At 42.1% G+C, this 72,089-nt stretch overlaps 4 protein-coding genes across 10 annotated transcripts in view; 3 read left to right on the plus strand and 1 right to left on the minus strand.

Moving 5' to 3' along the window:
• Positions 1 to 320: 320 nt before the first annotated feature.
• On the minus strand, positions 321 to 13,129 carry dnajb12a (DnaJ heat shock protein family (Hsp40) member B12a). The gene is made up of 9 exons (XM_024428935.2): positions 12,945 to 13,129; positions 12,194 to 12,362; positions 11,698 to 11,843; positions 5,282 to 5,461; positions 4,942 to 5,024; positions 4,092 to 4,201; positions 3,418 to 3,590; positions 3,028 to 3,169; positions 321 to 733 (listed from the first exon to the last, which is right to left on the minus strand). The coding sequence occupies exons 1-8, from the start codon at positions 13,075 to 13,077 to the stop codon at positions 3,048 to 3,050; spliced, it is 1,116 nt and encodes a 371-aa protein (XP_024284703.2). The 5' UTR covers positions 13,078 to 13,129; the 3' UTR covers positions 321 to 733; positions 3,028 to 3,047.
• trmt2b (tRNA methyltransferase 2 homolog B) lies at positions 13,118 to 30,891 on the plus strand. 2 transcript variants are annotated; one of them, XM_024428921.2, is made up of 3 exons: positions 13,118 to 13,211; positions 17,680 to 17,919; positions 25,664 to 30,891. In XM_024428921.2, exons 1-3 carry the CDS (start codon positions 13,197 to 13,199, stop codon positions 26,282 to 26,284), a joined length of 876 nt encoding a protein of 291 aa, XP_024284689.1. In that variant the 5' UTR covers positions 13,118 to 13,196; the 3' UTR covers positions 26,285 to 30,891. The 2 variants fall into 2 exon arrangements, with proteins under 2 accessions (XP_024284689.1, XP_024284680.1); XM_024428912.2 differs by having other exon boundaries at positions 13,187 to 14,157.
• Positions 30,892 to 42,419: 11,528 nt separating this feature from the next.
• On the plus strand, positions 42,420 to 54,293 carry LOC112256015 (acyl-CoA desaturase-like). Of its 6 annotated transcripts, none has more exons than XM_042325012.1 (6): positions 42,420 to 42,515; positions 42,824 to 43,106; positions 44,547 to 44,677; positions 45,803 to 46,008; positions 50,120 to 50,352; positions 52,018 to 54,293. In XM_042325012.1, the coding sequence occupies exons 2-6, from the start codon at positions 42,875 to 42,877 to the stop codon at positions 52,215 to 52,217; spliced, it is 1,002 nt and encodes a 333-aa protein (XP_042180946.1). In that variant the 5' UTR covers positions 42,420 to 42,515; positions 42,824 to 42,874; the 3' UTR covers positions 52,218 to 54,293. The 6 variants fall into 6 exon arrangements, with proteins under 6 accessions (XP_042180946.1, XP_042180958.1, XP_042180953.1 ...); XM_042325024.1 differs by having other exon boundaries at positions 42,441 to 42,515; positions 42,829 to 43,106; XM_042325019.1 differs by having other exon boundaries at positions 42,502 to 42,583; positions 42,829 to 43,106.
• Positions 54,294 to 70,434: 16,141 nt separating this feature from the next.
• The window catches only part of wnt8b (wingless-type MMTV integration site family, member 8b), a 9,727-nt gene continuing 8,072 nt past the window's right edge, over positions 70,435 to 72,089 (plus strand). The window contains exons 1-2 of the mRNA XM_024423813.2: positions 70,435 to 70,662; positions 71,326 to 71,359. Of these exons, the coding sequence (XP_024279581.1) occupies positions 70,589 to 70,662; positions 71,326 to 71,359 (108 nt within the window). The 5' untranslated portion in view covers positions 70,435 to 70,588. The remainder of the gene's footprint in view (positions 70,663 to 71,325; positions 71,360 to 72,089) is intronic.

A 72,089-nucleotide genomic window follows, 5' to 3' on the forward strand; every position in this document is an offset into this window, starting at 1 on the left:
ACCCATCTAACAATATGTATTCGGATGTATTGGAAAACATCCCTGGTTTTTGTGGTTGAATCTGTGTTTGAAGGGACCTTACAGATAATTTTATGTGTGGGGTAGAGATGAGGAAGTCATTAAAAATCATGTTAAACACTATTACTTATTATGTGAAGTGTTAAGCACCTTTTTACACCTGACCATATTTAGGCTTGCCATAACAAAGGGGATGAATACTTGTTGACTCAAGACATTTCAGCTTTTCATTTGTAATTAATGTAAACATTTTGAAAAACATAATTCCACATAATAATTATGGGGTATTGTGTGTAGGCCAGTGACATTTAAAAAAAATATTTAAAACATTTTAAATTCAGGCTGTAACACAACTAAATGTGGAAAAGTCAAGGGGTGTTCATACTTTCTGAAGGAACTGCACCATTCAAAAATACATTTAATCTCTCGTTTTCAAAAAACCATGACACCCGTCTAGTTCTGCCAGCCTTGAAGTGTTTTTGTATTTAAACCAGCCATCACCTTCTCCGTCTGTTTCACAGTTCTATAGGAAGTTAAGACTGACCACAGGAGTGTGCAAAGAGACAGGGGTCCCCCCCTGACAGGCCATATCTGTCTGCAACCCACCATATGGATCTAAGGCAGTTTCTCTCAAATTGCTGCTCCAATTTTTGTGTGGGCTTGAATAGGGCGTTGTATATTGATTTCTTCTCATTCGATTCAAGTACCAAATAATCTGAGGGGAAAAAATAAGTATGGAGCAATTAATAAAACATCAAAAGGATCTCCAACAACAGGATCTCCAACAGCAAAACCTTTGAGGATTAAATCAGAGTATACAGGCAGCAAGTCATGCAAGCACACATCAAACAGGATAACGATTAATCATGGGCACCGATAATGGAAAATCTATATCAGAAAAAATATATATAATATATATATATATATATTTTTTTTTCTGATATAGATTTTCCATTATCGGTGCCCATGATTAATCGTTATCCTGTTTGATGTGTGCTTGCATGACTTGCTGCCTGTATACTCTGATTTAATCCTCAAAGGTTTTGATTTATAAATATATACACTGCTCAAAAAAATTAAGGGAACACTTAAACAACACATCCTAGATCTGAATGAATGAAATATTCTTATTAAATACTTTTTTCTTTACATAGTTGAATGTGCTGACAACAAAATCACACAAAAATTATCAATGGAAATCAAATTTATCAACCCATGGAGGTCTGGATTTGGAGTCACACTCAAAATTAAAGTGGAAAACCACACTACAAGCTGATCCAACTTTGATGTAATGTCCTTAAAACAAGTCAAATTGAGGCTCAGTAGTGTATGTGGCCTCCACGTGCCTGTATGACCTCCCTACAACGGCTGGGCATGCTCCTGATGAGGTGGTGGATGGTCTCCTGAGGGATCACCTCCCAGACCTGGACTAAAGCATCCGCCAACTCCTGGACAGTCTGTGGTGCAACGTGGCGTTGGTGGATGGAGCGAGACATGATGTCCCAGATGTGCTCAATTGGATTCAGGTATGGGGAACGGGCGGGCCAGTCCATAGCATCAATGCCTTCCTCTTGCAGGAACTGCTGACACACTCCAGCCACATGAGGTCTAGCATTGTCTTGCATTAGGAGGAACCCAGGGCCAACCGCACCAGCATATGGTCTCACAAGGGGTCTGAGGATCTCATCTCGGTACCTAATGGCAGTCAGGCTACCTCTGGCGAGCACATGGAGGGCTGTGCGGCCCCCCAAAGAAATGCCACCCCACACCATGACTGACCCATCGCCAAACCGGTCATGCTGGAGGATGTTGCAGGCAGCAGAACGTTCTCCACGGCGTCTCCAGACTATCACATGTGCTCAGTTTGAACCTGCTTTCATCTGTGAAGAGCACAGGGCGCCAGTGGTGAATTTGCCAATCTTGGTGTTCTCTGGCAAATGCCAAACGTCCTGCACGGTGTTGGGCTGTAAGCACAACCCCCACCTGTGGACGTCGGCCCCTCATACCACCCTCATGGAGTCTGTTTCTGACCGTTTGAGCAGACACATGCACATTTGTGGCCTGCTGGAGGTCACTTTGCAGGGCTCTGGCAGTGCGCCTCCTGCACCTCCTTGCACAAAGGCGGAGGTAGCGGTCCTGCTGCTGGGTTGTTGCCCTCCTACGGTCTCCTCCACGTCTCCTGATGTACTGGCCTGTCTCCTGGTAGCGCCTCCATGCTCTGGACACTACGCTGACAGACACAGTAAACCTTCTTGCCACAGCTCGCATTGATGTGCCGTCCTGGATGAGCTGCACTACCTGAGCCACTTGTGTGGGTTGTAGACTCCGTCTCATGCTACCACTAGAGTGAAAGCACCACCAGCTTTCAAAAGTGACCAAAACATCAGCCAGGAAGCATAGGAACTGAGAAGAACCACTCCTTTATTGGGGGGGTCTTGCTAATTGCCTATAATTTCCACCTGTTGTCTATTCCATTTGCACAACAGCATGTGAAATTTATTGTCAATCAGTGTTGCTTCCTATGTGGACAGTTTGATTTCACAGAAGTGTGATTGACTTGGAGTTACAATGTGTTGTTTAAGTGTTCCCTTTATTTTTTTGAGCAGTGTACATTGGTTTAATACAATACATTGCAACTGTAAAAGTTCACTTTTCGTTTCACTTCCACAGCTATGTGAAGTCGAGGCAACTGGTTGCCCATTGGGCCAGGTGTGAATGTTCTGGGAGCCTAACTTACTCAACGAGTTTGAATGCAATGGAAAGCCCATCCACTGTCGACGATAACCCATCAGCAAGCAATTAAGTATGCTAAATTGAGAGCACGTGAGAACATCTGCGAGAAGGTTTTGTGCATGCAGGAACAGTCATGTATGCTTTTTTTACATAATAGCTTAGGTTTACAGAAAGGATAAACCAATATCAAGACGTGCCTTGCTCATATCGATATCAAACCGATATCAAACAATATTGAAGTCAAAACAGTATCAATTGATATCATATCAAATTTACCATTCTGTTTGTTTGAGTTCTTATCCATGTAGCATGATCTGAATCTCCGACAGTCGTGAGCAGCTAGGCGTGCCCATCCGCTGAGCCCTTTGGTACAAGTCAGAGTCTCCGAAATAACGAGCACGGTACAGCAAGCCTTCCTCTGGAAGACAAAAACACACAAAAATGTATCCAATATATTGAACAATATAATCACGCAAATGATCAAAAAATAGCTAACTTCAGCATAACTTAACTGCATTGGGCTGGTTAGTAGTCGCTAGAATGCTGGAGAGGACAATGTGAGAGGAAAATAGCCAAGCCAGTACAGTAAAGCACAATATGGCATGATACTGTGAAAAGGGTACCAACTTTGCATGTCTGTTGTGTTAACGTTGGGCTGTGACTTACTCTGTTGCTTCTCCTTCCAGCAGTTGTTCCGGAGGTTGGAGATGTAGTCTTCCTCCACACTCCTCTCCACATTCCTTAGGTCTTTTCCAGAGTACTCCTTGTTGAAGCTAGCTCCTACGTAGTAAGCCACCTTCAGGGTCTGTGTCTGCCTCCGGTTGATGTGGCCCGCACCTCTGCAGCGCAGCACAGGAAGTGATAAAAGAGGATGTGAGAGTGTGATAAACAGGGTGGTTCAACTTCCTAAGTGACATCATGTCATAAAGAATTACAAGAAAAACAAAAGGTAAATTAAGTCATACAATCAAAATCTTGACACACAGGTCCATTACGAGCAAAGGCTAAACATGTATAATTTAATGTTGTAATTACTGATACCCTCAGATGTAATAAATTATATGTGATAAAGTGATAACCAGAAATGCTTTAGAGGTTGTTCATCAATATCAAGTTTTACACTGACTCAACTAAAGCCTTTCAAATTTCCTTGTGACAAAACTAACGTTTAATATATTCTGAAGCTGTGACCCCAAGCTGAAAATTCTGGGTCACGATCCACCATGTCTGTCAAACACTGCTATCATAAGTAAGTAGCAGAGGTGTATAGAAGTTTGTATAACTATTTTATAAGTGAGTAGTAGAAGTGTTAGTGTGTAAAGGAGGACACTGAGACTCACGAGCGGTGGCTAAGGCTGTAGGGGGGAGGGGTCACCATCATCTGGCTGAGGGCGGAGACGAAGATTAGGATGAGGATGGGCATCAGCTGGACAAACAGGGCAAAACCTCCCTATAGGGGAACAGAGAATGAAAGATATACCGAGAGAGAAAGAGAGTGAGATAAGAGTCAACCCTGCTCAAGCACTCCCCATGTGAATTCCAAATGGACTCCTAGCCCCTACTCCTTTTTTAGGTGTTTATGCAGGCCTGAAAGGATTGGCAGAACCTCAACCTGCCTGACAGAGGGTAAGATGGAACTATAACAATTGCTTTCAAATATACACAAAGTCTCTAGGGATAGAGGTCGATTTAGTATTCAGCACATACAGTACCAGTCAAAAGTTTGGACATACCTACTCATTCAATGTTTTTTCTTAAATGTTACGGTTTTCTACATTGTAGAATAATAGTGAAGACATCAAAACTATCATCATGTAGTAACCAAAAAAAGTGTTAAATCAAAATATATTTTAGATTCTTCAAAGTAACTACCCTTTGCACTTTTGGCATTTTCTCAACCAGCTTCACGAGGAATGCTTTTCCAACAGTCTTTATGGAGTTCCCACATATGCTGAGCACTTGGCTGCTTTTCCTTCACTCTGCGGTCCAACTCATCCCAAACCATCTCAATTGGGTTGAGGTCAGGTGATTCCATTTTGAATTCAGCACATGTCACAGAATAAGCTAGATAACTAAACACGGTATAAGTTTGACTATTGTCATGGTCAGCACTCTTCATTCTGTCATGAAGTGAGGATGTAAGAAATGTGTCCATTGATCAACAAAAAGGAGTCTACAGATTTCACTTACATCCCGCTGTTCTCTCCTCTCTGGTCCTGCTCTATGCTGATGGCCAAAGTGCATTCCACCATTTCTGTAAACATGTACATTACCTGGAAGAGAGCAGAACATACAGTATAAAACAACAATTAGCATCCAAACATCCAGGCCAACAGAACATAATTTAGACCTAATTTTTGTCCACAACCAAGATTGTGTTCATTAGGGCATGCAACCGATAATGTTTCAAAACATTTTGCCACAGAAAACAAAAATGTGCTTTTCTTATTGGGGAAATCCAGGAAGTCCCTCCCTGTTTCAGTCCATTTTCTTTCATTTGGTGCCTAATTAATAATATGACCCAACTCACGTGATGGGAAACCTCCTCCAAAGAACATGTTGAAGAGGTCCTCGGGCGAGATGTCGGCTTCGAAGTCATGGCGCTGGTGCCTGTGCTGTTGTCTCGTAGGGTGAGCTCTCTCCTCACCATACTGGTCATACTGGCTCCGCTTCTCTGTGTTACTGAGTACAGCGTATGCATTGCCAATGGCTGGAGAACAACAAAAAAAAACACACAGTAACCATTGTTCCAAGATGGCGTAGCAGTCGGACGTCTGTTTTGTCTTGTCCTGTCCCGTCCCGTGTATATATCGTTTTCTTCATATATATTTTGTATACATTTTTAATCTCAATCTCTCAATAACCCAATTTCCATCTACAGACTGAACATACTCTACTGCAACTTGCCTCTCCCAATGTGGTACGGATCTGCTATTTTTTATATTTTAGAAACAGAACCCCCATCAGCAGCTAGCCAGCTACTAGCTAGTAGTCAGTTAGCCATCACCCTTAACTCGGACATCAGCCAGCCTCAGCCGGTCAATGCCTGCCAGTCTACACAGCGCAAAATCAACCCAGAGCATATCGGACTGCTTTTTCTCTACCACATCTCCGGATTCCTACCGCAAGCTCTGAACCTTTACACCGGATCATCGCAGTGAGCTAGCAGCTATCCGAGTGGCTATCGATCCATCAGTCAATTCCTGGGCTACAATACCTCTTCAGTCAATTGGCCTGGACCCTTTACTGCTGACGCCGATCCATCACGACTGGTCTGCCGAAGTAACCGTCCGAGGGGGTTTCAACAGACTCTTCCATTGCGACGTCCCATCTGCTAGCCCCGGCCTGCTAGCTGTCTGAATCGCCGTGTCTCCAGCTCACCTAGCTACTCACTGGACCCTATGATCAGTCGGCTACACATGCCTCTCCCTAATGTCAATATGCCTTGTCGATTGCGGTTTTGGTTAGTGATTGCCTTATTTCACTGTAGCCTCCAGCCATGCTCAATATGCCTTAGCTAGCCCTTTTGTTCCACCCCACACATGCGGTGACCTCACCTGGCTTAAATGGTGCCTCTAGAGACAAAACCTCTCTCATCGTCACTCAATGCCTAGGTTTACCTCCACTGTACTCACATCCTACCATACCCTTGTCTGTACATTATGCCTTGAATCTATTCTTCCGCGCCCAGAAATCTGCTCCTTTTGCGCTCTGTTCCGAACGCACTAGATGACCAGTTCTTATAGCCTTTAGCCGTACCCTTATCCTACTCCTTCTCTGGTCACCTGGTGATGTAGAGGTTAACCCAGGCCCTGCAGCATCACACCTATTCCCCAGCCGCTCTCATTTGTTGACTTCTGTAACCGTAAATGCCTTGGTTTCATGCATGTTAACATTAGAAGCCTCCTCCCTTTGTTTGTTTTATTCACTGCTTTAGCACACTCCGCCAACCCGGATGACCTAGCCGTGTCTGAATCTTGGATTAGGAAGGCCACCAAAAATCATTAAATTTCCATTCCCAACTATAACATTTTCAGACAAGATAGAACTGCCAAAGGGGGCAGAGTTGCAATCTACTGCAGAGATAGTATGACAGAACTCTGCAGGCTATCCAGGTCTGTGCCCAAACAATTTGAACTTCAACTTTTAAAAATTCAGCGTTCCAGAAACAAGTCTCACACTTGCCACTTGTTGTAGACCCCCTTCAGCCCCCAGCTGTGCCCTGGGCACCATATGTTAATTGATTGCCCCCCCATCCATCTTCAGAGATCGTACTGTTATGTGACCTAAACTGGGACATGCTTAACACCCCGTCCGTCCTACAACCTAAGCTAGATGCTCTCAATCTCACACAAATTATCAAGGAACCTACCAGGTACAACCCTAAATCCGTAACCATGGGCACCCTTATAGACATCATCCTGACCAACTTGCCCTCTAAATACATCTCTGCTGTCTTCAAACAGGATCTCAGCGATCACTGCCTCATTGCTTGCGTCTGTAATTGGTCCGTGGTCAAACAACCACCGCTCATCACTGTCAAACGCTCCCTAAAACACTTCAGCAAGCAGACCTTTCTAATGGACCTGGCCCGGGTATCCTGGAAGGATATTGACCTCATCCCGTCAGTAGAGGATGCCTGGTTGCTCTTCAAAAGTGCTTTCCCCACCATCTTAAATAAGCATGCCCCATAAAAATTTTTTAGAACTAAGAACAGATATAGCCCTTGGTTCCCCCCTGACTTGACTGCCCTTGACCAGCACAAAAAAATCCTGTGGCGTTCTGCATTAGCATCGAATAGCCCCCGCAATATGCAACTTTTCAGGGAAGTCAGGAACCAATATACTCAGTCAGTTATGCTAGCTTTTTCCAACAGAAATTTGCTTCCTGTAGCACTAATTCCAAAAGGTTTTGGGACACTGTAAAGTCCATGGAGAATAAGAGCACCTCCTCCCAGCTGCCCACTGCACTGAGGATAGGAAACACTGTCACCACGATAAATCTACGATAATCGATAATTTCAAGGCTGGCCATGCTTTCCACATGGCTACCCCAGCCAACATTTCAGCACCCCCTGCAGCAACTTGTCCAAGCCCCCCTGCTTCTCCTTCACCCAAATCCAGTCAGCTGATGTTCTGAAAGAGCTGCAAAATCTGGATCCCTACAGATCAGCTAGGCTAGACAATCTGGACCCTCTCTTTCTAAAATTATCCACCAAAATGGTTGCAACCCCTATTACTAGCCTATTCAACCTTTCTTTCGTATCGTCTGAGATCCCCAAAGATTGGAAAACTGCCGCGGTCATCCCACTCTTCAAAGGGGGAGACACTCTAGACCCAAACTGTTATAGACCTATATCCATCCTGCCCTGCCTTTCTAAAAACTTCGAAAGCCAAGTTAACAAACAGATCACCGACCAGTTCAAATCCCACTAAGCCTTCTCCACTATGCAATCTGGTTTCTGAGATGGTCATGGGTGCACCTCAGCCACACTCAAGATCCTAAACGATATCATAACCACCATCAATAAAAGACAGTACTGTGCAGCTGTCTTCATCGACCTGGCCAAGGCTTGACACTGTCAATCACCGCATTCTTATCGGCAGACTCAATAGCCTTGGTTTCTCAAATGACTGCCTCGCCTGGTTCACCAACTACTTCTCAGATAGAGTTCAGTGTGTCAAATCACAGAGCCTGTTGTCCGAACCTCTGGTAGTCTCTATGGGGGTGCCAGTGTTCAATTCTTGGGCCGACTCTTTTCTCTGTATATATCAATGATGTTGTGCTTGCTGCTGGGGATTCTCTGATCCACCTCTACGCAGATGACACCATTCTGCTTACATCTGACCCTTCTTTGGACACTGTGCTAACAAACCTCCAAACAAGCTTCAACGCCATACAACACTCCTTCCATGGCCTCCAACTGCTTTTAAATGCTATTAAAACTAAGTGCATGCTCTTCAACCGATTGCTGCCCGCACCCTCCCGCCCAACTAGCATCACTACTCTGGTTGGTTCTGACCTAGAATATGTGGACAACTACAAATGCCTAGGTGTCTGGTTAGACTGTAAACTCTCCTTCCAGACTCACATTAAGCATCTCCAATCCAAAATTAAATCTAGAATCGTCTTCCTATTTCGCAACAAAGCCTCCTTCACTCATGCTGCCAAACATACCCTCGTAAAACTGACTATCCTACCGATCCTCGACTTCAGCGATGTCATTTACAAAATAGCCTCCAACACTCTACTGAGCAAACTTGATGTAGTCTATCACAGTGCCATCTGTTTTGTCACCAAAGCCCCATATAATACCCACCACTGCGACCTGTATGCTCTCACTGGCTGGCCCCCACTACATATTCGTCGCCAAACCTACTGGCTCCAGGTCATCTATAAGTCTTTGCTAGGTAAAGCCCCGCGCCTTATCTCAGCTCACTGGTCACCATAGCAACACCCACCCGTAGCACACTCTCCAGCAGGTATATTTCACTGGTCAGCCCCAATAGAGGTCGATCGATTATGATTTTTCAACGCTGATACCGATACCAATTGTTGGAGGACCAAAAAAGCCGATACCGATTACGTCGGCCGATTTTCTAAATTTTAAAATTTGTAATAATGACAATTACAACATTACTGAATGAACACTTATTTTACCTTAATATAATACATCAATAAAAATCTATTTAGCTTCAAATAAATAATGAAACATGTTCAATTTGGTTTAAATAATGCAAAAACAAAGTGTTGGAGAAGTAAAAGTGCAATATGTGCCATGTAAGACAGCTAACGTTTGAGTTCCTTGCTCAGAACATGAGAACATATGAAAGCTGGTGGTTCCTTTTAACATGAGACTTCAATATTCCAAAGTAAGAGGTTTTAGGTTGTAGTTAATATAGTATTTATAGGACTATTTCTCTCTATACCATTTGTATTTCATTATTAACCTTTGACTATTGGATGTTCTTATAGGCACTATACTATTGCCAGTGTAACAGTATAGCTTCCGTCCCTCTCCTCGCCCCTACCTGGGCTTGAACCAGGAACACATCGACAACAGCCACACTCGAAGCATCGTTACCCATCGCTCCACAAAAGCTGCGGCCCTTGCAGAGTAAGGGGAACAACTACTCCAAGTCTCAGAGCGAGTGACGTTTGAAACCCTATTAGCGCAAACCACCGCTAACTAGCTAGCCATTTCACATCAGTTGCACCAGCCATTAGTCTGATAGGCTTGAAGTCATAAACAGCGCTGTGCTTGCGAAGAGCTGCTGGAAAAACACACGAAAGTGCTGTTTGAATGAATGGTTACGAGCCTGCTTCTGCCTACCATCGCTCAGTCAGACTGCTCTATCAAATCATAGACTTAATTATAATATAATAACACACAGAAATACGAGCCTTTGGTCATTAATATGGTCTAATCCGGAAACTATCATTTTGAAAACAAAATGTTTATTATTTCAGTGAAATACGGAACCGTTCGGTATTTTATCTAACGGGTGGCATCCCTAAATCTAAATATTCTCGTTAGATTGCACAACCTTTAATGTTATGTCAAAATTACGTAAAATTCTGGCAAATTAGTTCGCAATGAGCCAGGCTGCCCACACTGTTGCATATACCCTGACTCTGCGTGCAATGATCGTGAGAAAAGTGACACAATTTCACCTGGTTAATATTGCCTGCTAACCTGGATTTATTTTAGCTAAATATGCAGGTTTAAAAATATTACTTCTGTGTATTGATTTTAAGAAAGGCATTGGTGTTTATGGTTAGGTACACATTGGAGCAACGATACGCACCGCATCGATTATATGCAACGCAGGACATGCTAGACAAACTAGTAATATCATCAACCATGTGTAGTTATAACTAGTGATTATGATTGATTGATTGTTTTTTATAAGATAAGTTTAATGCTAGCTAGCAACTTACCTTGACTTCCAATGCATTCGAGTAACAGGCAGGCTTCTCGTGGAGTGCAATGAGAGGCAGGTGGTTAGAGCGTTGGACTAGTTAACTAAAGGGTTGCACGATGGGATCCCCTGAGCTGACAAGGTGAAAATCAGTCGTTCTGCCCCTGAACAAGGCAGTTAACCCACCGTTCCTAGGCCGTCATTGAATATAAGAATGTGTTCTTAACTGACTTGCCTAGTTAAATAAAAATATATATTTCTTTAAATTTTATTTATTTTTAAAATCGGCCAAATCGACGCACAAAAATAACGATTTCCGATTGTTATGAAAACTTGACATCGGCCCTAATTAAATCACCCATACCGATTAAATCGGTCGACCTCTAATCCCCAAAGCCAACACTTCCTTTGGCCGCCTTTCCTTTCAGCTTTCTGCTGCCAATGACTGGAACGAATTGCAAAACAATAACTGAAGCTGGAGTCATATCTCCCTCTCTAACTTTAAGCATCAGCTGTCAGAGCAGCTTTACCGATCACTGTACCTGTACACAGCCAATCTGTAAATAGCACACCCAACTACCTCATCCCCATATTATTACTTACCCTCTTGCTTTTTTGCACACCAGTTTCTCTACTTGCACATCTATAACTCCAGTGTTAATGCTAAATTGTAATTATTTCGCCTCTATGGCCTATTTATTGCCTTACCTCCCTACTCTTCTACATTTGCACACACTGTACATAGCTTTTTCTATTGTGTTATTGACTATACGTTTGTTTTGTGTAACTATGTGTTGTTGTTTTTGTCGCACTGCTTTGCTTAATCTTGGCCAGGTCTCAGTTATAAATGAGAACTTGTTCTCAACTGGCCTACCTGGTTAAATAAAGGTGAGGGAAAAAATAAAAAAAATAAAAAACTTGAGTTAAGCTTTTAAACATACTTTGCCATGATGGTATACTTCAGATATGACATTGTGTACTCATTAGCAAGCAGTGAAATTTCAACTGCCAGAAAAGAGGTTACCTTTAAATGCCTCTGTGGCTCCTGGAGCATGGTTTTTATCAGGGTGGAATTTCAGGGCCAGTTTCCTGTAGGACTTCTTCAGGTCCTCTTCTCCGGCGTCCTTTTCAACTCCCAGAATCTCATAGTAGTCTTTACAACTCTTTATTCTACACACATGGCATAAGAGAAGCAAAGAGAAAGTAAACAAGTCAGTGAAGCAACCCAATTAGTCGAGCAATGAGCAAGAAAACAACCAATGAACCATGTAGCACTATCTCAGGTTGTCTAAATCATTCTAAAGTATGCCCGTTAAAACATAATTCAGACAGAGGTTATAATTGTCAAAGTATACAAAGTAGATGTTCCCCTTAAACACAGATCTAGGATAATTGAATCAACCCCAATCATGATTCCAAACGTTAACCATTAGAGAGGATAAACAAATACCAAATCCTGGACCAGCAGTTAGGGGAAACTCATTCTGGCTCTGTTAAACGGAATAAGTACACAGACATACTTTTTAACAGCATCCAGCTGATCTGATGTGTATGGTTTGGCTGAGTCTGTGGCTGAGTCTCCGGCTTCGTCCCCATGACTACGTTGTCTCACTCCAGAACCATCCCCATTCATAGGCCTCTCTTCTTCGTCCGGTGGTTTCTTATTCTGTTCGATAGACTCTAGTAAACCTGGGTGGATAGGAATAGGTTTACGGGACAGCTGCAGATGATAAGTGGTAACGTTGGCATGTCACTGCAGCCATATAACTTACACTTCTCTCCCCATAACTAAGGCAAATGTAAGACGTGCATCACAGTACAGTAAGGCCTACATTTTATCTCCAACACTATTTTGTAACTATGTAACGTTACAGCAATGTTGGTGGTGCCAACTGTGTCAGCATATTACAAGCAAGAAAGTTAGGGAAGTAGTTACTAGCTAGCTTGGCCATTCATGTACTGTAATGCAAGCGCCTTAAGTGGGCTGGGTATGGGTTTCTCGAGAGCTAACGGGGTCGATAGCTAACGTTAGCAGGCTTGTTGTTAGCTTGCTAGCTATCGCATATGTTTATCATTAACATGAGAAATCACTCAACATGCCATAACAAAGATTAGTTGTTGATAACAAAATGAACTACAAGTACCACCTCTCCAAAAACTGAGGTCTATGTCATGCTAGCTAAAAGTTAGCATATTTGGTTCTGAGTGTACTTTGGCCCACCACCAACTGACAGGAAATACTGCACGCATAAAAATAGATAATCAACGTACTTTTGGCCTGATCGGTTGGAAACAAACGCTGTGCCTTTTCTAGAAACCTCTTAGCTTTGTCTGTCTGGTTATTACTGAGCGCACTTATAGAAATCTTAATACACCGTTCAGCTTCGTCCTTGTTTGATTCCATCGCGACAGCGGAACTAGTCTGTTTACTCGCCAGATGGTCGCCCTATGAAGGCGTCACCGGGAAGGTTAAATAAAGTTGGAACTTAAATAATACGTCATTGAATTTCAATCTCCGTGGACATGTGTACATTCAGGGTCAGTGACTAATTCATTTTAACATAGTTGGCTTCAAATTGCGAATTGTGATACATTGCGATATACCCATTCTGTATGTGTTTGGTGGTCTAAGCTATTTGTCAAATTGTAAATACAGAAATACATGTATTGTAACAAGTGGCTAAACAATATATATATATTTTTAAAGCTAGCTTCATTCAAGCTAACTGATCAACGGAGGCGTCCAAGGATCAATAATCCCAATGTATGTACAACAGCCATTAAAACGTGTGTGTTCCTGTGTATAGTTTAATCATATAATCCCCCATTTGCCATGCTTTTAATACTAGCGGGTTTAAGGCCAGCATTACTAAAACATAAGCTAGTAAATGTTCTGGTGGAGGCATGTCTATGCTCGGGAGCCAAGGATACCACCACCAACCCAGGGAAACCACCAAAATTATCAAAGAAGAAATGGAGAAAGAAGTTCAGGAACAAGCCTGCATCAAATGAACACCTGCCCTGGGAGGAGAGACTGGCCGACGCTGTCACTCCTCTGTGGCGCCTGAGTTACTATGATCAACTCCAGCTGAAACAGAAGCACCAGGAGAGGATCCTACTACAGCTCTCAGATCAGCTCTTATGTGGAGAGTCGACCCAACATAAGGCCTTGACACAATGTCCTTCTCCACCCAGGAGTACCAAACTCAGCTTCCCTCTGCTGCCTATCTTACCGTCACCTGTCAGGGACGGCTACCGCAACAAGTCTACCTTCTCAGTCAACCGTGGCGTGGATGGCAACCCTAAGACGGTGGGGTTCTACGTGGGAACGGGAAAGGTGGGAAACATTGTGTGTGTGAACGGGGACCACCTCCTCAACATGCCCGAGAGACATAAGCTGGTGGCCAGGTGCTATCAGGACTTCCTCCGCCTTTCAGCCCTGGAGCCCTGTCTGCTGTTCCACGACGGAGGCCACTGGAGGGAGGTAGGATAGTATCTAAACCCAGTTCAGATGGCCCACCAGTAATTTAATATATTTCATGTATCCTAACACCATCACAGCTAATTTGAATCAAATTAATAGTGGTGGCATTCCTGCTTGATCAGATCTCACAACACTTGTATAGGTGTTTAACATATCAGCTAATCACATCATATCATATAGCAGGCAATCTGATGCCTGACTGTGCAGTCGATGAAGTGGCAAACAACCATTGGTTGATGCAATGCAACGGCCGTTTTTGAGAGCATCAAAACCGTGATGCATCTTAGGTAAATTAACTGACTTGACTGATCTACAAATAATAATGGTGCTCAGAAAGTGACTTTTTGGACATGAATGCCAAAACATTCAAGAGATTAAGGTGCTCAAAGTTGACATCTTTTGCATTTCCACTAGAGGTTGACCGATTAATCGTAATGGCCTATTAATTAGGGCCGATTTCAAGTTTTTATAACAATCGGAAATCAGTATTTTTGGGCGCTGATTAAAAAATATATATATATATATTTTTATACCTTTTTATTTAACTAGGCAAGTCAGTTAAGAACACCATTCTTATTTTCAATGACGGCCTAGGAACGGTGGGTTAACTGCCTTGTTCAGGGGCAGAACGACAGATTTTCACCTTGTCAGCTCGGGGGAGCCAATCTTGCAACCTTACAGTTAATTAGTCCAACGCAATAATGACCTGCCTCTCTCGTTGCACTCCACAAGGAGACTGACTGCCTCTGTTACACGAATGCAGTAAACCAAGGTAAGTTGCTAGCTAGCATTAAACTTATCTTATAAAAAACAATCAATCATAATCACTAGTTAACTACACATGGTTGATGATATTACTAGATATTATCTAGCGTGTCCTGCGTTGCATATAAGTATCTGACTAAGCGGTGGTAGGCAGAAGCAGGCATGTAAACATTCATTCAAACAGCACTTTCGTGCATTTTGCCAGCAGCTCTTCGTTGTGCATCAAGCATTGCGCTGTTTATGACTTCAAGCCTATCAACCTCCGAGATGAGGCTGGTGTAACCGAAATGAAATGGCCAGCTAGTTAGCGCGCGCTAATAGCGTTTCAAACGTAACACGCTCTGAGCCTTCTAGTAGTTGTTCCCCTTGCTCTGCATGGGTACCGCTGCTTCGATGGTGGCTGTTGTCGATGTGTTCCTGGTTCGAGCCCAGGGAGGAGCGAGGATGGAAGCTATACTGTTACACTGCCAATAAAGTGCCTATAAGAACATCCAATAGTCAAAGGTATATGAAATACAAATCGTATAGAGAGAAATAGTCCTATAATTCCTATAATAACTACAACCTAAAACTTCTTACATGGAAATATTGAAGACTCCTGTTAAAAGGAACCACCAGCTTTCATATGTTCTCATGTTCTGAGCAAGGAACTGAAACGTTAGCTTTCTTACATGGCACATATTGCACTTTTACTTTCTTCTCCAACACTTTGTTTTTGCATTATTTAAACCAAATTGAACATGTTTCATTATTTACTTGAGGCTAAATTGATTTTATTGATGTATTATATTAAGGTAAAATAGGTGTTCATTCAGTAATGTTGTAATTGTCATTATTACAAATAAAAAGTTTTTAAAATCAGCCGATTAATCGGTATCGGCTTTTTTGGACCTCCAATAATCGGTATCGGCGTTGAAAAACCACAATCGGTCGACCTCTAATTTCCACCATACCATGAGACATCCATGTCTTCATCACTGGAAAATGTAAACGGTTGAGATTGATATATTTTAAAACCTTACAAACAGGGTCGTCGACTATTTGATAATTTCTTGATAATTTTTAGATGCATATAAATAGTCTTTTCATTATTGTTTTTACCTTAAACTTCAATGATCTAAAAAAGTGGAAATTCATATTTTTTTTCATATTTCATAGTTTAGACCCTAGCTTAGATCATCTGAGTTTTTGAGTTGTGCCCGCCATCAGTTTAGACATGACATGTTCTTGAATACAGGGTGGGTGTCATGTATTCACTTGTAGCCTACTTCTCAGCTGAGATGCCTGTGAGAAGGACCCAATCACATGACTGGCATTGGCTAATGAGATATTTGAGAGAGCCATGTGAGTGAGAGGTGCTTCGGAGCACGGCAGCCAGGCGAAGGGAATTATAATTATTATATTCAGCCCAAGGGTACAACGGCCACAAAAGGCATTGGTATTTTAGGGGGCATTACGGCCACACAAAGGGGATGCCCCCGGGAAATTCGAGGGCTGGTGAGAATATTATCAAGTGTTTGTGAATGAGAGACGAGTGCATTGTGTGCAGCCTGCTATACAAACAAATCGGAGCTCATGCCTTTCATGCAACTTTTTTCAAATCATCATTAGTCGCAACACGCAGCCTTAAAATGTATTAACATGTAGCCCAATGTTTGTATCAACACTAAAGTTGCATACATAACTCTAAATTAAGCATATTGGAAGAGCTGTTTCTTTGTAAACCGCTCAAGACAGAATAGTCGCATGTGTGCACTTCCTTGGAAATCGTTTGGGGAAAATATACTTTCTATTTTATTCAGCAATGTTCGATTGTATTTTTTGTGATATTCTCGGCCAGGGGTACTCAACTCTTACCCTACGAGGTCCGGCGCCTTCTGGTTTTCTCTTCTACCTGATAATTAATTGCACACACCTGGTGTCCCAGGTCTACATCGGTCCCAGATCAATGAAAAAAAAGTAATGAAACTGGCTTTAAGGTTAAGGTCCAGAGTTGAGTTTGAGGGGTGTAGGCTATATTAAATGGATTTTTAGACTTTTTAAAATGTAGATATTCCAAAGGTCTTCATCAGTGGCTTGTAGGTTATGTGGAAGCCAGGAGAGGCTAAATGTGTTTATGTTAATTACGGTCAATTACTGTTAGACGGGCAGTTATTTTCTTGACAATCACCGGCTGACAATTTCATGACCGCCACAGCCTGAGCTGTGTTCAAGAGTGTGAAATCCGTGATGCATTGTGGGTAAATTGTGACTGATTGACTCATCTACAAATAATAACTAGTTGTTTATTTATGATGCAAGGTGATTCGTAGATAAGTCAGTCAGAAGTCGCCTGCAATGTCGAACAAGCCCATTGGTACAGGTGTTTCAGTTGTTCTTGTGGTGGAATACTTAAAATATATAGAACTGCTGGTGGGCCCAGAGGACTGGAATTTTTTTATTCGACCTTTATTTTACTAGGCAAGTCAGTTAAGAAAAAATTCTTATTTTCAATGACGGCCTAGGAACAGTGGGTTAACTGCCTTGTTCAGGGGCAGAACGACAGATTTTTACCTTGTCAGCTCGGGGATTTGATCTTGCAACCTCTCAGTTACTAGTCCAACACTCTAACCACTAGGCTACCTGCCGCCCCAATGAAAAAGGCTGGGATAGGATAGATTAGGCCAATACTTTATTGTTGCTGGGGGGGTGGTAAATTGTCTTGGACACAGTACTACTGTATACACATGAACCCTATAAATTATTACACACTCACAGGTGACAGTGAGGACCAACGCAGCAGGCCACACCATGGCCATCGTCTATTTCCACCCACAGAGGCTCACCCTGGAGGAGATGGAGGTCCATAAGTCCTCCCTGGTGGAGTACTTCACCCAGGGGCCTGGTGCCATCTGCCAACTAGACTCCCTGTACTTCCAGGAGAGCTCCATGACCCGTTGCAGCCACGAGGAATCCCCCTACCAGCTGCTGCATGGCCAGCCACACATACACGAGGAGGTGAATACAATACATTGCAATACAATACAATATCACTGCACTCTGTACTCCTCTGCAAATTGGCAGTCAATGGTACTGACATTATAATTTTTCACGCTTCATGTCCAAATCATCAATAAATAACTTATTTGAGCGACACAATACATTTTCATACTTTAGCATGATTTTAACATGAGTGCAAAAAAATCTACAATCAATACCATTTTACTTCCATTTGATTAGAATTTAGCATTTGGAAGCAGTGGCCAGGTAAATAAAACCAAAGCATGGGATTGCTGTCATCATACCTTGTCCATAGACTGCTTAGAGCAGGTGTACTCAACTACTATTAGAGAAGGTCCAGTGACACAAACTTCCAGGGTGGCAAAGGTCCGGATGGATATCGTCCTTTATTGGCGCTGTGGTACAGCGTAGTAACAAACATACAGTGGGGCAAAAAAGTATTTAGTCAGCCATCAATTGTGCAAGTAATCCCACTTAAAAAGATGAGGCAGTACACTTCGACTATGACAGACAAAATGAGGGAAAAAAATCCAGAAAATCACATTGTAGGATTTTTTAATGAATTTATCTGCAAATTATGGTGGAAAATAAGTATTTGGTCACCTACAAACAAGCAAGATTTCTGTCTCTCACAGACCTGTAACTTCTTCTTTAAGAGGCTCCTCTGTCCTCCACTCGTTACCTGTATTAATGGCACCTGTTTGAACTTGTTATCAGTATAAAAGACACCTGTCCACAACCTCAAACAGTCACACTCCAAACTCCACTATGGCCAAGACCAAAGAGCTGTCAAAGGACACCAGAAACAAAAATTGTAGACCTGCACCAGGCTGGGAAGACTGAATCTGCAATAGGTAAGCAGCTTGGTTTGAAGAAATCAACTGTGGGAGCAATTATTAGGAAATGGAAGACATACAAGACCACTGATAATCTCCCTCGATCTGGGGCTCCACTCAAGATCTCACCCCGTGGGGTCAAAATGATCACAAGAACGGTGAGCAAAAATCCCAGAACCACACAGGGGGACCTAGTGAATGACCTGCAGAGAGCTGGGACCAAAGTAACAAAGCATACCATCAGTAACACACTACGCCGCCAGGGACTCAAATCCTGCAGTGCCAGACGTGTCCCCCTGCTTAAGCCAGTACATGTCCAGGCCCGTCTGAAGTTTGCTAGAGAGCATTTGGATGATCCAGAAGAAGATTGGGAGAATGTCAGATGAAACCAAAATATAACTTTTTGGTAAAAACTCAACTCGTCGTGTTTGGAGGACAAAGAATGCTGAGTTGCATCCAAAGAACACCATAACTACTGTGAAGCACCTTGTACCTTGTCAGCTCGGGGATTTGAACTTGCAACCTTCTGGTTACTAGTCCAATGCTCTAACCACTAGGCTACCCTGTCGCCCCAATTGATTGGAGTCCATCTGTGGTAAAGTGCACTTCAGAGCAATCACCAAGACATGAGGTCAAAGGAATTGTTTTTAGAGCTCCGAGACAGGATTGTGTTAACACAGATCTGGGGAAGGGTACCAAAACATTTCTGCAGCATTGAAAGTCCCCAAGAACACGGTGGCCTCCATCATTCTTAAATGGAAGAGGTTAGGAACCACCAAGACTCCAGCCAAACTGAGCAATCAGGGTAGAAGGGCCTTGGTCAGGGAGGTGACCAAAAACCCGATGGTCACTCTGACAGCGCTCCAGAGTTCCTCTGTGGTGATGGGAGAACCTTCCAGAAGGACAGCCATCTCTGCAGCACTCCACCAATCAGGTCTTTATGGTAGAGTGGCCAGATGGAAGCCACTCCTCAGTAAAAGGCACATAACAGCCTGCTTGGAGTTTGCCAAAAGGCACCTAAAGGACTCTCAGACCATGAGAAACAAGATTCTCTGGTCTTATAAAATCAAGATTGAACTCTTTAGCCTGAATGCCAAGCGTCACATCTGGAGGAAACCTGGCACCATCCCTACGGTGAAGCATGGTGTTGGCAGCATCGTGCTGTGGGGATGTTTTTCAGTGGCAGGGACTTGGGAGACGAGTCAGGATCAACGGAAAGATGAACAGAGCAAAGTACAGAGAGATACTTGATGAAAACCTGCTCTAGAGTGCTCAGGACCTCAGACTGGGGCGACTGTTCACCTTCCAACAGGACAATGACCCTAAGCACACAGCCAAGACAACGCAGGAGTGGCTTCGGGACAAGTCTCTGAATATCCTTGAGTGGCCCAGCCAGAATCCGGACTTGAACACAATCAAGCATCTCTGGAGAGACCTGAAATAGCTGTGCAGCAACGCTCCCCATCCAACCTTGACAGAGGTTGAGAGGATCTGCAGAGAAGAATGGAAGAAACTACCCAAATACAGGTGTGCCAAGCTTGTAGTGTCATACCCAAGAAGACTCAAGGCTGTCATCGCTGCCAAAGTTGCTTCAACAAAGTACTGAGTAAAGGGTCTGAATACTTATGTGAATATGATGTCAGTTCTTTTATTTATATATTTGAAAAAATGTCACTGTTTTTGCTTCGTCATTATGGGCTTTTGTGTGTATATAAAAATATATTTAAAAATCCCTCAGAACAAGGTTGTAAAATAACAATGTGGAAAAGGTCTGAATACTTTCCGAATGCACTGTACGCATTAAACTACACAGTAAAAAATGCAAGAACATTGTATTAACATGTAGCTGCTTTTTATGTATATCTTTTTATTTATTGTATAGCTGCACTGTTTGTATTCGGTTTTGTTTTCGGTCGCCTTGCCATGATTAAAAGCAGTGGTTTGCGCTTTCAGTTTTGCGCGAATGCTGCCATCAATCCATGGTTTCTGGTTGGGGAAGGTTGTAATAGTCACCGTGGGTACAACATCACCGATGCACTTGCTAATTAACTCGCTCACCGAATCAGCGTATACATCAATCCACATGATCGAAGCAATCTTGAAGCGTGGAATCCGATTGGTCGGACCAGCGTAGAAGGTATATATTGTTAGTCTTTTCTTATTTTCTGTTAACCCATTACAATTATAGCTGGCTATACTTATTTCACCAATTACCCAAATATATCATAATTCATATTTGTAAATGTACCATTAAAAAGTAACAGTGCTTTTGAACTACATGGTGATAGAGTTTAGCATTGTAGGTTATTGTGGAAGAAGGACAATAACATTTCTAAATCTATTTTGCTTAAAGGCTATTAGTATTAATGAGATGTATTAGGGATGTTAATCGGTTAGCTGCCGGAAATACACTGCTCAAAAATATAACACATCCTAGATCTGAATGAATGAAATATTCTTATTAAATACTTTTTTCTTTACATAGTTGAATGTGCTGACAACAAAATCACACAAAAATTATCAATGGAAATCAAATTTATCAACCCATGGAGGTCTGGTTTTGGAGTCACACTCAAAATTAAAGTGGAAAACCACACTACAGGCTGATCCAACTTTGATGTAATGTCCTTAAAATAAGTCAAAATGAGGTGCCGTAGTGTGTGTGGCCTCCACGTGCCTGTATGACCTCCCTACAACGCCTGGGCATACTCCTGATGAGGTGGCGGATGGTGTCCTGAGGGATCTCCTCCCAGACCTGGACTAAAGCATCCGCCAATTCCTGGACAGTCTGTGGTGCAACGTGGCGTTGGTGGTTGGAGCGAGAGATGTCCCAGATGTGCTCAATTGGATTCAGGTCTGGGGAACGGGCGGGCCAGTCCATAGCATCAATGCCTTCCTCTTGCAGGAACTGCTGACACACTCCAGCCACATGAGGTCTAGCATTGTCTTGCATTAGGAGGAACCCAGGGCCAACCGCACCAGCATATGGCCTCACAAGGGATCTGAGGATCTCATCTCGGTACCTAATGGCAGTCAGGCTACCTCTGGCAAGCACATGGAGGGCTGTGCGGCCCCCCAAATAAATTCCACCCCACACCATGACTGACCCACCGCCAAACCGGTCATGCTGGAGGATGTTGCAGGCAGCAGAACGTTCTCCACGGCGTCTCCAGACTGTCACGTCTGTCACATGTGCTCAGTGTGAACCTGCTTTCATCTGTGAAGAGCACAGGGCCACTCTTGGTGTTCTCTGGCAAATGCCAAACGTCCTGCACGGTGTTGGGCTGTAAGCACAACCCCCACCTGTGGACGTCGGGCCCTCATACCACCCTCATGGAGTCTGTTTCTGACCGTTTGAGCAGACACATGCACATTTGTGGCCTGCTGGAGGTCATTTTGCAGGGCTCTGGCAGTGCTCCTCCTGCTCCTACTTGCACAAAGGCGGAGGTAGCGGTCCTGCTGCTGGGTTGTTGCCCTCCTACGGTCTCCTCCACGTCTCCTGATGTACTGGCCTGTCTCCTGGTAGCGCCTCCATGCTCTGGACTCTATGCTGACAGACACAGCAAACCTTCTTGCCACAGCTCGCATTGATGTGCCATCCTGGATGAGCTGCACTACCTGAGCCACTTGTGTGGGTTGTAGACTCCGTCTCTGCTACTACTAGAGTGAAAGCACCGCCAGCATTCAAAAGTGACCAAAACATCAGCCAGGAAGCATAGGAACTGAGAAGTGGTCTGTGGTCCCCACCTGCAGAACCACTCCTTTATTGGGAGTGTCTTGCTATTTGCCTATAATTTCCACCTGTTGTCTATTCCATTTGCACAACAGTATGTGAAATGTATTGTCAATCAGTGTTGCTTCCTAAGTGGACAGTTTGATTTCACAGAAGTGTGATTGACTTGGAGTTACATTGTGTTGTTTAAGTGTTCCCTTTATTTTTTTGAGCAGTGTACATTTGACTGGTCATGCTTATCGGTCTGTAGGGTAATCTGCATAATTGTGTGGAATTAAATTAAAGTGTATTTTCTTAGTCGTCATGCATATTATTTATCAAACGTGCACAGCATACAGAGCCTAGTTTGAGAAGTAGAATAGCCTACCACCTGTCAGACAGCGCGAGAGTAGCTCCTCAAAAAGTCTGTAGGCTACTGGAGTGAAACCTGCTTTTGTAAGCTCAGTCATTGCACAACAAATAACAATTCTAAATGCAATCGCGTGTTAATTTTGGTGGCCTGGATAAAAAGGAGCTATTTTTATTTATGAATCTCAACTCTTAATTAAAACGTGCCTCCCAATCGCCATTCGGGTGTATAGGCTATAGCCTGCCTACCGTTGACTTATCAGCGTTTCACCCACCACTTTGGAATGTGAACTTGAGGCAGTATAATTGTTTGAAACCTGAACGTTTTACTTTCCTTCAAATAATGAGGCATGTTTAACCTTGCTTCAAAGTAGCCTTACGAAAATCCAACTGTAGAAACGTGGAGGTAATTACACCACATTACCAAAAGCATGTGGACACCTGCTCGTCAAACATCTCATTCCAAAATCATGGGCATTAATATGGAGTTGGTCCCCCCTTTGCTGCCATAACTCTTCTGGGAAGGCTTTCTACTATATGTTGGAACATTGCTGAGGGGACTTCCTTCCATTCAGCCACTAGTATTAGTGAGGTTGGGCACTGATATTGGGTGATTAGGCTCGAAGTCAGTATTCCAATTCATCCCAAAGGTGTTTGATGGGGTTGCGATCAGGGCTCTGTGCAGGTCAGTCAAGTTCTTCACACCAATCTCGATAAACCATTTCTGTATGGACCTTGTTTTGTGCACGGAGGCATTATCATGCTGAAACAGGAAAGGGTCTTCTCCAAACTGTTGCCACAAAGTTGGAAGCGTAGAATCGTCTAGAATGTCATTGTATGCTATAGCGTTAAGATTTCCCTTCACTGGAACTAAGGGGTCTAGCGCAAACCATGAAATAAAGCCCCAGACCATTATTCCTCCTCCACCAAACTTTACTGTTGGCACTATGCATTGGGGCAGGTAGAGTCTCTTGGTATCCTCCAAACCCAGTCTTCTTTCGGACTGCCAGATGGTGAAGCGTGATTCATCACTCCAGAGAATGCGTTTCCACTGCTCCCGAGTTCAATGGTGGTGAGCTTTACACCATTCCAGCTGACTTTTGACATTGCGCATGATGGTCTTAGGTTTGTGTGCTGCTGCCCGGCCATGGAAACCCATTTCATGAAGAGTCTGTCCTCGGTTGCAACAATCTTTACGTGCTTCAGCACTCTGCGGTCCAGTTCTGTGCGCTTGTGTGGCCTACCAGTTCTTAGAGTCGTTGTTGCTCCTAGACGTTTCCACTTCACAGTTACATCACAGTTGACCGGGGCAGCTCTAGCAAGGCAGAAATATGATGAACTGACTTGTTGGAAAGGTGACATATAACTCTGCCACTTTGAAAGCCATTCTACTGCCATGTTTTGTCTATGGAGATTGCATGGCTGTGTGCTAGATTTTATACACCTGTCAGCAACAGGTGTGGCTGAAATTTAAGGAAATCAGTCAATTGAAATAATTTCATTAGGACCTAGTTTATGGATTTCACATGACCGGAAATAAAGATATGCATCTGTTGATCACCAATACCTTAAAAAAAAAGGTAGGGGTGTGGATCAGAAAACCAGTCAGTATCTTGTGTGACCACCATCTGCCTCATGCAGCGACAAATCTCCTTTGCATAGAGTTGTTGATTATGTCCTGTGGAATGTTGTCCCACTCCTCTTCAATGGCTGTGTGAATTTGCTGGATAGAACTGGAACAAGCTGTCATATATGTCGATCCAAAGCATCTCAACCATGCTCAATGGGTGACATGTCTGGTGAATATGCAAGCCATGGAAGAACTGGGACATTTTCAGCTTCCAGGAATTGTATACAGATCCTTGCGACATGGGGTTGTGCATTATGATGCTGAAACATGAGGTGATGGCTTCAGATGAATGGCACGAGAATGGCCCTCAGGATCTCGTCACGGTATCTCTGTGCATTCAAATTGCCATCGATAAAATACAATTGTGTTCGTTGTCCGTAGCTTATGCCTGCCCATACGATAACCCCACTGCCACCATGGGGCACTCTGTTCACAACGTTGACATCAGCAAACCGCTCCCCCACACAACACCATATACACTGTCTGCCATCTGGCCAGTATAGTTCGAAGGTGAACATTTGCCAACCGAAATCAGTAGCGACGCCAAACAGCAATCAGGTCAAGATCCTGGTGAGGATGACGAGCACGCAGATGTGCTTCCCTGAGACCGTTTCTGGCAGTTTGTGGAGAAATGATTCGGTTGTGCAAACCCACGGTTTCATCAGTTGTCCAGAAGCTGGATGTGGAGACCCTGGGCTGACTTGGTAATACGACGTTGGAGTCGGCTTTTTGTTTGCTGCTTCATGAAGGGAGTTGCATGTTCAATAATAGGCTTTATGAAATGTAAGACGATAGGCTTGCTATTGTTGCATGTTTCCATTTAGCTCTTAATTTGAAAATATCTGGTCCTTGTATGCATGCATAGTATCTGGGAGGATGAGGCAAAACAAGAGGTTTCACTCTCGCCAAAATATGTCAAAAATAAGCCCAATACGTTTCTATGGGCTTATTTTGGGCCTAAGCTTGTCGTCTGCCTTCCCGCCTTGGGACGACTCCCATTGTTAGGGCGGAAACATAAGCATCTCGTCATTATATACAGATCTCTGGTAGTATTTTCTGTTGGTCACTTAATTGTATTGTTTGCAAAAAATGTTAGTTTGTTGACCGATTATTGAGGCTCAATAAGTCAGCAGCAAAATTAACAGAAATTTGCATCCCTAAGATGTATTTATCATGCACTTATATCATCCACAGATTTTGGGGTTCAAGTTCCGCATCTCGGCAGACGCCTTCTTCCAGGTGAACCAAGGGGCGGCTGATTCGCTGTACCGCACAGTGAGAGAGATGGGCCTCCCGAATGGAGCTCGAGAGGGAGGAGGAGGGGGCACACTCTTGGATGTGTGCTGTGGAACGGGGGCCATCGGTATCACCATGTCCCCCAGAGCGGACCGGGTCATCGGGATAGAACTCATCCAGCAGGCCGTGGAAGATGCCAGGCATAACGCAGCCCTCAACCAGATCCAGAATTGTGAGTTCCTCCCTGGGAAAGCCGAGGTTGTCCTTCCTGAGCTCATGGAGGTCCTAGGCTCCACCACCGACTCTGGAGGCCCCCTCACGGCTGTGGTGAACCCAGCCCGCGCTGGTCTGCATTATCGTGTGATCCGGACTCTAAGGAATCACTCATCCATCCGCAGGCTGCTCTATATCTCCTGCAAACCCGAAGGAGAGGCCATGAGGAACTTCAGGGAGCTGTGTTGCAGTCCCGACCCACATAGGAAGTTGACAGGCGAGGCTTTCAGGCCGACTGTGGCTGTGCCTGTGGATATGTTCCCTCACACGCCACACTGCGAACTGCTGCTGGTCTTTGAAAGATAGTTAATTACTACAACTTCCGTATCAAGTTTTTCTAATTCTTACACTTAGTGAATGGTGTCCTCTGGATTGTGTGATAACTGCAGAGATAAAACAGTCAAATCAGTGGAAACTCAATTCCAAAATCCTCTCAAAAAGGAAAGTGATTATTACATTTTTAAAAATGCTGAGAGCTTTTCAATGTCATGTAGAATGTTGAATGAAAGTTGTGTTATTCAGAGACAGATGCAAGTGGGGGGTTGTGTCCCTAAATCCTGCAGCAGCAGTGAAGCAAAACATTTCCTGCCTTTTGTGAATGGATCAAAAGTAGGAAATGAGTGGAGAGCAGGGGAAGTGTGTTTGGGGTTGCTTGCTCACCAAATGCAAGAATAGATTCTACACTATATTCCTGTATTCTGTGTTTGAATGAGGCAATGCACATGCTGTATTTCATGTTACTTCATGTTACATGCCTGAACTGAGTAGGCATAAAGTCTATATATCTACACTAGGTGGTGCTATGGAGTCCAATGGTCCAACTATTAACTAATACTGTGTTGCCTTCAGGTATGGTACACATCTTCCAATATTGCTGACATACAAGACAGAAGGTACCCATCAACTTGATCAACTAGGGTGGAATCTAAAGTATTTGATCAGTTCTCCCTTCTAAAACCCATAGTTAACATATAACAAACTTAGAACAAAATACATCATGGACATATTTGACAAGTTTGGGATCAATGCAGGAAGTAAGCAATTTTCAGTCCTGCTTTAAACCAAATACAACTCACAAAGTTTAGCACACATAAAGGCTTCATAAGCACTACATAAATGCTTCACAAATCACAAGTGTATTGCATATTCTATCAATGGTGTATAAACACTGCGTTATGTCACATTTTGCAATTCACTCTACAGTGGTAATGACAATGTCACCTTTTATATATCATTTATGACATATGCATATAGATAGCAGCTGTTAATTGGTCAGTTCTGAGGACTCCTGGGAGGCGTAGGTCTATGACCAAGGTGGAATTAAAATAAAATCACATGTATTTAAGATGCTTTAAAAGTTGAATATACATTCACAACTTTACAAATTGGTTTGAAGTACTAAAAGGACAAAACAAGACACTTGAGGGAAGAAGCATTTCAATATAGCTTTTTCTCATTTTTTATGACTTAGCTCTGTCCAGGACATAGCTTAGATGAAAAGGCCTACGAAAATGTTGGCCTTAAGATTTATTTTCAAAGGCACAAGTAGGTATGTCAAAATTCAAGTAAATAGGAGCACTAGCAAAACTGGGAAGAAATGGAATAATAGAAGTATGGAGAACAACAGTACTGTTCTTGCTGACAGAAGCACACTAATCACCCTATATGTAGCCCATTGTGAGGAATGATAATTGTTCCACTGACAAGCTATTGTGAAAGAACAACTACGTTTTTACAACAAAAGAAAAAATGGTTGCTCTAGTACATTTTTGTGGTTTAGAAGCAAATTTCCTCCAATTCTACGCAGGATTTTGTAACATGACTCATGGCATATTTTGGGTAGGCTATTTCATGATAATAATATTGTAATTAACATGAACCATCAAGTATATTAGTTAAACATATTCTTCAGAAAGAGATGCTGACAGAGTCACACATTAGATTTACTTCCCAAGAAAATGTGATTTTTGCTTTGCTTTGAGTCCTCGAACCAAATATATCCCCATATGCATCAGAATCACGCCTTAAGGTATGCTTTTTGGCATTTTCATTAACAAGGGGTATGGCATACCCCCATATACCCCTTCAATTTGAGCCCTGGTTGAAGGTACTGGTTCACTGTACTTCACTGCCACTATAGTTCACTGACTTATTGCAAATAATGTTTCAAATACAGAGTAGGAGAAACCGCCTGTTTGAGCTAGAGAGGTTATGTTGTTCATGTGTCGTAATGTGTTGCAACAAGTGCTCCTTGGCATGCCTGACAACAGTGTGTTTTTTTTTCTCCCCAGAAGTGGTCAGAGGGATGACGTCATGCCAGACCTAGACCACCAGAGCTGCTGACCAGTACATATCTCCCTAAGCCAGGAGATATGTAGCCTGGTCTCAGATCTGTTTGTGCTGTCTTGTGACAGTGACCATAGGAGTTGGCAAAACAGCATATGAGATGGCAAGACAGCACAAACTGATCTGGGACCAGGCTAGTAGAACAGTGACAGGTTGGCGAGACAGATGACCACATTGTCAAACATAGTTGAGAAAGAGAGAAGTGGATTCCAGAGGGTCAAAATGAGCATGCATGTTTTGTTTATCTTTATGGCTTAGGTGCCAGTCAGTGCCACTTATATGACTTGTATTACAAGGGGAGTTACCTGGTTATTTGCTAATCTAGATTTGTATCAAACTTGAATCAGATTTCAGAGTGATAACATTTCTAGAATGTTCTCTGATATATTGATTAGTCAACATCACATCAGGGCTGTAATCATAAAGCGTCTTAGGGTAGGAGTGCTGATCTAGGATCAGTTGAGCCTTTTAGGTTATAGTGAATGTACTGGGGGACCTGGGGCTGTATCGAGGATCTAGGATCAGGTCCCCCCTTGTGGTCTGATTGTGTTCTGATCTGGCTGACCACTTCAGGAGGACAGTGCCAGGTTGGCAATCAGGCTACCGAAAGCGCATACAGTGGGCGACGTCAGCACCCCTCCTACAAGTCTCCAGAAAACGTGTGTTTTGGGACCGAGGGGCACTTTTTCATTACAATGTTGGAGGAAATATGTTCCGAGCATGTGAGGAATGTGTTTGCTGGCCTCATACAGCAGTTAGCTACTGCCATCAGTTGTTGTGTTTGTATCATATTTGACCTATTCCACCGTTTGTATAATACAAACTGGCATTTGAATACAGTGCGGGAATAGGGAATCCGGACACGGTAGACACATTTAAATGTAGATACATGACGGGTTTGGAACTCCATGATCAGAAATCTATCATCAGAGTACTAAAGCTGTATGAACTGTCAAGTCTAGACACGGCCTTAGATGTTTCATATGGCCCCAAATCCTAGACTAGCAATCTTACTGACATGCCGTGTTCAGAGGACAATTATGAGCTACTGTTTGATAACGTGCTTTCCACAGTGCAGGCACACCTATACCTGTTAACCTTTCAAGGATTCAGTGTTTGAGCAAGTGAACATGGTTTAAAATCAACCAGACAATATCAGGTTAAATTCCAACCAATTGTGTAAATTATATGCATGATGGGTGTGCTGTGTTTATCCTACTTGTTCAATACAGAAAGAGTTTATTATCCAACCATATACTGTACTTTATAGGATATTTAAGCTTATCTTGAAGGACTTATTCTGACAGTCCAAACTGACCAGTAAAAAGGTATGTTTCCTTTATGAAATTAGAGAATGCATGTTTCTTTCTGCCTACAAAATTGTTGTGACCTGTAAAATTGTTTGGCTCATGGCAGTTTTGAATACTTGTTCCAGCAGGTAAAATATGGGGCATGATTATAATTGTGTGTTTGATCCTTCCAAGGATCAAGTTTTGGCAAGTTGAAAATATTAGGTTGAAGTTCAACCATCAGGGAAAATTAATGTATGACGGTTGCGCTCTGTAACACAGAACCATGTACTTTGTAATTACTAAAGTACTTTTCAGCAGCGATATGAGATTTGTATCTGCAGTGTATCTGCACCAATGAAACTGTATAAGGTTGGTTGACTCATGCCATGAGACAACCAACCTCGCAGGCTGCGGTAGCCTCGTAACTAGAGACGATCGGTAACCTCAGGGATGCCGGTTTCAATCCTGGAGCTGACTGGGGGAAAATCCCCAAAGAATGAGACGGCAGCCGGAGGGTTACGAATTTCAACATCCCATAACGCCGTTGTGCGTTAGAGCACGTTTGTGTTATCTGTCAGGTTGGGTACTGTGACCGCAAAACATACATTATGTCCATGTAAATGGACCAATAAATGAAATATTCTAGTATTGCATTGCAGGGGCAGTTAAAGGCTTGTCATGTTTCAACAGGTAGCCTAAAATATGGTGTATTTGTTCCTTCCAAGGAGCCGGTTTTGGCATATGGAAATACTAGGTCAAAGTTCAACCAGGCAGGAAACTCCCATGTACGACAATTGTGCTCTACTTGTGCAATATGGAAAATATATTTGATGCTTCCGTATACTTTATTGTTGTACTTTTAAAGCAATTAAATAAGATCTGTATTTGTAGTGCAGTCTAAACTATATAAGGTTGGTTGACTCATTGCAGTATTGAGGTTATGTTTTAACAGGTAAAATATGGTGTGTTATTATGGTGTGTTTACTTGATACTGAACACCTGTTGAAATATAAGTAATTTCATTCATAATTACTCTATTATATAAACATGGGTCAAGGCTACAGGATGAGCAATATTGTTATAGAAAATAGTCTATTGAGGATTCTATTGATTCAAGTGATTTCATCATAGTTAAAATATTGTATTTGTTTAATATGTATGAGATTATATTCATAGTTATTATAATCATGTTTTAAACAGGTTTAGGATCAGGTCACCCCATGTCCATGTAATCTTATTCATTGTGATGTAAAAAATTCAACTGATCCTAAACCAGCACTTTTACTCTCATATGTGCATATAGCTCATATGCCCTGACATGTGCAGTGTTCAGAGGACAAATACGGGCCACTCTTTGATTACATTTGCCTTCCACTGTGAAGCTTTCTATGCTAAAAGGTGTACACCTATGCCTGGTAACCTTCCAAGGATCCAGTATTTAGTCAAGTGAACATGGTTAAAAACCAACCAGAAAATATCAGGTTAAAATCCAACCAAGAGTGTAAATTCCATGTGCAGTTGAAGTTGGAAGTTTACATACACTTAGGTTGGAGTCATTAAAACTTGTTTTTCAACCACTCCACAAATTTCTTGTTAACAACCTATAGTTTTGGCAAGTTGGTTAGGACATCTACTTTGTGCATGACACAAGTAATTTTCCCAACAATTGTTTACAGACTGATTATTTCACTTATAATTCACTGTATCACAATTCCAGTGGGTCAGAAATGTACATACACTAAATTGACTGTGCCTTTAAACAGCTTGGAAAATTCCAGAAAATTATGTCATGGCTTTAGAAGCTGCTGATAGGCTAATTGACATCATTTGAGTCAATTGGAGGTGTACCTGTGGATGTATTTCAAGGCCTACCTTCAAACTCAGTGCCTCTTTGCTTGACATCATGGGAAAAGCAAAAGAAATCAGCCAAGACCTCAGAAAATAAATTGTAGACCTCCACAAGTCTGGTTCATCCTTGGGAGCAATTTCCAAATGCCTGAGGTTACCACGTCCATCTGTACAAACAATAGTACGCAAGTACAAACACCATGGGACCACGCAGCCGTCATACCGCTCAGGAAGGAGACGCGTTCTGTCTCCTGGAGGTGGTACTTTGGTGTGAAAAGTGCATATCAATCCCAGAACAACAGCAATGGACCTTGTGAAGATGCTGGAGGAAACAGGTACAAAAGTATCTATATCCACAGTAAAAATTAGTCCTATATCGACATAACCTGAAAGGCCACTCAGCAAGGAAGAAGCCACTGCTCCAAAACCACCATAAAAAAGACAGACTACGGTTTGCAACTACACGTGGGGACAAAGATCGTACTTTTTGGAGAAATGTCCTCTGGTCTGATGAAACAAAAATAGAACTGTTTGGCCATAATGACCACCGTTATGTTTGGAGGAGAAAGGGGAAGGCTTGCAAGCTGAAGAACACCATCCCAACCGTGAAGCACGGGGATGGCAGCATCATGTTGTGGGGGTGCTTTGCTGCAGGAGGGACTGGTTCACTTCACAAAATAGATGGCATCATGAGGGAGGAAAATGATGTGGATATATTGAAGCAACATCTCAAGACATCAGTCAGGAAATTAAAGTTTGGTCGCAAATGGGTCTTCCAAATGGACAATGACCCCAAGCATACTTCCAAAGTTGTGGAAAAGTGGCTTAAGGACAGCAAAGTCAAGATATTGGAGTGGCCATCACAAGGCCCTGACCTCAATCCTATAGAAAATTTGTGGACCGAACTGAAAAGGCGTGTGCGAGCAAGGAGGCCTACAAACCTGACTCAGTTACACCAGCTCTATCAGGTGGAATGGGCCAACATTCACCCAATTTATTGTGGGAATCTTGTGGAAGGCTACCCAAAACATTTGACCCAAGTTAAACAATTTAAAGGTAATGCTACCAAATACTAATTGAGTGTATGTAAACTTCTGACCTACTGGGAATGTGATGAAAGAAATAACAGCTGAAAGAATTCATTATCTCTACTATTATTCTGACATTTCACATTCTTAAAATAAAGTGATGATCCTAACTGACCTAAGACAGGAAATTTTTATTAGGATTAAATGTCAGGAATTGTGAAAAACTGAGTTTAAATGTATTTGGCTATGGTGTATATTAACTTCCGACTTAAACTGTATAAAGGGTGTGCTGTGTATATTCTACTTGTTCAATACAGAAAGAGTTTATTATCCAACCGTTTACTGTACTTTGGTATTTGGTATTTTATTAGGATCCCCATTAGTTGTTGCAAAAGCAGCAGCTACTCTTCCTGGGGTCCACACAAAACATGAAACATGACATAGTACAGAACATTAATAGACAAGAACAAAAGGCACACGTAGCCCTCATTTGAGCAATATGAGATGGAGCGGAGTAACATGCAATGATGGCGCTGTATAATACTGTACGCTTTCTTGAATTTGTTCTGGATTTGGGGAGTGTGAAAAGACCCCTGGTGGCATGTCTGGTGGGATAAGTGCGTGCATCAGAGCTGTGTTGTAAGTTGACTATGCAAACAGTTTGCGATTTTCAACACATAAATGTTTCTTATAAAAAGAAGTGATGCAGTCTGTCTCTCCTCAACTCTTAGCCAAGAGAGACTGGCAGCATAGTATTTATATAAGACCTCTGATTACAATAAAGAGCAAGACGTGCCGCTCTGTTCTGAGCCAAATGCATCTTAACTAGGTCTTTCCTTGCAGCACTCAACCACACGATGACAATAATTAAGATGAGACAAAACTAGAGACTGCAGAATTTGCTTTGTAGAGTGTGGGGTCAAAAAAGCAGAACATCTCTTCATCACGGCCAGACCTCTCCCTGTCTTTACAACCATTGAATCTACAGTGGCAAGAAAAAGTATGTGAAACATTTGGAATTATCTAAATTTCTGCATACATTGGTCATCAAATTGTATCTGATCTTCATCTAAGTCACAACAATAGACAAGCATAGTGTGCTTACACTAATAACACACAAATTATTGTATTTTTCTTGTCTATATTGAATACATAATTTACATATTCACAGTGTAGGTTGGAAAAAGAATGTGAACCCCTAGGCTAATGACTTCTCCAGAAGCTAATTGGAGTCAGGAGTCAGCTAACCTGGAGTCAAATCAATGAGACAAGATTAGAGATGTTGGTTAGAGCTGCCTTGCCCTATAAAAAACACTCACAACATTTGAGTTTGCTATTCATAAGAAGCATTGCCTGATGTGAACCACACCTCAAACAAAAGAGATCTCATAACACCTAAGATTAAGAATTGTTGACTTGCATAAAGCTGGAAAGGGTTACGAAAGTATCTCTAAAAGCCTTGATGTTCATCAGTCCATGGTAGACAAATTGTCTATAAATGGAGAAAGTTCAGCACTGTTGCTACTCTCCCTAGGAGTGGCCGTCCTGCAAAGATGACTGCAAGAGTACATTGCAGAATGCTCAATCAGGTTAAGAAGAATCCTAGAGTGTCAGCTAAAGACTTACAGAAATCAATGGAACATGTTAACATCTCTGTTGAGTCTACGATACGTAAAACACTAAACAAGAATGGTGTTCATGGGAGGACACCACGGAAGAAGCCACTGCTGTCCAAAAAAAACCATTGCTGCACGTCTGAAGTTTGCAAAAGTGCACCTGGATGTTCCACAGCGCTACTGGCAAAAAATTCTGTGGACAGATGAAACTATAGTTGAGTTGTTTGGAGGGAACATACAACACTGTGTGGAGAAAAACAGGCACAGCACACCATCAAAACCTCATCCCAACTGTAAACTATGTTGGAGGGAGCATCATGGTTTGGGGCTGCTTTGCTGCTTCAGGGCCTGGACAGCTTGCTATCATTGACGGAAAAATGAATTCCCAAGTTTATCAAGATAGCCTAACATTCTCCTGCAAAATATCTGTCTGCCAAATGAAGCTCAATAGAAGTTGGGTGACGCAACAGGACAAGGACCCAAAACACAGAAGTAAATCAACAGAATGGCTTCAACAGAAGAAAAAACGCCTTTTGGAGTAGCCCAGTTCACACCAGACATCCCAAGAATATTGCTGAAATGAAACAGTTTTGTAAAGAGGAATGGTCCAAAATTCCTCCTGACCGTTGTGCAGGTCTGATCCGCAACTTCAGAAAACGTTTGAGGTTATTGCGGCCAAAGGAGGGTCAACCAGTTATTAAATCCAAGGATTCACATACTTTTCCCACCCTGCACTGTGAATGTTTACACGGTGTGTTCAATAAAGACATGAAAACATATAATTGTTTGTGTTATTAGTTTAATCACACTGTTTGTCTACTGTGACCTAGATGAAGATCAGATCGAATTTATGACCAATTTATGCAGAACTCCATGTATTTCCAAAGGGTTCACATACTTTTTCTTGCCACTGTATATGTTTTGACCATAACAGTTTACAATCTAATGTAACTCCAAGAAATGTAGTTGTTCAACAGCCTCACCATTCATTACCAGATTCAGCTGAGGTCTAAAACTTAGGCTAGAGAATGATTTGTACCAAATACAATGCTCTGAATTTTAGAGATGTTCAGGACCAGTTTATTACTGGCCACCCATTCCAAAACAGACTGCAACTCTTTGTTAAGGGTTTCAGTGACTTCATTAGCTGTGGTTGCTGATGCATATATGGTTGACTCATCAGCATACATGGACACATAGTTTGTTTAATACCAGTGGCAGGTCGTTGGTGATAATAGAAAGACTTGAATATCCTATAAAGTTATATTGAAGGCCTTATTCTGACAGTCCAAACTGACCAGTAAAAAGGTATGTTTACATTATGAAATTAGAGAATGCATGTTTCTTTCTGCCTACAAAGAGTTGTGACCTGTAAGATTGTTTGGCTCATGGCAGTTTTGAAGACTTGTTGCAACAGGTAAAATATGGTGCGGGATTATAATTGTGTGTTTGATCCTTCCAAGGATCAATTTTTGGCAAGTTGAAAATATTAGGTTAAAGTTCAACCAGCAGGGAAAATCAATTTATGACGGTTGTGCTCTGTAATACAGAACCATATACTTTTTATGAATGTACTTTTCAGCAGTGATATGAAAACTGTATCTGCACCAATGAAAATGTATAAGGTTGGTTGACTCATGCCATGAGACAACCAACCTGGTGGGCGGCAGTAACTTCACTGTTGCCGGTTTCAATCCCCATGCTGACTGGGAGGAAATCTCCAGGGAATGAGACGGCGCTGTTGGGTTACCAACTTCAACATCCCATATTCTACTTACCGCCGTTGTGCCTTAGAGCAAGGCACTTTACACCTAATTGCTCCGGCAGCACTTAATTATGCTGCTCCCGTCTGTGTTATGTGTCAGGTTGGGTAGTGTGACAGCAACAACAACAACAAAAAATCATAATTTTACAGATGTGATTTACAGGAGCAATTAGGGTTAAGTGCCATGCTCAATGTTTCACCTATGTCAATTTTTCTTATATGTATGAGATTATATTCATAGTTATTATACTCATATTTATATAATCATTATTCTCAGTGTAGTGGAGTAGTGAACTACATTTAGTTCAACTAGTCATTTAGTTGAATTTTGCAGTAGCTTGGTCTTAGTTCAACTAAATTCAAATCTTGGTAGTGCTTTCAATAGTTACAGTGCCTTCAGAAAGCTTTCACACCCCATTTTGTTGTGTTACAGCCTGCATTTAAAATGGATTAAATAGCGATTTCTTTGTCACCGGCCTACACACAATCACCCATAATGTCAAAGTGGAATTATGTTTTTAGAAATTTGTACAAATTAATACAAAATGAAAAGCTGAAATGTATTCAACTCCTTTGGCAAGCCTGAATACGTTCAGGGGTAAACATTTGCTTAACAAGTCACATAATGAGTTGCATAGACTCACTCTGTGTAAAATATTAGTGTTTAACATTATTTTTTAATGACTACCTCATCTCGGAACCACACATATCTGTAAGGTCCCTCAGTCAAGCAGTGAACTTCAAACACAGATGTAACCACAAAGACCAGGGAGGTTTTCCAATGCCTTGCAAAGAAGGGCACCTATTGGAAGATGGGAAAAAAGCATGGTGAAAATTGAGCATGGTGAAGGTTTTAATTACCCTTTGGATGGTGGGGCTACCACCAGGTGTCCTTCCTGACTCAGTTGCCGGAGAGGAGGGAAACCACTCAGGGATTTAAAACAGTTACAGAGTTTAATGGCTGTGACAGGAGAACAGGATGGATCAACAACATTGTAGTTTTTCCACAATACTAACCTAATTGACAGAGTGAAAAGAAGGAAGCCTGTACAGAATAAAAATATTCCAAAATATGCATCCTGTTTGCAACAAGGCAGTAAAGCAAAACTGCAACAATTTTTTGGCCCGAATACAACTTTTTGTCCTGAATACAAAGTGTTCTGTTTGGGGCGTATCCAATACAACACATTACTGAGTCTCACTCCATATTTTCAAGCATAGTGATGGCTGCATCATGTTATGGTTATGCTTGTAATCGTGAAGAACTGGAGAGTTTTTTTTTGATAAAAAATTAACGGAATGGAGCTAAGTACAGGTGAACTCCTAGAGGAAAACCTGGTTCAGTCTGCTTTCCACCAGATACTGGGAGATAAATTCACCTTTCAGCAGGAGTGCCCGAATAACAGTTTTGACTTAAATCTACTTGAAAATCTATGGCAAGACCTGCAAATGGTTGTCTAGGAATGATCAACAACCAATTAGTTTTTTCAGCTGATCGTAAGTTTTTTGTAAGTAATGTTTCCACCATCATTTCCTATAACCAAATAGAGCTTCTGGACATCAGAACAACGATCACTAACCTCAATTTGGATGAAGAGTTCTACTTTAATAAGTCGGCGGCACAAGACAAACAGGCCCTAATCCCAGAGACTCCAAAAAGGAAGAGATGGCGTAAGAGAGGCTGACGTGAAGGCATACTGATGAAACTATGTCGGCGAGTAAACAAACCGCCTCTACCCTCTGTTCTATTAGCGAACGTACAATCACTGGAGAATAAACTGGACGAGCTCCGTCGAGACTATCCTATCAACGGGACCTGAAGAACTGTAACATCCTATGTTTCTCGGAGTCGTGGCTGAACAAGGACATGGATAATATATATCTAACTGTTTTTTCTATGCATCGACAGGATTGAAAGGAGGCCTCGGGTAAACTCAAGGGGGGAGATGTGTGTCTCTTTGTTAACAACAACATCCAAGACAGAGGAGCTGATTGTGGACTACAGGAAACGGAAGGCCAAGCACAACCTCATTCAACAGGGCTGTAGTGGAGCAGGTCGAGAGCTTCGAGTTCCTCGGTGTTCACATCACTAAGGATTTATCATGGTCCACAAACACCAACACAGTCGTGAAGAGGGTATGACATAAAAAAGTTATAGAGCTAACAATTGAGAGCATATTGACTGGCTGCATCACCACTTGGTATGGCAACTGCTTGGCATCTGACCGCAAGGTGCTACAGATGGTAGTGCGTACGGCCCAGTGCATCACTGTGGCTGAGCTCCCTGCCATCCAGGACCTCTATACCAGGCGGTGTCAGTGGAAGGCCCTAAAATTGGTAAAATACTCCAGCCACCCAAGTCATAGACTGTTCTCTCTGCTACCGCACGGAAAGCGGTACCGAAGCAAATTTAATAATGAACATTTGGAATATGTATATGAGATTATATTAATAGTTATTATATTTATATAATAGCCTATTACTTGCTGCAATATTATATTAGTAGGCCTAGCCTATATTTTTTTATTTCACCTTTATTTAACCAGGTTGGCTAGTTGAGAACAAGTTCTCATTTGCAACTGCGACCTGGCCAAGATAAAGCGTAGCAATTCGACACATACAACAACACAGAATTACACATGGAATAAACAAAACATAGTCAATAATACAGTAGAACAAAAGAAAACAAAAAGTCTATATACAGTGAGTGCAAATTAGGTAAGTTAAGGAAATAAATAGGCCATGGTGGCGAAGTAATTACAATATCGCAATTAAACACTGTAAATGGTAGATCGGCAGAAGATGAATGTGCAGGTAGAGATACTGGGGTGCAAAGGAGCTAAATAAATACCAGTATGGGGATGAGGTAGGTAGATAGATGGGCTATGTACAGGTGCAGTGATCTGTAAGCTGCTCTGACAGCTGGTGCTTAAAGCTAGTGAGGGAGATGTGAGTCTCCAGCTTCAGAGATTTTTGCAATTCGTTCCTGTCATGGGCAGCACAGAACTTGAAGGAAAGACGACCAAAGGAGGAATTGGTTTTGGGGGTGACCAGTGAGATATACCTGCTGGAGAGCATGCTACGAGTAGGTGCTGCTATGGTGACCAGTGAGCTGAGATAAGGCGGGGCTTTACCTAGCAGAGACTTGTAGATAACCTGTAGCCAGTGGATTTTGCGACGAGTATGAAGCAAGGGCCAACCAACGAGAGCGTACAGGTCACAATGGTGGGTAGTGTATGGGGCTTTGGTGACAAAACAGATGGCACTGTGATAGACTGCATCCAGTTTGTTGAGTAGAGTGTTGGAGGCTATTTTATAGATGACATCACCAAAGTCGAGGATCGGTAGGATGGTCAGTTTTACGAGGGTATGTTTGGCAGCATGAGTGAAGGATGCTTTGTTGCGATATAGGAAGCCGATTCTAGATTTAATTTTGGATTGGAGATGCTTAATGTGAGTCTGGAAGGAGAGTTTACAGTCTAACCAGACACCCAGGTATTTGTAGTTGTCCACGTATTCTAAGTCAGAGCCGTCCAGAGTAGTGATGCTGGACGGGCAGGCAGGTGCGGGCAGTGATCGATTGAATAGCATGCATTTAGTTTTACTTGCGTTTAAGAGCAGTTGGAGGCCAAGGAAGGAGAGTTGTATGGCATTGAAGCTTGTCTGCAGGTTAGTTAATAACTCAGTGTCCAAGGAGGGGCCAGAATTATACAGAATGGTGTCTTCTACGTAGAGGTGGATCAGAGATTCACCAGCAGCAAGAGCAACATCATTGATGTATACAGAAAAGAGAGTCGGCCCGAGAATTTAAACCTGTGGCACACCCATAGAGACTGTCAGAGGTCTGGAAAACAGTCCCTTCGATTTAACACACTGAACTCTATCAGATAAGTAGTTGGTAAACCAGGTGAGGTAATCATTTGAGAAACCAAGGCTGTCGAGTCTGCCAATAAGAATGTTGTGATTGACAGAGTCGAAAGCCTTGGCCTGGTCGATGAATATGGCTGCACAGTAATGTCTCTCATTGATGGCGGTTATGATGTCGTTTAGAACCTTGAGTGTGGCTGAGGTGCGCCCATGACCAGCTCTGAAACCAGATTGCATAGCGGAGAAGGTATGGTGGGATTCGAAATGGTCAGTAATCTGTTTGTTAACTTGGCTTTCGAAGACCTTAGAAAGACAGGGTAGGATAGATATAGGTCTGTAGCAGTTTGGGTCTAGAGTGTCACCCCCTTTGAAGAGGGGGATGACCGCGGCTGCTTTCCAATCTTTGGGAATCTCAGACGATACGAAAGAGAGGTTGAACAGGCTAGTAATAGGGGTTGCAACAATTTCGGCAGATCATTTTAGAAAGAGAGGGTCCATATTGTCTAGCCCAGCTGATTTGTAGGGGTCCAGATTTTGTAGCAGGTGCTCTTATTCTCCATGGGCTTTACAGTGTCCCACAACTTTTTCGAGTTAGTACTACAGGATGCAAATTTCTGTTTGCATCCTCACGGGGGCTATTCGATGCTAATGCAGAACGCCACAGGATGTTTTTGTGCTGGTCAAGGGCAGACAGGTCTGGAGTGAACCAAGGACTATATCTATTCCTAGTTCTGAATTCTTTGAGAGGGGCATGCTTATTTAAGATGGTGAGGAAGGCACTTTTAAAGAATAGCCAGGCATCATCTTCTGACGGGATGAGGTGAGGTGTATTTGGAGGGCGAGTTAGTTAGGATGACATCTATGAGGGTGCCCGTGTTTACTGATTTGGGGTTGTACCTGGTAGGTTCATTGATAATTTGTGTGAGATTGAGGTCATCAAGCTTAGTTTGTAGGATGGCCGGGGTGTTAAGCATATCCCAGTTTAGGTCACCTAGTAGCATGAGCTCAGAAGATAGATGGGGGGCAATCAATTCACATATGGTATCGAGGGCACAGCTGGGGGCAGAGGGAGGTCTATAGCAAGCGGCATCAGTGAGACTTGTTTCTGGAAAGGTGAATTTTTAGAAGTAGAAGCTCAAATTGCTTGGATACAGACTTAGATAGTAATACAGAACTCTGCAGGCTATCTTTGCAGTAGATTGCAACACCGCCCCCTTTGGCAGTTCTATCTTGGCGGAAAACGTTATAGTTAGGAATGGAAATGTCAAGGATTTTGCTGGTTTTCTTAAGCCAGGATTCAGACACCGCTAAGACATCTGGGTTGGCAGAGTGTGCTAAAGCAGTGAGTAAAACAAAATTAGGGAGTAGGCTTCTAATGTTAACATGCATGAAGCCAAGGCTTTTACATTTACAGAAGTCAACAAATGAGAGCACCTGTGGGGTGGGAGTGGAGCTAGGCACTGCCGGACCTGGATTAACCTCCACATCACCAGAGGAACAGAGGAGAAGTAGGATAAGGGTACGGCTAAAGACTATACGAACTGGCCATCTAGCATGTTCAGAACAGAGAGTAAAAGGAGCAGGTTTCTGGGCACGATAGCATAGATTCAATCTGGTTAGCATAATCGGCCTTCAGCGGGCGTCGCGCCTGAGGGGCCGGTTGGAGTCCTCGGGCAGATTGTGTCGGTATTCCAGTCGTAGGGGATCTGTGGGATTCCATGCCCCGTACCGGCTGTAGAAGGGGTCCGGATATTGTAGCCCAGGAGTATACTTCGGTGGTAACCCAGGAGTATACTTTGGTGGTAACACAGGAGCCCTGGCCGGGCTAGCTTCAAGCTAATTGGTGCTTGCTCTGGGATGGAAACGCTAGCCAGGAGTAGTCATTCGGGATTGCGGTTAGCTAGTTGTGAAGATCCAGATGAAAATGTTCAGTTTGCGGTAGGAATCCGGGGATAAAAATAACAGGTCCGTTATGCTCTGGTTAGAGTCACGTTGTTCGAACTGACGAGAGTTTTCCGAGCTGAAGGTTAGCTGATGACCGCTGGCAATGGTTTGCTGACTGATAGCTGGTAGTTAGTTGGCTAACTTCAGTTGAGGGATTCCAGATCCGAAGTAAATATAAATACTTTAGGAAAAAAAAGCAGATCCACGACACATTGGGTGAGGCGGGTTGCAGGAGAGTATTTAGAAGTTGAAATGTATCAAAATATTTTAAGGGATATGCGACGAAAAAGATGTAAAACAACATATACAAGGGACACGACAGGACAAAGACGTCTGACTGCTACGCCATCTTGGATCTTGTATGTAGCTATACTCATATGTCCAAGTGATGTGTTGGAAGCAAACAGGATAAATCATAATGTTGGATTGTATCAGTCAACTTCCATCACCCCACATCCTCTCCATGAGCAACAGAATGCAATGTCCCTTATTGTCATGAGTATGACCCAATTATGGGCCTAAAGGTTACTGCTGGTCACTGACTCTGGAAAGATGACTACGCCTATTAAACAGCAGCTATCCAACCATGTTGACACAAGTTGTGTAATTTTATACATAAGGAGTGTGAAATAATGTGTGACTGTAAAAACATTTTTTTTTACTTTTTCTGGATGACTTTCAGTATTTCAGTCAGGGGTTGTAAAACGTTAAACATCAGATAATCAGGCAACCAATGAAACTGTCAGGGTAGAGGTGGCGTCAAATGCTCCTCGACCAATTGGAGTCTTTAAAACGACGTCTGAACAAGAACTCAGCAGCAGGCTTAGCTAGGTAAGCGGAATCATTATCATCACGAGTAGAGCTGCATAACGTTCGCCCGAAGAAGCTATCTCAGCTTTGTGCGCCTTTTTTATACATTGTAACGATTCTCTTCATTCTACGCTTTAAATGATGTATTCGATGCCAGTTGATAGCAATTTGTGTGCATCTTTGATAGTAGCCTATGCTATCCTAGCGTTGCACCCGGAAATCGAGCACGCACTTTAACTTGATGTTAAAGTTGCTCGATTCCTTGGTGGGATGAACGAGGATGCCCGTGTTTGTCATGTTAATTGAATGGCTATCTGTCCTCTTTCTAGCACAGATCTCATCTCAACACGGCGTGTTAACTACAGACTCCCACAGCAGAAATGACAGCGACGGAGACGAGAAACCCCAACAAGCAACAAAACAGAGATGCTGTGGTGGCAGAAACGTCTACGAGAGATGATGTTTTTGATGATAGCTATAAAGCAAAAGAGGGCCCTAAACCGCGGATGAGATTGGTGTGGCGAAACGTCATATTAATGGTTTTATTACATGCTGGAGCGCTTTACGGACTGATGCTCGTGCCCTCCACCTCGGCCTTAACTCTGGCCTGGAGTAAGTATCCCCATTTACCTAATGTGCCATTTTATTTGCCTTTTATTTGGGATTTTTATCGGGGTTTTACGCCATTGTTAAAGTTGTTTGACTACGCAAGATATTTTATCTGGTCGACATTAGAAAACAGAATGGTGAATCTGGGTGATGCGCTTGGTGGCGTTACACCGACATGTTGCTTGCCCTCTGAGAATAGTGTTGACTTTTGATAAATCTATTTTGAGGAACACCCACGTAATATTTTTTCCATGGAAATAATAAACACATTCATACTATAGGACCTAATGAGTTCTCGTCATATGTAATGGAATATGTAGCCTAACAGTTAACACCAGGGTTTCACAACCTTGGTCCTGCCCCCCCCCGTGCACGTTTTGTTTTGTTTTTTGCTCTAACTCGACGCATCTGATTCAAATAATCTAAGCTTGGTGAGTTGGTTATTTGAATCAGCTGCGTAGTGCTAGGGCAAAAACCAAAACGTGCACGGGGGCAGGACCAAGTTTGGGAAACCTGAGCTACACCATTATCACCTGATCATCACACCATGCATGCACCTATCAACTGAAGCGCTTATAGGCAGACTACTGTGGTGCAGAGAGCGAACTAGACGTTTTGGAATGCTTGGTCTGCAGTAGCCCAAAGGCCGGCAGATGGCGATATTGGGACGTTTTGGTCTTACTGTCCAAGCTCATTGTATGCAGCTGGCAACAAAAGTGCAACTGCCGCCCACAGTTCGGGGTGTTCCTGTATGTTGGCTTTCCTGCATCTTTTGGATGGTAAAATGAGACTCGATATCACCATCTGCCGGCCTTTGGGCTAGACTTGAGGCACCTCGGTTCAATGTTTCTTAATCAGAAAATGGCTACACCAATCTGTTTGCTTGTTTAGACCTAGACAATATGTGCAGTTTTTTTTTTGCAGAAGAATAGCTGGAATAGGTAGTTGGACAGATGACGCATGACTTGGATTATACAGAACGGCCCAAACTTTGTTTCCCTGTTGCATACCACCCCCCCTGTCTGTGTGTGCAATGCTGAACTGCATATTATTTCACTGGGTGAGACAAAGAACAATTGCCATTCCAATAGACATTCCATTGTGAGAGGCTGCATGACACCAAAACAGAATATCTTTGCTGCCTGGGCTGTTCGTCGGCCCAGAGTTCTCACATCCTAAGCAGCCTTGTCTGGCTACACATAGAAACACATTCAGTAATTTTACAACAACCCTGAGAGTAGAGTAGACATGCATATCTACTCCCACTGCCAGCTCCCAACAGAAATAACTCACGAGAGCAACAAGTCAGGGATGGGATATGATGTCCCCTGTATCTACTGGGAGTCAAATCTGCTTGACATGATTCTGTGCATGTGAGTGTATGCCAAACATGGGTGTCTATTTATCTTTCTCAACCTATCCCTCTTGCTCTCCCTCCCGTAGCTGTTGTGTGCTTCTTGCTCAGTGCCCTGGGTATAACTGCGGGGGCCCACCGCCTCTGGAGTCACAAGTCCTACAAGGCATCCACCCCTCTGCGAGTCTTCCTGGCCCTTGCCAACTCCATGGCCTTCCAGGTAAACAAATAAAATCTCTGAATTGAATCATCTTTATTGACCTCAAGAGAGGAAATTGTATTTGTAACCAGCATAGGATGCATACCGTGGGTATCATACAGTGCATTTGGAAAGTATTCAGATCCCTTGACTTTCTCTTTTTTTTTTTTTTTTTTTTTTTGTTACAGCCTTATTTCTCAAACTACACACAACCCATAATGACAAGGCAAAAACAGGTTTAGACATTTTTGCAAGTGTATTAAAAACACGTTTTCAGACCCTTTACTCAGTACTTTAAGTACCTTTTTGGCAGTGACTACAGCCTCTAGTCTTCTTGGGTATGACACTACAAGCTTGGCACACCTGTATTTGTGGAGCTTCTCCCATTCTTCTCTGCAGATTTTCAGGTTGGATGGGGATGTCTTAAGATCATCAATGGAAACAGGATACACCTGAGCTCAATTGAGTCTCATAGCAAAGTGTTTGTGTACTTAAGGTTTTTGTTCTTTTATAAATTTGCCAAAAATTCTAAACCTGTTTTTGTTTTGTCATTATGGGGTATTGTGTGTAGATTGGGGTGTGTGTGTGTAATTAAGACATTTTAGAATGAGGCTGCAATGTAACAAGGGGGAAAAGTACAGGGGTCTGAATACATTCCAAATGCACTGTATCAAGCATCTGAGTAAGAATGCCAATCTAGGATCAGGTTCTCCCTGTCCATGTAGACACTTTATTGTGATCTAAAAGGTGAAACTGATCCTAAATCAGCACGTCTACTCTGAAACACTTGATACATACGGCCCCAGATTCCCTCACCATGGGTCCCGTGTACTACTGTATAGAGTACTATAGAGCTGGGACAATAAACACATTTGTCACCAACCATACCGCTCACTTATCACAGGCATTTTTCTGTTATCATTGATTACGGTACGTCGCCTATACTAGAGCAATGTGAAGTTTTGAAATGAACTAATTTTGCTAATATGGGTGATGAGACAATTGATGGCTACAACCTTCAAAGTTGTGTGTGTATATATATATATATTTTTCTCCCCATTTCACCCAGCTGTACTACTGTACATGCTGCTGTTAGTGTTGGATATAGTGCCTCCTAAACAACCACATTTCTATTGTTTCCTCCAGAATGACATTTACGAGTGGGCGAGGGACCACCGGGTTCACCACAAGTACTCAGAGACGGACGCGGACCCCCACAACGCACTGCGGGGCTTCTTCTTCGCTCACATTGGCTGGCTGCTCGTCCGCAAGCACCCTGACGTGATCGAGAAGGGAAAGAAGCTGGAGCTGACGGACCTGAAGGCAGATAAAGTCGTCATGTTCCAGAGAAAGTAAGAAGAGAAGGGTCTCTGCCCTGTCTAGTCCTTCATATCTGATGTCTTCTCCTATATGCCATTTTAGCAGACGCTTTTATTGAAAGTGGCTTATAGAGCATGTATACATTTTTGGATGGGTGGCCCCAGCGTAAGCCGAAACCATGATCTTGATGTTGCAAGCCCCATGCTCTACCAATTGAGCCACACAATACGATGTTATCTGTTGGTATATGGTAAAGAGTTTCTTACCTACATATAGTAGCAGTCATTAGTGGGGGGACTTATCTTTCCTTTAATGGTATTTTTAAAGGATGGCCCTGGCAGTGCCCGCACTCTGAATCATGCAGTGTTGTACAGGTAACTGCCATAATAAAGGAAACGCCAACATGAAGTGTCTTAACAGGGCGTTGGGCCACCACGAGGTGCCAGCACAGTTTAAATGCGCCTTGGCATAGATTCTACAGGTGTCTGGAATCCTATTGGAGGGATGCAAAAATTTGTTTTCCACAAGAAATTCAATAATTTGGTGTGGTGGATAATGCTGTCTCAGGCACCTCTCCAAAATCTCCCATAAGTATTAAATTGGGTTGGTCTGGTGACTGATACAACCACACCCTTAACCCTTATGCCCCTTTGAGACTCCTCTTTCAAAGTCACTGAGATCTCTTCTAGCCATGGTAGCCAAAAATAATGCGCAACTGGGCATTTTTATACAGTTCACTGAATCAATGGAAAATGGTCTCATGCGCTGAATACAACGGGTGTGGACTTTACTGTGAAGTGCTTTGCTTACGAGACTGTCCCAATGAGGCAGCGTTAAAAAATAATTGTAAAACAAGGAATAAAATGCTCAAGAATGGCGCTATATACAGGTCGTGCCAGATCAATGTGCAGAGGTAGGAGGTAGATATGTGCTTTACATAGCAAGCCACGGCCACGTGACTCACTGTCTGAAGGAGCGAACCATTTTCGTGAATGGGATGGGGTTCCAACTCAACTGGCCAGTGAGTCTATATTCTTGTGTGGATAGTCCATGCAAGATGGTGTCGATGCAAATAGCAATGATGTGTCATTGTGTTTTGCGTTTCACATCTACCATCAGTTATGCCACGGGATAAAAGACAGCGCCATCTTAGCCGACTATTTGCATTCTGGAGAAGTTGAACAAACCTCCATTGGCAGTAGCACGCACAGAATGTACCACAAAGGGGCAATTTTAAATCATTGTACACTTGAAAGAGCTCTGTATAAAATCCAATCCACCATATAAACCAACGGTTATAGAACTGATGGCACATCACGGTTTGGACTGCATGTGCCTGGTGATCAGATGACATTGAGTTTTGCATTTCCTCTATACCATCAGCTATGCCACTGGACATAAGACATTGATCTTATCACTGCAATAATCAAGCAACCAAATCTGGTGTGTTCCACATCATTGTACATATGTTCCACAAGACTAGCACAAGTGACTTGACAATATTGAGATTTAATTTTAATTGATTTTCTATGCGTGACTATCTAAAGTAAACCAAACTCTGAGTGCTCCACACATGTATAGAACAAGTCCCGCACACTGAAGCTCCCAATTCACCGCTTTATTGACAACGTTTCCGTCCGAAACGGCTCTTCGTCAGATCAGACACACTGAGTTCACATCCCAAATCTCCTCACATGACCATTGTGGATATGATGCATGGTGGGTGTAAAAACACATTTGCATATCACTAATAATTAAATAACAATGAGATGGGTGCATGGAATGGTTCCAGAATATATATATATATATATATATATATTACACACACATATATACATACACACACACAAAATATGATATATACATACACACACACACAAAATATGACCAAGTGGGTAACCTGGAAGGCAAGACAAAGTAAAGTAACATTCGGGTAAGAAATGGTCTGATATCAAACTCTTGAGACATTGAATCCAATACAATTCTCTTCTCAATAATAGATGATCAGTATCTCCGCCCCTCCTAGGAGTCTTAACATGTTCGATGCCAATGTATTTTAGAGCTCATGTTGTGACAAGCATCCATGAAATGCGCAGCCACAGGGTTTCTCTAGTCAAGGGTCCTGATATTACTCCTGTGTTCTGCTTTCCTTGTTTTCAGAGCTCGTTTTATTTTTCCACAATAGCATGGACCACAAATGCATTTGATCAGGTATATCACATTTTGTGGAACATGTAATGATGCCCTTAATCTTAATGGCCTTGCCCGTAATAGGGTGATTGGACATTGTGCATTTGTTCGTGAAGTTACACTGGGTGCATCCGCCACATCTATAAGTTACCTTCCGGCACGTTGTCTAGAAAGGTATTGCTTGGCACTGGTGGAAGATCAGACCTCGCCAACATTTGGCTGATGTTGGGGGTGCGTCTGAAGACGACACGCGGGGGTTCTTTTAAATGTCTTTTCCAGTTGTGGATCAGTGCTCAAGATGTACCAGATTTTTATATATATAATGTGGTCAATGTTTACCAAGTGGGGGGTACTGAAGGAAGCGTTGGTCATGATGGCGGAGAGGTTTGGGCGTGAGGCTGTCATCTTGGGTCATAAAAAAACATTAAAAAAAACATTCCCTTTCGTCATGCAGCCATTCCTCTGGGTAACTTCGCTGTCTGAAACGCTTCTCCAGATGGTCGGTTTGTTTGACAGTCACTAGTATGCTCTCCATATTTGAGATTTCTGGGTCAGTTATTGACGTGTGCAGTTGTGTCTTCTCACGTATTCCACCCAGTTGCTCAGCTAATAAGAGCCATCAGATCGAATGAGCATTTGTTTGTAATTTTGCACCACAGAAATTCCCATAGAATCCAGAAGGCACCCACAATCAGCAGAGACCAAGGCCTTGTGGGATCAAATTCTTGTGCAAATAGTTGCTGTCATTCAAAGTGACAGCGTGGAGATGCAGATGTGTCTGTCATAGGTGTTTCAGTCTCTTGTAGTGATTCCGTTGTTTCAACATGATTGTCAAACAGTCTTGTCATAATACGGGCATAGTCTTCAGTTGTGTATTCAAATGTCTTATGGCGGTTAACATCCTCTTCAATTGGATTTGCCATCTCTGGTCGACACCCAAATGGCGGTGCGTATTGGGAGTCTTGCAGATTGGAGTGCCGTATGAAAAGAAAGTACTGTCTATAGAAAAGTTTGGTCATACTCACATCCTTAAACTGGTGCTGGGCTAATAAATAACAAAAGGCCCGCACACAGTTGACACTCCCAATTCACTGCTTTATTGACAACGTTTCCATCTCAAACGGATCTTTGTCAGATCAATGTTCACATCCCAAAATAGCAGGTTTGAATCCCTGTTCCCCTTGTCAGCTCAATCTGTGGCTTCAGCAAGGCCCCAATTGCTCCAGGGTTGCTGTTGGTAATGGCACACCCTGTCATTTTAATTTACATAAATTCACTGAAAGCCCACACTGTAATATTAAGTATTGCACTTTTCATGTTGCTTACTTTTAGCCAGCTAATAGCATTACCAACCAAGCAGCAGCATGGACTAAATGTTCAAATCCGGGTTGCTTCAGGATTATTTTGCTGTGACAATACTAGAGCAAATTTAAGATCTTGCATCTATAGGTTGTGGTGTCCATGATGACGCTGGCTGACTGATCTATTGATAAGAGCTGCCAGGGCCCCGATTGGGCCATACCCACACAAAGTACAGTGACTGGCTTGCCATTTATCAGCAGGCAGTGGGTACTCGTGGACGTAGTCCCAAACTAGTAGCACCACAGAAATTGGTCATTTTTTAAAAACATTTTGGTGGAAGACTAAATCAACTGAATAGAGTTCTTCAAAACATGTACTGAACTAGGTGTGACCTTCCATGGTTTAGTAACTCTTATGAATATAGGTGCTTGGGGTGGTCACTTCCCCAGCTTTAGTAACTTAAATTTCATTTAGATTCAACATAACAATGCTTCCAGTTCTACTTACAAAGCTACTTTTGTTTGACTCATATAAATTCCAATACAAATCTTACCCACCCACCCCAAAAATGAATGGTGGAGCTCTATAGATTTTCTTTGTCGTTGACACACACACACCAAACCAATGTCTCCTCAACTCTTTCCCCTCTAGGTACTACAAGCTCTCTGTGGTTCTGCTGTGTTTCCTGGTGCCCATGTGGGTGCCCTGGTACCTGTGGGGTGAGTCCCTGTGGGTGTGCTACTTCATCCCGGTCCTCATGCGGTACACCCTGGTGCTGAACGCTACCTGGCTGGTCAACTCTGCAGCTCACATGTGGGGCAACCGACCCTATGACCATAACATCAACCCCAGTGAGAACCGTTTTGTGGCCTTCAGTGCCATTGGTAAGGATCAGACTTTAAAAATATATATTTAGGGGGGATTTGTCTGGAGCACTACTATTGGCCAGAGCCTTGCACTCTATAGGAAAAGGCTGTTAGCCATTTTGGACAAAGCCAATATGCCATTTCGTGACCCACCACTACACTTGTACTGTAGCCTTCCCAAAGCAGCTGATGCAGCCTGGCATGGTGTAGTGAGGCGGAACTCGCTAATCCAGTGGCCTGTGTTTACTTTGTACAAGAGATCCTGCTGTTTGTGTGAAATCAGAGCTTCAGTCCGACTGATTGCATGTTCTACTATAAACTCTCGTCTGTATAGCTGCCTGTTTGTCAGCTGTGAAAATCATGTTTTAGTTGAATAGCTTAAAACGAGTGGGACTTGTAATTTTTACATTTAAGTCATTTAGCAGACTCTTTTATCAAGAGTGTCTTATGATAGTGAGGGCATACAGTTGTGCTTCTTTCATATTTTTTACCATGGTGTGATGTCTCAGCCTACTGTGTGTATCTCGCAACATGTAAAGTGTTGGTTTCATGAGTTGAAATGTTTGATGCGCACAGTTTATTTCTCTCAATTTTGTGCACAAATTAGTTTACACCCCTGTTAGTGAGCGCTTCTCCTTTACAAGATAATCCATCCACCTGACAGGTGTGGCATGTCAAGAAGCTGATTAAACAGCTTGATTATTACACAGGTGCACCTAGTGCTGGAGACAATAAAAGGCCATTCTAAAATGTGAAGTTTTATCACACAACCTGTCTCAAGTTGTCAAGGGCATGCAATAGGCATTCTGACTGTAGGAAGGTCCACCAGAGCTGTTGCCAGAGAATTTAATTTATTTTCTCTACCATAAGCCACCAACATTTGAGTACTTGGCAGTATGTATGCCCAACAGGCCTCACAACTGCAGACCACGTGTATGGTGTCATGTGGGTGAGCAGTTTGCTGATGTCAACGTTGTGAACAGAGTGCCCCATGGTGGGGGTATGGGCAGGCATAAGCTACGAATAAACTAACACAATTGTATTTTATCGATGGCAATTTGAATCCAGCGATACCATGAGATCCAATTTATTTAAAAAAAATAATTAAAACAATTTAAGCTGTGACCAACAGTTGCCTATCTGTATTCCCAGTCATGTGTAATCCATAGATTAGGGTCTAAATGAATTATTTTGTTCAATTGACTGATTTCCTTATGAACTGTAACTCAGTAAAAAAATCTATGAAATGTTGTGTTTTTATATTTTCAATCTATAAATAAGTCTCTGACATGCAACACTTGATTTAAGGCTGCTGTAGTTTGAGTGCTCTGGTTCAAGTTGGAGACCATAATTAACTTTGAATCATGTATTTGAATGCTTGACTGGAACAAAATGTTGCACGCAGCAGCCCTCCAGGACTCAAGTTAGCCATCCATATTGTGGCACTTTTCAGACTCCATGCTTTAGTTTACATATCAATTATGGTGATCAGATTGTTTTGAATCCTATTAAAAAAAGTAACTTGCATAGATGCACACCTATAGTATTACCAGGTGCATGGAGTAAAGGGGGGTTCCAGCTTTTTTTCTCTCTCACAAATCTAGTCTTTGCTGTCACCTGTGAATGGCTATTGGTTTATGGTTTTAACCTGACTTTCCTGTCCCCTTGTATCCTTCCTGCTAGGCGAGGGCTTCCACAACTACCACCACACCTTCCCCTTTGACTATGCCACCAGTGAGTTTGGCATTAAGATGAACATCACCACTGCCTTCATAGACCTCATGTGCTTTCTGGGCCTGGCCAAGGACTGCAAGAGGGTGTCCCACGAACTCGTTTCGGCCCGTGCCCAGCGAACAGGTGACGGCAGCCACAAGACTGGCTGAGTAATGTTGTCTCAAACCGTTACGGACTTGATGCGACCGATACCAGATACGATAAAACAGGCCAAACCAATGAAAGAAAGAATGTAGCTGTAGTAAATTGCAGTATTGATGATGGAGTTAGTAGTGCTGCAGTTAGTAGTGATCAAACCATGGTCCATTGATGTCTGCTTCTGTGTTATGAGTTAAAAACCTATACTTGAGTTCCTCAGACTAATATTGGCTTTAAAATCAGTCCTAGACCTTTCAGTAAAGTGTTTTTTTTTTAATAATTATTTTTATGAATGACACGTGAGGTGACTAAGCAAAGTGATCTATTGGCCTGGCTAAGCTAGGTATGTTAGCACAGAGATTTAAAGAGTAAGTCACTATTGGTAGAAAAAACTGAAGTGTGTGTGTGGCGGAGATAGACGCTGTAATGCGTGACACTATTACACCAACCAAACTACCTGCCTGTGCCATCTGCACCAACAATGAAGATGGTAGGACATTAACCTCTAATTTATTCATGAGCTATTATTAATTAACCCTCTGGCACTTTTGAAATTGTGAAAAAAGTTTGAGGTTTCTTCACATTTTAGGCTAAGTAGGTGAAATTTGTTTTGATAATGTGTCGATTTCAATTTGGGCTGAATGATTCTGACATATGGATCCAAATCTTTCTATCAGTCACGCTTAGTGAATGAATGTCAACAAAGCGTGGAGTAAAAATTCTTTTAAAATCCTTGAAGTCCACCTTTTTGTCAAGTTTACATTTACGTTTAAGATGAAATTTAAGTTTTATAATTTAACATGATTTTCTTTTTATTAAGCCACCCTACTTCAGTCTTATTTTACTATAAGCTGCTGTGTTGAAACAGCCCTACTTACTTCTAAGTCAACATACTGTTGAGCTGTCATTGTATACCAGACCATATTCCATATAGGCTGGTGTAGAAGTGCAGTTGTGCGGCAGCATTGCATATTATTGCACCAGTTGACTCCTCCTGTCCAAGTTGATCTTCACAGGAGATTATTTCCTCTTGTAGAAGAGGATGAAGGTATCAGATCTCAAATTGCACATATTTTCCCTGTATAGTGCATTACTGTTGACCAGGGCCCATTGTGGGCTCTGGCCAAAGGTAGTGCACTGTATATGGAATCAGGTTCCATTTGGGATGTACATAAGGTCTCTTCATTTGTGTATCACGATTTATACCTCTGGATATTTTGTGGGGGCGATGGTGCCTGTGACTACAGTCGGATGGTCAAACAGAAGCCTGGTTGGGTTTTTTCCATCCTGCTTCAGACACTTCTGCACTGAAACGTAGTTAAAACGCAAACTCTGATCAGTCTTTATTATACAAAATAATACTTGTTTGTATTTATTTTTTACTCTTACTGCAGCTGAAGTTAAAAGCGTTAGGGACTTCTGTCTCCCTCCAATAAGACAAGGTGAAAGAGGCTGAGAGCATTTGCGTACGTGTCGTCTCTCGGGATCTTGAATTAAATTTAGTCTACTCTCGCCCACTTAGTAGACGTAGACATGTCTAGAAAAAGATGGATGCAACGGGAGGTAAAGGACAAGCCAATGGTTTAGTTAACTTACAATTGATGTACAACCAAATTAACACTGGGGGGCTATAGGAATTCTACTTCTGAGTACTGAGGGGGAAAAATGGCATTTTGAATATTTGCTTTGGAGCTGTGGTTGAGTTATTTAATGACTTAATAGCTATATGGGAGAGAAAAATAAGTTATTCCCATTACTAACTCAAAAGTAAAAGGAAAGACCATGTGCTTTGCATCCTTGGGATATTCTGTATAGTATCAGATTCTGAGGGATTAAGGACACATTTTTGCATAATGGTTAAACAAATGTGTTTGGCTCTGAAGAAAATAAGATTCCAGATTAGTTACGAACTCATGATATTGTCATTTGTCACACTTTGGTCTACCTTTCTCAGTGCAATTATTGTGTGCAGTGTTAACTTCTTGAAGTCTGAATGCCTTAAAAAAAACTGCAGCATTTTTTTCTAAGAATGTTCTACCCACTGTATGTACCGTAAATAAACCAAATTTTCTACATGTTGAAAAGCATGTCCTGCTGTCTGTTTGTTGTAATTCTGTAATCTCTCCATTTCTAATTGAATAAAAGGCAAGTCATTGTCTTATTTTAATTGTCCTTTCACTTTTGCATCAATGTCTACAATTTTCTGCAAAGTGACTGGGGTGTAGTCATTAGTGCACACCATAGAAAATGTTTTGCAACAGGAAACAACTTATTTAAAAAATTTGGACAAGTTCAAGTTAGTTCCCTGTTTGATTCCAAGTGAATACACCCTTGGTGATATTGAGGTGGTCAGCTGTGTATGCAGCGTTTATTCTCTCCATTAATATTAACTCATTTTAGGGAAAAGCATTGCAGCTATCATAGAAAGCCATTCTCTGACAGGCCTTGTCACCAGGCTATTCTCTGGCCTATGCTCACATCTTCACTTCCCTGTACAATTACTGAATCATCATATGGGTGTTGTGCCATGGTATTTTAGAATTTAAACTTTACACTCATACCCAACACCAAGCAGACAAAGTCCTAACACTCAACAGCTCTCTTGAATGTGGCATTTCCTGATTTACATTGCATATTCATAACCTGAACACAACATGAGTTGCATCTGAAAAAAAAAAAAACGGTTCAGTGCATTTAAACGGCGTCTATGCGGACACTGCACGGTTCGGCCTTACGTTTTTTTTTCTCCAGAACTTGACCTTGTTCGCTGATAGGCACTTGGAAGTGATGGCATTTGACTAACTCTCATTTCAGTTTTTGTGTTGGTCTCCTAGGCTCCCTGGACTGTTCAGGTTGTAACTGATTATCTCTGCTCCTTCCACTCTCCCACACACACCCTCTGTCACTGTCTCACTCACACTCCGTCTATCACTCTCCCACTTTCTCTACACCTTCCCCCGCTCTGGACATAGTGTGCTTGCTACCTACTTCTTTACGTTCCTCTAGTTGAACAGCCATCTGCTTATCTGTTCAATCTTGAGCTGGTCATGCTCGACACGTTCTCCTATCTGGCCTATCGCGCACAATCAGGCCATGTGAGATTGCTATGCGTGTTCTCTCCCCGACCAACACTGAATGGCAGCAACAAGACACTGTTTTCTCTGGTCATCTTCAGTGTGCCAGGGTCTTGGTCTATCTATGGTTTTTGTCTTGAGCCTTTGCTTTACGGGTTCATTTAAGTGCAGTGCCTGAGCGCGAGTTGAATGAAACATTCTGATAGACTGCTAAAATACCGGTTTCAGTTTGTCAACAAACGTCTCTTCGAAAGCTAGCGCATATGCACCACCTACTGGGGAATGTTTCAAGCCAAGAATAACCACCACTGGAAATGACCCCTCTTCACTCTAATGAAATACAGACAGACTAATTAATTTTATGTTGTACCAATATTTTAGCCTGGGTAGTGGTCTGTTTAGCTAACATTCATCTCCTACTCTGTCATGGCAAAACAATTTACAAGTACACAGAATATTGTTGGCTAATCCCAAATGGCCAGTTTGTGCCTAGACAGTGAAGATTTAGTTTATGCAAACAGTGTCAGAGTTGCAACAGGTTGACAAGTCCGGACCTGGTTTCAAATAGTATTTGCAATCTTCAAATACTTTGATGGTTTGCTTTAGTCTGCCTAGAGTGCCAGGTAGGTGGGGTTTGTACTTTTGAGAATATTCTATTGGTTTCATTGCAGCAGGCAAGCTCAATGAAGTACAGATAAAGTTTTTAAAATAATTGAAATAGTGCTTGAAGCCAGGTCTGTCAGTCGAGTTTCAGTTGGTGTCTCCACTACAGCACCACTGTCTGTCTGGGAGCTGGCCAGCTGCTCTGCTGTCAGGCTCAGCCCAGCTCCCAGTGACATCACCCCTCTCTCCATTGGCTGCCTGGTGTCAGACCATCCACTCCACTACTCTGTATGTAATGCTTGTGTGGTCATCAGGCTGACAGTTTTAGCCCTGCACTGTCAAACTCTGATCCGCTTTGCTGGACACGACACCTAGGCTGCAATATTAGCCTAGAAAATAGGCTAGGCTAACTTTTGTATTTTTTTATATATTTGTTTCTTAACAGGGTATCTTGCCTACTACTGGACACTGGTAGAATATTAGAAAATCAGCCATTTTTTTATTTAAGATTTTCTTGCCAGCTGTTAGCTATAAAATTGTATTATGAATGTATGTATGTATATATATATATATATATATATATATATATATATATATTTATAATAATTTAATCGTACAAGTGTCTCAAGTGTAGTTTATAGAACTAGATTATTATGATTGGACTGCATACTGAGGGGATTTGCAGGATCATTCGATGTAGTATCATTCGATGTCGTCCATGGGCCAGTGGAAAAATGTTTCCACTTTGGTCTAGCAAACTTCTGATGGTATTACATTGTCCCCCACAAGCCCCTGATCAAATTGATCTATGATACCCTTTATGAAAATAAAAATAAAATCGAAATGTATATTTGCATAAGTATTCAGACCCTTTACTCAGTACTTTGTTGAAGCACCTTTGGCAGGGATTACCGCCTTGAGTCTTCTTGATTTTGACCCCAGTCATAGACTCTTCTCTCTACTACCGCATGGCATGCGGTAAGTCTAGGACAAAAAGGCTTCTCAACAGTTTTTACCCCCAGGCCATGAGACTCCTGAACAGGTAATCAAATGGCCACCCAGACTATTTGCATTGTGTGCCCCCCCCAACCCCTCTTTTACGCTGCTGCTACTCTCTGTTTAGCATGTACATACTACCTCAATCAGCCCGACTAACCGGTGCCTGTATATAGCCTCGCTACTTTTATCTTTCACTGTCTTTTTACTATTGTTTTTATTTCTTTACTTACCTATTGTTCACCTAATACCTTTTAAAAATATATATAATGAAATTGTACCGTTGGTTAGAGCCTGGAAGTAAGCATTTCACTGTAAGGTGAAATACCTGTTGTAATTCAGCACACGTGACAAATAAACTTTGATTTGATTTGACGCTACAAGCTTGGCAAACCTGTATTTGGGGAGTTTTTCCCATTCTCTGCAGATCCTCTCAAGCTCTGTCAGATTAGATTGGGAGTGTTGCTGCACAGCTATTTCAAATCAAATCAAAGTTTGTCACGTGCGCCAAATACAATAGGTGTAGACCTTACAGTGAATGCTTATTTAACAGGCCCTAACCAACATTGCAATTTTAAAGTAAAAAATAGGTATTTGGTGAACAACAGATAAGTAAAGAAATAAAAAAACAACAGTAAAAAGACAGTGAAAAATAACAGTAGCGAGGCTTTAACAGTAGTGATGATATATACAGGCACCGCTTAGTCGGGCTAATTGAGGTAGTATGTATATGTATGTATGGTTAAAGTGACTATGCATATACTATAAACAGAGAGTAGCGAGTAAAAGCTGTTGAGAAGCCTTTTGGTCCTAGACTTGGCGCTCCGGTACCGCTTGCCATGCGGTAGTAGAGAGAACAGTCTATGGCTGGGGTTGTTGACCATTTTTAGGGCCTTCCTCTGACACCGCCTGGAGTAGACGTCCTGGATGGCAGGCAGCTTAGCCCCAGTGATGTACTGGGCCGTACGCACTACCCTCTGTAGTGCCTTGCGGTCAGAGGCCGAGCAGTTGCTGTACCAGGCAGTGATGCAACCAGTCAGGATGCTCTCGATGTTGCAGCTGTAGAACCTTTTGAGGATTTGAGGACCCATGCCAAATCTTTTTATTTTCCTGAGGGGGAATAGGCTTTGTCGTGCCCTTTTCACGACTGTCTTGGTGTGTTTGGACCATTCTAGTTGGTTGGTGATGTGGACACCAAGGAACTTGAAATATTATGAATGTATATATATATATATATATATATATATATATATATATATATATATATATATATATATATATAATTTAGTCGTAAATATATACCTGCTCCACTAGCCCTGTCGATGAGAATGGGGGCATGCTCCGTCCTCCTTTTCCTGCAGTCCACAATCATCTCCTTAGTCTTGGTTACGTTGAGGGATAGGTTGTTATTCTGGCACCAGCCGGCCCGGTCTCTGACCTCCTCCCTATAGGCTGTCTCGTCTTTGTTGGTGATCAGGCCTACCACTGTTGTTTTGTCTGCAAACTAAATGATTGTGTTGGAGTCGTGCCTGTCCACACAGTCGTGGGTGAACAGGGAGTACAGGAGGGGACTGAGCACGCACCCCTGAGGGGCTCCAGTGTTGCGGATCAGCGTGGCTGATGTGTTGCTACCTACTCTCAACACCTGGGGGCAGCCCGTCAGGAAGTCCAGGATCCAGTTGCAGAGGGAGGTGTTTTGTCCCAGGATCCTTAGCTTAGTGATGAGGTTTGAGGATACTATGGTGTTGAACGCTGAGCTGTAGTCAATGAATAGCATTCTCACGTAGGTGTTCCTTTTGTCCAGGTGGGAAAGGGTAGTGTGGAGTACAATGGAGATTGCATCATATGTGGATCTGTTTGGGCGGTATGCAAATTGAGTGGGTCTTGGGTTTCTGGGATAATGGTGTTGATGTGAGCCATTATCAGCCTTTCAAAGCACGTCATGGCTATGGACGTGAGTGCTACGGGTCTGTAGTCATTTAGGCTGGTTGCCTTAGTGTTCTTGGGTACAGGGACTATGGTGGTCTGATTGAAACATGTTGGTATTACAGACTCAATCAGGGACATGTTGAAAATGTCAGTGAAGACATCTGACAGTTGGTCAGCACATGCCCGGAGCGCACGTCCTGGTAATCCGTCTAGCCCCGAGGCCTTGTGAATGTTGACCTGTTTAAAGGTCTTACTCATGTCGGCTATGGAGTGCGTGATCACGCAGTCTTCCGGAACAGCTGATGCTGTCATGCATGCCTCAGTGTTGCTTGCCTCGAAGCGAGCATAGAAGTGATTTAGCTCGTCTGGTAGGCTCGTGTCACAGGGCAGCTCGCGACTGTGCTTCCCTTTGTAGTCTGTAATAGTTTGCAAGCCCTGCCACTTAAGATGAGCGTTGGAGCCGGTGTAGTACGATTCAATCTTAGCCCTGTATTGGCGCTTTGCCTGTTTGATGGTTTTTCGGAGGGCATAGAGGATTTCTTATAAGCTTCTGGCTTTGAGTCCCGCAACTTGAAAGTGGCAGCTCTGCCCTTTAGCTCAGTGCAAATGTTGCCTGTAATCCATGGCTTCTGGTTTGGGTATGTACAGTGCCTTGCGAAAGTATTCGGCCCCCTTGAACTTTGCGACCTTTTGCCACATTTCAGGCTTCAAACATGAAGATATAAAACTGTATTTTTTTGTGAAGAATCAACAACAAGTGGGACACAATCATGAAGTGGAACGACATTTATTGGATATTTCAAACTTTTTTAACAAATCAAAAACTGAAAAATTGGGCGTGCAAAATTATTCAGCCCCTTTACTTTCAGTGCAGCTAACTCTCTCCAGAAGTTCAGTGAGGATCTCTGAATGATCCAATGTTGACCTAAATGACTAATGATGATAAATACAATCCACCTGTGTGTAATCAAGTCTCCGTATAAATGCACCTGCACTGTGATAGTCTCAGAGGTCTGTTAAAAGCGCAGAGAGCATCATGAAGAACAAGGAACACACCAGGCAGGTCCAAGATACTGTTTTGAAGAAGTTTAAAGCCGGATTTGGATACAAAAAGATTTCCTAAGCTTTAAACATCCCAAGGAGCACTGTGCAAGCGATAATATTGAAATGGAAGGAGTATCAGACCACTGCAAATCTACCAAGACCTGTCCCTCTAAACTTTCAGCTCATACAAGGAGAAGACTGATCAGAGATGCAGCCAAGAGGCCCATGATCACTCTGGATGAACTGCAGAGATCTACAGCTGAGGTGGGAGACTCTGTCCATAGGACAACAATCAGTCGTATATTGCACAAATCTGGCCTTTATGGAAGAGTGGCAAGAAGAAAGCCATTTCTTAAAGATATCTATAAAAAGTGTCATTTAAAGTTTGCCACAAGCCACCTGGGAGACACACCAAACATGTGGAAGAAGGTGCTCTGGTCAGATGAAACCAAAATGGACTTTTTGGCAACAATGCAAAACGTTATGTTTGGTGTAAAAGCAACACAGCTCATCACCCTGAACACACCATCCCCACTGTCAAACATGGTGGTGGCAGCATCATGGTTTGGGCCTACTTTTCTTCAGCAGGGACAGGGAAGATGGTTCAAATTGATGGGAAGATGGATGGAGCCAAATACAGGACCATTCTGGAAGAAAACCTGATGGAGTCTGCAAAAGACCTGAGACTGGGACGGAGATTTGTCTTCCAACAAGACAATGATCCAAAACATAAAGCAAAATCTACAATGGAATGGTTCAAAAATAAACATATCCAGGTGTTAGAATGGCCAAGTCAAAGTCCAGACCTGAATCCAATCGAGAATCTGTGGATAGAACTGAAAACTGCTGTTCACAAATGCTCTCCATCCAACCTCACTGAGCTCGAGCTGTTTTGCAAGGAGGAATGGGAAAAAAATTCAGTCTCTCGATGTGCAAAACTGATAGAGACATACCCCAAGCGACTTACAGCTGTAATCGCAGCAAAAGGTGGTGCTACAAAGTATTAACTTAAGGGGGCTGAATAATTTTGCACGCCCAATTTTTCAGTTTTTGATTTGTTAAAAAAGTTTCAAATATCCAATAAATGTCGTTCCACTTCATGATTGTGTCCCACTTGTTGTTGATTCTTCACAAAAAATACAGTTTTATATCTTTGTGTTTGAAGCCTGAAATGTGGCAAAAGGTTGCAAAGTTCAAGGGGGCCGAATACTTTCGCAAGGCACTGTACGTACAGTCACTGTGGGGATGACGTCCTCGATGCACTTAATGATAAAGCCAGTGACTGATGTGGTGTACTCCTCAGTGCAGTCGAAAGAATCCTGGAATATGTTCTAGTCTGTGATAGCAAAACAGTCCTGTAGTTTAGCATCTGCTTCATCTGACCACTTTTTTTTAATAGACCGAGTCACTGGTGCTTCCTGCTTTAAGTTTTGCTTGTAAGCAGGAATCAGGAGGATAGTGGTCAGAATTGTGGTCAGATTTACCAAATGGAGGACGAGGGAGAGCTTTGTACACGTCTCTGTGTGTACAGTTTATCATAAGATACTCTACTTCAGGCGAGCAAAATCTAGAGACTTCCTTAGATTTCGTGCACCAGCTGTTGTTTACAAATATGCACAGACCGCACCCCCTCGTCTTACCATGGTGTGCTGTTCTATCTAGCCGGTGCAGCGTATATCCTGCTAGCTGAATATCCATGTCATCATTCAGCCACGATTCTGTGAAACATAAGATGTTACAGTTTTTGATGTCCCGTTGGTAGGATATTCTTGATCATACCTCGTCTAATTTATTGTTCATCATGTACAAAATAAGTTACAAATAACGCGAAAAAAACTACATAATAGCACAATTGGTTAGGCGCCTGTAAAACTGCTTCCATTTCTTCCGGCGCCATTTTTTTCAGGTCTCTCCAGAGATGTTAGATTGGGTTCAAGTCCGGGCTCTGGCTGGGCATCTCAAAGACATTCAGAGACTTGTCCCGAAGCCACTCCTGCGTTGTCTTGGCTTTGTGTTTAGGTTCGTTGTCCTGTTGGAAGAATAACCTTTGCCCCAGTCTGAGGTCCTGAGCACTCTGGAGCGGGTTTTCATCAAGGACTCTCTGTGCTTTGCTCTGTTCATCTTTCCCTCGATCCTGACTAGTCTCCCAGTCCCTGCTGCTGAAAAACATCCCTACAGCATGATACTGCCACCACCATGCCCCACTGTAGGGATGGTGCCAGGTTTCTTCCAGATGTGAAGCTTGGAATTCAGGCCAAAGAGTTCAGTCTTGTTTAGGTGGCTTTTGGGAAACTCCATGCGGGCTGTCATGTGCCTTTTACTGAGGAGAGCCTCTGGTCTGGCCACTCTACCATAAAGGCCTGATTGGTGGAGTGCTGCAGAGATGGTTGTCCTTCTGAAAGGTTCTCACATCTCCACAGAGGAACTCTGGAGCTCTGTCAGAGTGAACATTGGGTTCTTGGTCACCTCCCTGACCAAGAACCAGATTGATATGAGGATTATTTAAAAAAAATCCTGTTTAGAATAAGGCTGTAACGTAACAAAATGTGGAAAAAGTCAAGAATGTACATTTGGTCCACTCATATCAGTGCATTCGCAACAGCTTAACCATTACAAAATGTATATTTTATGAAAAAAGCCTCATGTAGCAATTTAGCAATTACATTCTTTGTTGACCAAATTTGACAGTCATTGACCTCCATACAAAAATAAGACTTCATGGTCTTATTTTCGTGGACAGATTTTGGGCGGAATAAAGCCTCACTTTGCCTCTTCCTTTCTGGGTTAAATCAGCAATATTTGGACTTTTCCTAGCTTTATATGAAGTTTTGTGCTATCATTACGAAGGCATTTTGCAAAAATGGGTTACCTGTACGTCTTTGCTTGACGTAATGCATTCCTATGGGATTTCATAGTGTGCAATATACAATGTTTCACATCACATTTCTTGATGTTAACACAATTTATAGAATCATATTGCATATCATTTTAATGAATAGACATCAGTGAATTCTTCTACAACATTTTCTGACTGTTTTAATGTAATATTTGAAACGACTCCAAAACTCAGTAATTCTGACAGCTTTTTTTATACCACTATTCTGGTAATATTAAGCTAAATACATATAATTGACATACTGTACTTGGACAATATTTTCAGGTTGTCCTAATTGTAACACACATTTTAATCCATTATTGGTCTTATTACACCAATTATTTTAACTATTTTCTTTGTATATATCAATGATGTCGCTCTTGCTGCGGGCGATTCACTGATCCACCTCTACGCAGACGACACCATTCTGTATACTTCTGGCCCGTCCTTGGACACTGTGCTAACTAACCTCCAAACGAGCTTCAATGCCATACAACACTCCTTCCGTAGCCTCCAACTGCTCTTAAACGCTAGTAAAACCAAATGCATGCTTTTCAACCGTTTGCTGCCCGCACCCGCCCGCCCGACTAGCATCACCACTCTGGACGGTTCCGACCTAGAATATGTGGACAACTATAAATACCTAGATGTCTGGCTAGACTGTAAACTCTCCTTCTAGACTCATATTAAACATCTCCAATCCAAAATCAAATCTAGAATCGGCTTTCTATTTCGCAACAAAGCCTCCTTCACTCACGCCGCCAAACTTACCCTAGTAAAACTGACTATCCTACTGATCCTCGACTTCGGTGATGTCATCTACAAAATGGCTTCCAACACTCTACTCAGCAATCTGGATGCAGTCTATCACATTGCCATCCGTTTTGTTACCAAATCACCTTATACCACCCACCAATGCTCTAGTCGACTGACCCTCGCTACATATTCGTCGCCAGACCCACTGGCTCCAGGTCATCTATAAGTCTATGCTAGGTAAAGCTCCGCCTTATCTCAGTTCACTGGTCACGATAACAACACCCATCCGTAGCACACGTTCCAGCAGGTATATCTCACTGATCATCCCCAAAGCCAACACCTAATTTGGCCGCCTTTCCTTCCAGTTCTCTGCTGCCAGTGACTGGAAGGAATTGCAAAAATTGCTGGAGTTGGAGACTTTTATTTCCCTCACCAACTTTAAACATCAACTATCTGAGCAGCTAACCGATCACTGCAGCTGTACATAGTTCATCTGTAAATAGCCCACCCAATCTACCTACCTCATCCCCATACTGTTTTTATTTTATTTACTTTTCTGCTCTTTTGCACACGAGTACCTCTACTTGCACATCATCATCTGCTCATTTATCACTCCAGTGTTAATCTGCTAAATTGTAATTATTCGCTCCTATGGCCTATTTATTGCCTACCTTCTCGTGCCTTTTCAACACACTGTATATAGATCTATTTTCTCTACTGTGTCATTGACTTGGTTGTGTTGTTGGCTTGTTTATTGTTTACTCCATGTGTAACTCTGTGTTGTTGTCTGTGTCACACTGCTTTGCTTTATCTTGGCCAGGTCACAGTTGCAAATGAGAACTTGTTCTCAACTAGCCTACCTGGTTAAATAAAGGTGAAATTTAAAAAAATACAAATACATTTATTCAGTTATGCCCATGTAAAATCAATGCAGTTCCTCCCTGTTGAAGTGAATAGTGGCCATTTTGAAAAAAGGCTGCTGGGAGTTGTACTGATTATAGACAAAATTGATGATGACTCTATATAGCAAAAACAAATGTCTCCAATGGGTCTCCTTGTTCTGTGTGAAATTTGTGAAGACATCAAATAGTGAAGACATCAAAACTATGAAATAACACATATGGAATCACATAGTAACCAAAAAAGTGTTAAATCTAAACATATTTTATATTCTTCAAATAGCCACCCTTTGCCTTAATGACAGCTTTGCACACTGTCCGTAGAGCTCCGAGACAGGATTGTGTCAAGGCACAGATCTGGAGAAGGGTACCAAAACATTTCTGCAGTATTGAAGGTCCCCAAGAACAGTGGCCTCCATAATTCTTAAATGGAAGAAGATTGGAACCACCAAGACTTCAAAGAGCAGGCCGCCCAGCCAAACTGAGCAATCGGGGGAGAAGTGCCTTAGTCATGGAGCTGACCAAGAACCCAATTGTACCTCTGACAGTGCTCCAGAGTTCCTCTGTGGAGATGTGAGTACTTTCCAGAAGGACAACCATCTCTGCAGCACTCCACCAATCAGGACTTTATGGTAGAGTAGCCAGACTGAAGGCACTTCTCAGTAAAAGGCACATGACAGCCCGCTTGGAGTTTGCCAAAAGCCACCTAAACAAGACTGAACTCTTTGGCCTGAATGCCAAGCAGCACATCTGGAGGAAACCTGGCACCATCCCTACGGTGAAGCATGGTGGTGGCAGTATCATGCTGCGGGGATGTTTTTCAGCGGCAGGGACTCCGAGACTAGTCAGGATCGAGGGAAAGATTAATGTAGCAAAGTAACAGGACAATGACCCTAAGCACAGCCACGGCAACGCAGGAGTGGCTTCGGGACAAGTCTCTGAATGTCCTTGAGTGGCCCCGCCAGAGCATCTCTGGAGAGACCTGAAAATACTGTAGCTGTGCAGCAACATTCCCCATCCAACCTGACAGAGCTTGAGAGGCTCTGCAGAGAATAATGGGAGAAACTCCCCAAATACAGGTGTGCCAAGCTTGTAGTGTCATACCCAAGAACACTCAAAACTGTAATCACTGCCAAAGGTGCTTCAAAAAGTACTGAGTAAAGGGTCTGAATACTTGTGTAAATGTGATTTCTTTGAAATGTTTTATACATTTGCAAAAATGTTAAAAACCTGTTTGAGTCATCATTATGGGTTATTGTGTAACTTGATGGAAAAAACAATGGAATCGATTTTAGAATAAGGCTGTAACGAATCCATTTTAGAAGGCTGTAACGTAACAAAATGTGGAAATAGTCAAGGTGTCTGAACACTTTCCGATATGCACTGTATGTACCTATGGAGGTGTTACGTACGCCTCTAGGAAGAGGGAACGCAACACCCTGCTACAACTCACCTCCCCATGGAGTGAAAGAGGTATGGGACTGTACGTGCGAGTAAGGATGACAAAAGCAGAGAATTGACCATTTACTGGGAATTTATTCCTTCACACAGTAAATTTTGGGAAAAGGGGCTGAATGGAACCAAAGCAAAGAAAGTAAATGTCAAAGCCCCCTCTCCTACCTTACCTGCCTACCCACTACTTACCTAACTTAGCACCACCTGGTGCGCTAGCCAAAATACAGGGGGTGGTCCGCCCAGGTCTTACCTAGTGTGTATAGACAGTAAATACTATGGGTTATGTATGCCCGCGATCCCTAGGTGCCCCCCTGGGAACAGAAACAGAATACAAACGTAAGTAAACAACTTCAATAATCAAAAACACTGCCTCCTATGGGGACACACATACCACAGAAGCAGCAGCTACAAAGTACTTAACAAAAACCTCTCTCAGCAAAAACCAACACAGGACATACTAAATCTCACTTAACAACCAACACACTAATCATCTCCCTCTGAGAAACAACCAACATATGATATAACCTTGAGCTCTCTCTCTTACAAAGGAACACTGACTTTCATAGCTGGAGAAGGAGTCTGTAATGGATGCAGCTGTATCCTGACAAGGGGGAAGGGTCAGCTCCAATTAGCAATGGGACTGACCAATCAGCTGCTTGGGGGAATTTCAGGAAGCCATCCTGAAACACAACACAGAAACCAGAAGATGGCTATCTCAAGGCCATCAGGCTGTTAAATAGCCATTACCCTGCCTTGAACTTAGTCACTGTCACACTACTCAACACTGCACCTTAGTGGCTGCTGCCCTATTTTTTTTAACCTTTATTTGACTAGGCAAGTCAGTTACAAACAAATTCTCATTTTCAATGACAGCCTAGGAACAGTTAGTTAACTGCCTGTTCAGGGGCAGAATGACAGATTTGTACCTTGTCAGCTCAGGGATTTGAACTTGCAACCTTTCAACTGCTAGCCCAACGCTCTAACCACTAGGCTACCCTGCTACCGTACATAGACATGGAATCACTGGTCACTTTAATAATGTTTACATACTGTTTTACTAATTTCATATGTATATACTGTATTCTAGTCAATGCCACACCGACATTGCTCATCCTAATATTTACATGTTTCTTAATTCCATTCTTTTACTTTGAGAATTGAAAGGTTGCAAGTTCAAATCCCAGAGCTGACAAGGTACAAATCTGTCGTTCTGCCCCTGAACATGCAGTTAACCCACTGTTCCTAGGCCGTCATTGAAAATAAGAATTTGTTCTTAACTGACTTGCCTAGTAAAATAAGGGTAAAAAAAAAAATATTTGAATCATGTCAATCCCTATTATTTCACACAGAGTGAATCCATGTTGCTAATTATGTGATTTGTTAAGACACACTTTACTCCTGAACTAATTTAGGCATGCCTAAACAAAGGGGGTGAACACTATTGCAATGACTATCTTTGAGTTATTTGATTTGTATTAATTTTTAAACATTTGTAGAATTTTCTTTTCACTTTGACATTATGGAGTATTTTGTGTAGATCAATGACAAAGAGAAACCACTATTAAATATATTTCAATCCCACTTTGTAAAGAAAAACATTTGGAAAAAATCCAAGGGTGTGAATACTTATGATACCCACAGTATTTATTTAACTTGGCAAGTCAAATTCTTATTTACAATGACGGCCTACCCCGGAAAAAAACCCTAACGAAGCTGGGCCAATTGTGCGCAGCACTACTGTATGGGACTCCCAATCACGGCCGGTTGTGATACAGCCTGGAATCGAATCAGAATCTGTAGTGACGCCAGTAGCACTGAGATGCCGTGCCTTAGACCGCTGCGCCTCTCGGGAGCCCGAATGTATGTGTTGTATTATGAAGTTAATAACATATCAAATTTCCTTAGTTTGAGAAGATTGTTCCCTGATAATACAAAATTACATTTCATACCCTTAATCCTGTTGGCCCAACTAACCGCATAGGAGTCATAACATGCAGTGATACCCTCATTTAGGTACCTCCGATTCGTGGCTATCTTACCATAATATAACCCACAGACATGCATAGACCTTAATGAAAATCATCATTAGACTTTGCCACCCAAAGTGGACAAATATGTGGAATATGGCGTTCTGGCCCATGGACTCATTCATGTCTGGTGTGTTGGACTGCTCATCACACATTGGAAAGCTATTGGGGTGTGATATGAGGTCATAGTCACAATGAAATCAACTGCTTTAGATTTTTTTTAAAATCTTATATGCTACATGACCGTGAAATACTGCATTCAAATATAATAGGCATCATACATTTAATAGTTTCACATAATGCTTATTTTCTTAAATTCAATTAGGCTACCTTACTTTAGATTGTAACATTATCAAATCTCAAAATGTTCCGTTTGGTGCGTGGGTCTGGCTCATGGACTAGGCTTATATAGGCCACACACAGATAATCAGTTAGCAAAATGACGTTCAACTGAAAAGGTTCAACGATTTGTAGACGGCCCAGGCGCTTGTAGCTGCACCGCCTGTATAGGCCTAAAACAATCGTGCATTTTATTTTTTAAGTGTAGGTCAATAGACTAGTCCTATAGGCTTACATTTAAATATAACTTATTTTGATTTGATTTAAACAATAGAAAATAAATACATTAAAAATAAATGAATTAACTAATATAGCCTGTAGTCATCATAACCAAAGCCGATGAAACAATTAGATGACTATGATGGCCTATACGAAGAAATTACTCAATTGAACAGGAAAATATATATCCGCATATAGGCCTACCTTAATAAATCCGAAACTATGTTTGCTATTTTTGTTGATTGATCAGTGAACCCGCTTAAAAACGTAATCCAAAAACATCCCACGAATGAACTTTTCCAAATCACTTTCCCCTAATCCTAATTTGCATATAAGAAAATGCGCGGACGTCAAAGGAGCAGGGATCTGTATGGTTTTAAAGGGTCAGACGAGGGGTTAGTTGGGGACAATAACCCCACATGAGAAGTTAGATAGCGACCGTCTGGATTAGTGATGCAAATGCCAATTTGATCAATGGCTAGAGTCCTTAATCTTTGGATCCTCTCACCTTTTTTATTTTCTGGTATCTCAAAATGTCATCGCATTCACTGGAAATGCGCTTGGTTTTGTTAGGTAAAACGTGTATCCGATTCTCACAAGCTAGAGCAGCACTTCGGTGAAATGTTAACTTGAAATTGACATGAAGTTTTCACGTCATATTAGGCCTGTATATTACAACAGCAGGCGATTCAATGAAAATTTCAAAGGCCTGAATTAAGTGACCGATTAATTCGCTGACTTCAGTAGGCTACAATGCAACTGTTGGCCTTCTTATGTAGGGCTAATGTCATCATTTTGAGGAAGGACGTTGCCAATAATGCGCAACGGCTTTAATTTGCAACTTCATTCTGCAAACGTTTAGGATACATGATGAGAGTGCAGTTACTAGATTTAGCTCTAAACCTATTCTTATCTTTTGATCAATGCATCAAACTTTTCAAAAATCTAAATGTATTAACATGTCTTTACACTACCTTAACATTTCTTGAAATTCTATAAATGTTCACTGGGCAATTATTTAATTTTTTTAATAAACAATTGGCAAATTAATGGCATCTTTTTAAAAACTAATTTTCGAATAAATTGCCTTCATTGTTTAAAGGGATGTTTTTAACAGGCCTAACCACTCCCAAAACAATCAACGTTAATACTTTCGATACCTAATTAATATGGATCATATAGAAATGGAAATATTAGTGAATTTGTTGTTTGGAAATTTGTTAGTGAATTGATTAGGTTAGCCTATTCGTATATTGAGCAGTGTTTAGCCTATCTGATGTTGTTTTAAAATCAATTTTCCTCACTTGTGGGCCTATTTATAATACTGCTCTCTCTTGTAAATTTAGTTCAGGTTAAGCCAATTAAAATTCCTTGTAGTAGGTTTATATTTTCTTTTAAATCAGAGGTTGGAAATTATCTTTGGGGAAACTGTGTGCATCTGGAAAATGTCAAATTATATACATACTTCAACACTGAATTTCAAACATTGGGATGTTAATTAGTCATAGCCTATGCGTCTTTTTAGAGGGACGAACGTTGACTTAATCGGACGTGGCATTTGTAAAACCAGGTGAATAACTTCATAAAAAACACACCTCTCAAGAAATCCCACAGTATCCAAATAACATCTCGTGTTTGTTCTAAGAAGATAATACCAGTACTGTTAGCCTATCAGTTACCGGCCGCTGTATCAAACTCTTTCAAGATGGTGAGTAAATTAACTTTTCAGGGTGCAAACTCCGCCAGATGAGTCGATTTCAACCGGTTTAATATTAATTCACTTTATCCTGAATCCTTCAGAAGGCCGCGGGCATGGAGAGAGAGTTCGGGCCGACTCTTCCCTGGTTGCTATTTGTCTGCGCGAGGCCCAGGGTGCCCTTTTGATCATTTCAATCTCTCCTCGGTGAGCTCCTTCTGATTGGTCGAGGGAGTAAAACGGGGAAAATCTTTAATTAAGTAGATAATCTCTTGTTGGGATGAGAGTGGGTCCATTTCAGAGCCCCCCTCTAGCGAGTCCCACATGAGTATCTTAGCATATACAGCCAGTGTTGATTGGGGTTGTGGATGTATGTAGGGTAGTAGCTCTCACTATATCATCTATCCTCATTTAGAGAGCTGCTGAATGTGCATGCCATCCCTCTATCCTCTCTCATCTCTTCTGTCAGGATGTTCATGCATTTGGAGGTCTGTTACTATATCTTCATTTTGATGACTCACATGACAAGGTCCTGCTTCAGCTGGTGAGTTTAAACTATTTTGGACTCTTTGTTATTGACTCATCCATCCAAAGCAATGGATGTGATACGAAGGTTGTTAATTAAGTATTGTACATAGGCTTTTTGAAATAGAGAAATAATTCAATGATTTTGATGGTGAAATGTTTTTCTATTTACTAATCAAATAAAAAAGTTAGTTTAAGTTTGAAAATGGTTTACCAAATGGTTTACCAATTAGGCTTTTTGATTTTCCTTTATGAGAATCTACGGATGGAAAGGTATTAAATAATGATAATTCAATATTGTCCTGTAATTCTTGTCATGTTTATTACTCATTAATCTACTTTCATCTCAGTCTATTTTACTGAGGATTTTTTTTGTTTTTGTTTAGGTCTTTTGGATATAACCTACCCAGAAATGTCACTTTAACACCATGGTTACTGATCAGCAGGCCAGGGTTTAATTCATTTGGGAGACAAGGATTTATAGGAATGATATGGTTTAGAACCATGTTATTATATGTTTTAGTACTGCGTTATTTAAAATAGATAATGACGCTTTAGTTACATATTATTCAATGCTATTAAAGATACCTAATGAGAGATGTTAAGTGAGGGAGCCGTGGAATTCCTGCCCTTGCTGAAGGACACTTAATTCCCAGAGTTAATAAGCTGTCTCCTCTTCCAGGTCAGTGAATAATTTCCTGATGACTGGACCTAAGGTAAGCCAACATTCTTTTGATCTTCTGCCCAGATCCCCTTTCCCTTCCCTCCTTCCCTCCCTAAAAAGAGAGCAAAAACCACCCTGTGAGGATCTCTTACAAAACCTCACTCCGAAGACATTATTGCGTTACGTTACTCTCTTTCTCCCTCTCTGTTTCTATCTATAGACAGCATCTAATTTTCTCCACAATGAGAGTTTATGGTTCATATACATATGTATTTTCATCATTTATTTGTTATAACAACAGCAAGAGTATAACTTCACAGGGTTATGCTGGCCTTTTGGGTTCACTCCTTATTTGTATCTAATGCACTTGACCTTACTGAGGCTAAGAAGCTTTGAATGTCCATGGGTTTTGGTAGTAGAGGTGGAGAGTTATTGGGTTCAGTGTGTATAGAGGCAGTGGCAGGAGAGGACCTGGAAAGGGTTTTGGTCAATTTCATTTCTTTTTCAGTCAATTTAGGAAGTTAACTGAAATTCCAATTCCAATTTTACCCATGAGAGGCAATGGAGGCAGTAGAGGCAAAAGAGGTCCCAGGATTGAGTGTGTATCGCACAGGAGGCTGTTGGTGAAGGGATGAGAGCTCATAATAATGTCTGGAATGGAGTGACTGGAATGGTATACCGTTCCCTTCATTTTGTTCCAGCCATTACTATAAGCTCTCCTCCCCAATTAAGGTGCCACCAGCCACCTGTGGTATAGAGACAATGGAGGCAGTAGAGGTCAG

The sequence above is a fragment of the Oncorhynchus tshawytscha genome, linkage group LG01 (genome assembly GCF_018296145.1).
Source record: "Oncorhynchus tshawytscha isolate Ot180627B linkage group LG01, Otsh_v2.0, whole genome shotgun sequence".
NCBI classification, from domain to species: Eukaryota; Metazoa; Chordata; class Actinopteri; order Salmoniformes; family Salmonidae; genus Oncorhynchus; species Oncorhynchus tshawytscha.

Bases quoted from the DNA above. Each gene is read 5' to 3' on its own strand.
- dnajb12a (XM_024428935.2), bottom strand. From the start codon at position 13,077: ATGGAATCAAACAAGGACGAAGCTGAACGGTGTATTAAGATTTCTATA. The intron at 11,844-12,193 runs GTATGTCTGTGT...CCATGTGTGTAG, and splicing joins CAGCTGGATGCTGTTAAAAA to AATAAAGAGTTGTAAAGACT. The intron at 3,170-3,417 runs GTAAGTCACAGC...TTTGTCTTCCAG, and splicing joins CTGGAAGGAGAAGCAACAGA to AGGAAGGCTTGCTGTACCGT.
- trmt2b (XM_024428912.2), top strand. From the start codon at position 13,507: ATGCTTTTAATACTAGCGGGTTTAAGGCCAGCATTACTAAAACATAAG. The intron at 14,158-17,679 runs GTAGGATAGTAT...ACACACTCACAG, and splicing joins ACGGAGGCCACTGGAGGGAG to GTGACAGTGAGGACCAACGC. The intron at 17,920-25,663 runs GTGAATACAATA...TATCATCCACAG, and splicing joins AGCCACACATACACGAGGAG to ATTTTGGGGTTCAAGTTCCG.
- LOC112256015 (XM_042325012.1), top strand. From the start codon at position 42,875: ATGACAGCGACGGAGACGAGAAACCCCAACAAGCAACAAAACAGAGAT. The intron at 43,107-44,546 runs GTAAGTATCCCC...TCCCTCCCGTAG, and splicing joins GGCCTTAACTCTGGCCTGGA to CTGTTGTGTGCTTCTTGCTC. The intron at 50,353-52,017 runs GTAAGGATCAGA...CCTTCCTGCTAG, and splicing joins TGTGGCCTTCAGTGCCATTG to GCGAGGGCTTCCACAACTAC.